The sequence below is a fragment of the Bidens hawaiensis genome, unplaced genomic scaffold (genome assembly GCF_021521415.1).
Source record: "Bidens hawaiensis isolate Kalapana, Puna unplaced genomic scaffold, B.hawaiensis_p1.1 tig00031314_1, whole genome shotgun sequence".
NCBI classification, from domain to species: domain Eukaryota; kingdom Viridiplantae; phylum Streptophyta; class Magnoliopsida; order Asterales; family Asteraceae; genus Bidens; species Bidens hawaiensis.
In genome coordinates this window covers 27,361-88,308 of record NW_027495274.1, presented here as the reverse complement: position 1 = coordinate 88,308, position 60,948 = coordinate 27,361, and the positions used below count along the sequence as shown (strand labels likewise).

Below are 60,948 nucleotides of genomic sequence, written 5' to 3'. Positions count from 1 at the left end.
CTTGGCACAAATAACTTCGGCGCGATTCTTCGAGAGCCAGTCCATACCAATGATAACATCAAAGCTCCCAAGAGGCATGGGGATGAGGTCGATCAGAAAATCGTTTTCGTTAAGGTTAAGCGTGCAATCTTTAATCACAGAGTTAATTAAAACAGTTTCACCGTTAGCCAATTCAACTGAAAAATCTTCTTTTAAGTTATCGCGCGGTCGCGCAAGCTTCTGCTCGAAGGCGCGAGAAATAAAACTTCGATCGGCGCCAGTATCAAAAAGTATAGAAGCATAAAATCCGTTAAGCAAAAATGTACCATTAACTACGTCATTATTCGCTTGCGCTTGGTGCGCGGTTATGTTAAAAGCTCGTCCACGCGTTACTTGGTTTGAAATCTGGTTTACCGGATTCGCTTGCGTAATCTGAACTTGTAATCTCGGGCACGCGTTCCGGAAATGACTGGGATCACCGCAGTTAAAGCACGATCTGGGTCGTGGGTTTTGGTAGGTTGGTTGAGGGTTTTGCGGGTAGACTGGTGGTGTTGGCGCAATTGGATTGGCGGGAAGGACTCTACAGTTTTCTGCAAGGTGACCAGCGCGGCCACATCGGTTACAAAGTCGACATGGGACTTGAGGTGGGTGGTGGAGTCTACAGGTTGGGCAGAAGGGGTGGTTTCCTGTGTAAGGTTTCTTAGTTGGCGGGGCAGGGAGTGCTGGATTGGTTAAGGCATAGTTGTGGGCTACAGGAGGTGTTGGGTAAGCTGACAGAGGGTTAGGCGCGTAAACTGGGGGTTGGTAGATGGGTTGCTGGACAATGGGCGGGTTGGTAAGCGCATAGGCTTTGCGCCTGCGCTTGAGGTTGTTACGGTTTGAGGGTTCTGGTTTGGTTTCCGTTGGTTCAGGGGCAGTCTTGGTGAGTTTGGTCTTTTCTGTTCCCCGCAGGAACAGGGTTCCTGCTCTGACATGGTTGTCGCTGAGCACAGCGGCCAACTCGATGGCGTCAGAGAGGGTAACTGGGTTTCTAGCCCATACAGAATCTTGAATTTCCATGGGGAGACCCCCAAGGAATTTCTCTATGGCTCGGCGGGAAGGGGTAACAAGGTGAGGGACAAGCAGGCTTAGTTCATGGAAACGCGTCGCGTACTCGCGCGCTTCGCCACTGTACTGCTTAAGATTCCAAAATTCTTCCTCCAGGCGCTTAACTTCGTTGGGAGGGCAGAATTCTTGCGTCAGAATTTCCTTAAATTCCTCCCAAAGCATGCTGGAAGCAGCTTCTGCGCCACGCGCATGAGCTACTCCATTCCACCATGTAAGCGCTCTAGATTCCAGGACACTGGAGGCATATAGGGTTCGTCTGTCATGAGGGCATTGGGTATGGAGGAAAGTGTTTTCTATTTTCTCAAGCCACTGGAGCATCACGGTGGCTCCTTCAAGACCTGTGAACTTTGGAGGGTTACCCGCGTTAAAGGACTTAATGTTGTAACCAGAGGTGTTGGTATTGTTTTGGCTCAAAGCTTGGGCTATTGCGGCGGCCATTTCCTGGGAACGTTGCTGCGAGCGTCTGCGCGCGGCTTCTTTCTTCTTGAGATGGCGACGAGATAGCGGAGGCATTCTATAAAAATTTTAATTTTAGTTAATATCTTGATTTTAGCGCAAAGTTTTAATCTTATAAAGCTTGGTTTCGCGGAGTCAGTTACTGTCAAAAGTTAAAGTAAAATAAATGACCCTAAATGCAGACTTAATAAATGTAACAAATTCGAATCAAGAATCGACAATTCATGTATCACCATGACTTTCCGAATTCCCAATTTAAAATATACGAGCAAACGAGTATTGGAGATTGACGATTCATGTATCACCATGACTTTTCAATCTTCAATATAAAATACACAAGAAAATGAGTATTGGAGGTTGACAATTCATGTATCACCATGACTTTTCAAGTCTCCAACCTCAGAACATAATCGTAAATGGAAATTGAAAATCAACTATTCATGTATCACCATGACTTTTCGGATTTTCAAACCCAACAAACGAATATGTAAGAAAAATCAATAAAAATCGAAATTCAACAAAAATCGAAATATCGCGAAATAAAACATAAAATCATATACTGCGCAAGCGCGAGCATATTCATAAATAACGAGTAATTAACAATAAGCGCGCAAACATGAGATTTCTCTCATACGCGAGAAGGGACTCTTAGGTATTCTAGGCCGTTACGTCTAACCACCTATCCTAAAGTCAACGAGCTCTGATACCAATCTGTAACACCCCGACCAAAGGCGGATTATACATCGGGGCGCCACATATTGTTTCATTACTCGTGACACTATTGGGTGTCAAAATTTAAATAAATACATTCATTCGCGCACGCGCAAAGTAGACATAAGATAACATAAATCATCATAAATCAATATATTATAAATCATAATATTCGAACAGCAAAAACTTGTCTTGATACATTTTAATCTAGGTCCAAAATAAAGAAAACTTCCTATGTGTCCACAAGCTCCAAAACAGCTACTGCAAACCTGAACATGTGTTAAAATAAACGTCAAACACTTGCGTGTTGGTGAGAAATCAAGTTTAATACAATACATAGATAACAATAAATCTGCGCGCAACATGTGTATGTCTGGTTTTCAACAAGGGTGTAATCTGATCGGGACCAACTCTAAGATTCGTAGACTGTCAGTGCTCACAATTGAGCTCACAAACAAGACAAACTGTGCATGTGCAAACAAAAGAGAAAATCATAAACGATAGTTCTCCCGTGTTCATCTAATGGTACCATGAGAACTGCGGAATAGACCGCCAAGACGGTTAATGATCCACACATACAAATAAACAGCCAAGTCTACGTCCTCAACACATGGGATACTGCGCGACTAAAGTTCATAAACAAGTTTAAGACTCTAAGTTTGTATGAACACATGAACATCCCAAAACATTAAAAGCAAAAAGGGATTAGGTACGAGATTACTCACTTGATAAACGATGCGGTGTAAGATAAAGCAAGAACCAACTTTAAACAAGCACAAGTTAACCTATAAATAAGATTATTGTTTTAATGATCGGTTTTAAGTCTTGATATAAGTTAGCATAAGTAAATTATTATATATATATATATATATTACCGGAAAAGAAGGACAGAACAGGGAGGAAGACGGAGGCAGAGAGGGAGGCGGCAGAGAGAGCAAGGAGAACAGGAGAGATTAAGTGTTTTGTGTGTGTAGTGTTAGGAAAAATAATACTATTATTTATAGAGAAACCCTAGGGAACACATTCCCTAGAAAAAGGGGAAAAGATCTCAAAAAGCAAAAGATTCCAAAAGCAAAAGATATCAAAAGATATGGCAGCAGGGAAAAAGAGAAAAAGCTGACAGGGAACAGTAAAAAGGCATGGGCAGTTCAGAAAAAGGTACTGGTCAAGCAAGGAAAAAGCAGATCTCAAAAGATAATGTCAGTCACTTTTTCTGCCAACCAATGGGGTTGGTGCGCATGCTGCGCCGAAAGTAACTCTTCAGACATAAAGCAGATTAGGTCAACAGCACAAAAGATAAGACAACACAAAAGTAAACGGCTAGATTAAACAGAAGAAAACTCAAAGGGTTCAGTGCGAGAAAGCTCGAGCGCGAAGGCAGACACAAAAGGTCAAGAGAGCGCGAGCGCGAAGGCAGACAGAACCAACCTTAACGCGTCGCGGAAAGAAATACATTTCTAAGCGCGCCGCGGGAAGAATCACATTTCTTAGCGCGCCGCGGGAGGAACTAAAATTCCTAGCGCGCCGCGGGAAGAACTATAATTCTTCGCGCGTCGAGGGATGAACTACGATTCTTAGCGCGCTGCGAGAAGAACTACAAATCCTTAGCGCGTCGCGGGAAGAACTACCGTTCTTAGCGCGCTGCGAGAAGAATTACAATTCTTAGCGCGCTGCGAGAAGAGTTCGTCTCGCGTATCGCTGAAACAGGTGGTCTTCACGCAGGATTCCTTGTAAGGGGTCTGGCGCGTGGAGCTGCGCAGACAACCTTAGGCGGGAAGGAACAAAGGACAAGCAAAGAGTTAGAAGAAAAAGAGGGAAACAAGGCTTAAGGGCGGGACGGCGACAAGAGGGAAAAGAAGGCGGAAAGAGAGAAGGAGAGGGACGGGACGGCGGAAAGAAAGAGAGAGAAAGAGGCGGGAAGAAAAATATATATATTATTATTAAAAGTAAAATATAAGTATAAATATTAAATCATAAAAGAAAGAGATCGGATCGGAGAAACGGGTACCTGGGTCGGGTCGGATCGGGGCAGATGTCACACAAATTATCCGACTCATCAACTTAACTCGAACTAGGGGTGGCAGCCCCTAGCAGGGTCCAAGGGGCAGAGCCCCTGGCTGGGGTCTATTTCTATTAACTGTCTTATCACATTTTCCATTAGCATTTTGAATCATTAATTAATTTACTACATAAAAGCCCAAGGGCTTCTTTGTGATTAAATCATTATTTTCTAACTCCATGGACTGTTCTTGTCATTCCGTTGAACTTCTAATTCGTTACTAGTTCATAACGAATTGGCTTATCTTAGCGAACTGGTTCCTATAACGAATTGGACCCTTTACCGAACTGGATTCCTTAACGAAACAGTTCCATAGCGAACCAGTCCACATAACGAATTAGTCCATCTAATTCGTTATCTCTTCTAACGAACTGGTCCATCTAATTCGTCATCTCCCTTAACGAACTGGTCATAACGAATCAAGGGTAATTCGTTACCCTTTTCCCCTAACGAATCAGAGACGAACTAGAGCTAGTTCGTTGTGCTCCCTTATGCGAATCAACTAACGAATCACCTTCCAATTCGTTAAGTCCCTATAGCGAACTAGGGTTAGGTCAGGGAATGTCAGAACATTCCCTGACATTTTTTACCTCGTATTAACTTTCCGGCGCCGCCGGAAAGCCGCTGGAAAACCGCGGATTCGCCGGAAAAACGAGTTTTAACTCGTTTTCACCGTTTTTCGTCTCGTTTGATCCAGATCTGAGCTAGGGTGACCCCTAAGCTCATCATAGGTTCGGTTTATACCTGATTCCACCCGGATCTCGTGACGTAAACGGTTTAACGGTGTTGGCTCGTCGTTTCGCGATTATATCTAACGGGTTTAAGCTCATACAATATCATACTGTCATTACCTTGGATCGGTGGTTGGTCTCCTTGATTTCGGCTAAGATAAGGATAGACTAGAGAGAAGGCTTAAGTGTGTGTTTTGAATGGTGTATGGAATATGTGTAAATGAAGAATTAAGTAGTGTTTATGGTTTATATATTTATGGATTATGGGCTTAGCCCATGGTATTTCCTCTTTTTCTCTAACCCAAGTCCATAACCCAATTCCATTTAACCCAACACTAGCCCGACTCATAATAACTCATACTTTCGTTTATTAACCGAAACTAGAAAACGGGATGTTACAGGTAAGCTATTACATCAATCGACTCATATCCTCATTCCAAACAAAAACCCTAAAACATCAATTTGAAATTTGGAAAAAATTTAACGCCGTTGAGTTTTTTTAACGGGAGTCCAATGAAAACAAACAATGTGAAAGTTGGAACCGGTGAGCGGTGACGATTATTTTAACTACATTGAGTTTTAGGATTATTAATATTCAAATTGCCTTAATAAATCTTATAAATAATCTCAATATATTTGAAGCACTCTACAACTTTTGATTTAATACCATATCCTCATTGACCAGCTGTTCTACTTCAACTTTTGATTTTGATACCATATCGTTGATTCATCGTTAACAATTACAATACGGATGAGCAAATTTGGTACCGATATCGATTTGGTATCGTCGGTATCAAAGTTTTGAGTTTCGGGATTGGTACTGTACCGGTATTTCCCGAATTTTTACCTTCAATACCGGTACCGAACCGAATATTTCGATACCGGTACCAAAAATTTGTGATTTTCAGGATCTGTATTTATACTGGCACCGAGTTCATCCCTAAATTGCAAACCTTAAATTAAGCACACAACTTTTCTTTAGTTTATAAAAGATATATAATGTCACATGGAGCTTTATATGCAAGACTATCATTCCTCATTCTCTCTTACTTTCCTTCTTCTCTCTCGTTTTCCTCACGTCACCTTTCGCCTACTCGTCCGACATATAGGACTTCATGAACCGAGAAGGAAGAGAGGAGAACAATGACGGATCTAGAAGAAAAATTCAGGAGTATCCTAGAAAAAGTTTTGGACCTAGGGTTATCCTAATATTTTCTCGAAGGTTTATTTTGTAATTTGACATGAAAGTTAAGGGATATCACGGGCACCCCTCAACTCCATATATCCGCCCCCAGGGGCGGATTTACGTTGAGTGGCGGGGGTGCACGGGAACCCCCGAGTTTCAAAATTATAGTGTAATGTTATATATAAAATATGGAGTGCACCCTTATTAAAATTAGACTGCACCTATTAACCAAATATGAAAACTGGTGGAGTGGCAAAGGCATTGGTTGTTAACAAAGATGTTCAATGTTCAAAACCTGTAGTAGCACTATTTCGGTTTTTAATTTTTTTTTATTTTTTTAGTACAGTTTATGGGAGTTTTTAATGTTTTTAGAGTTTCAAACAATAACCCGCAGCCTCTATCCTTTTCTTACAAGAGACGGCGAAACTAAACTTCGTTAATGTCATTTTTATCATTTGATCTACTAAACAAGCATTAGGTTCAATTTCTTATTCATCAATTTGTTGGTTTATTCTGATTATTTTTGTTTCTAGACTTCTAATAGTTTTGATCTTTGAGACCTGTCAATAGTGAGACAATGTCCATTAGTTTAATTTCTTATTTTGACAAACTCGTGTTGATAAAAAAATTAGGTAATCACTATTAATTAATAAACATTAGTTGATAATAAACATTCTAACATTGTCGGATGAAAACTGAGTCTGGTTATTCAAAAAACCTTTAAAAAGCTAATAATTTTAATTTTATTTATTAGTTATTGTTTTTTCTTCCTAAGCCGGGGTAAAAGAGAAGAGTTTGTTATTATTTTTTCTATAGGCCCCAAATCCTTAATCCGCTTTAGGCATCTGAAAATGTATGTGTTTTTTTATTTTATTTCTAATGATGATGCATTTTTTTTTTATTATTGTATCGTATTTTTATTATGTGATGAACATTACCTGACCCGAATCGTCGAACCAACCCGATTTTTTTTACATCCGACTCTATGAATTTGAAGCATCTAAAAATAGTACACCACCAGAAAAAAAAATCCTGGATCCGCCACTATCCGCCCCCTAAAGGAGAGGGAGAGTGACAAAGGGTGGTGGGCTCACTTATATATGAATGTTATACCATGTAAGTTTGAGCTATTTGGAATGCTTTTTACTCGAGCGAGTTCACACCGACTCGGATCCAACTTTAAAAATTATACGAGGTAAAATATTCACTTTGCATTGAGAAAGTTGATGCATAATTAAATTTTCTTTGTAATCTATAGTTTGGATTAGTTTGCTTGTTTTCAGACTTAATTGGATATTCGTTTTACCTACCAGCTAGGAGATTCCCGTTTTTCCATTCTAATATATTCACCCTTTATAAAAATAAAATAAATAACTATATAACAATTTAACCCTTAAAAAAATAACTACGATTTAATAATAACCAAACTAACAGAGGGTAAAGATGCACGTGTCACGCGTGACAGATGACGTGGACCAATGAGATGGTAATAACAGATCACCTGTCTCCCGTGTCCTCCTCCACGAATTACTAGATACCCTCTCTACCCCCCTTTTGATCTCCTTGCCACGTGTCCCTCGTTCGTTACCCCTAACTTTTATTTTTCTTTTTTAATTATTATTATTATTCACAATCTCTCTCACACACACACTTTCTCTTTCACACACTCACTTCTATCTAGCTAATCGGCACCAGCAGCAGCAGCAGAACACACGAGATTTGATTTGTTTGTTGCGTAAGCGCGTGTTACGGAAATTTGTTCGTTCTGGTGAGTTTTCATCTAGATCTTACTTGATGCGGTGATTTGTTGCTGTTATTTGATGTTTATTTGTTTATGAGTTTAGATTTGTGGTTGATTGATTATATTTATGACTGGAATTAGTTCTCTGATTATGTTTAATTACTTAGTTAGTTGTCATCGTTTTTTGGATCTGTTTTGGTATGGATTAATAATTTAAGGAAGAAGAAAAATAATAATAATAATAATAATAATAATACTAAGAAATTACTCAATATTTTGTGATGTTAATAGTTTTATCAGTTTTGATATCCTTTTGATCTGTGAACAGGTGGCCTTGTAGAGTATTGATTTATTTCGATTGATTTGATGTGAAATTATTTGAATCTTGTAAATTGTAATAATATTTATTTTTTTGTTTTTTTGATTTGTGAAACTGAGGTAAAGAAAGGTCTGCTATATTGTGTACTTACCTTGGGCTAGCTAGCTAGTTATGAGGTTTGATTTTGATGTGAGCTGTATTATCAGTACTGGATAATAGAAGACTTTGAAGGAATGTCAGACTTGTCTTTGTATGAGGTAGTATCTTTAATGCTTTGTTTTACTTGACATTAGTTCTTCATCAGAAGAGAGTGGAAATGTTATTATTTTATTTGATATCTCATAGAAATTTTGCTCTTCTTTTTCATCTCTTGGTATGGAAAATTTTTAGCTAACTTAATCATGAGAGGTTAAACCATTGAATTTTACTAATTGCACGTGTAAAAGACACTTAACCTTCAACTAGTTTTCGTTGACTTGTATTCTTAGTTTCGATTGATTAAAAACAATGACAAAATCATGCAATATTTCCTTGAGTGCAGCTTAATCACTTGTTGAACAATATATCATGTTATCTCCTGAACTATTAGTATCACTCTTGTGCGTTTTATCTTTAACCTCCTCGGTGAACAAGAGGAGCCAAATTATCGAGATTCATGAGCTCTTAAGATCATAGGTCATGTGAAATCCAAACTAGCAGAATTTCTAATCTTGATTTTACTTGTATCAATTGAAACCATGATTTTACTAGTACCAAGTAAAGCCATGTAAATACTACAACATTAGTAAGGATCTTGTTTGTTGTAGATAATAGATGTCATGTTGTCTTCCTAAATATTGAATACAGCTAAGAAGGATTTAATGCGTTGATAAGCTTGGCCTTTGAAAACATATTATTGTTGAGGAAAGCAAAAAGAACAGCTTAATTGCTTAAGCATGAAAGTGACAGATGCATCATATTTTTCTTCAACAGAAAGGCATAATGAGCATTTACAAATTCATAAAAAAACTGAATTTTACCTTTTAGAAGTCTTATTTGCAATGATGTTTAGAAGCTATCGGTCCTTCCATTCATTCAAACTGTGAAATAATTCATCTAGACCTATGAATTGTTGACTTTATTCCAGTTTGTATAAAACTTAATAGAAGTATTCTGAAGCTTTAGTTATTGCAGCTACTTTTCTGACTGTTTTTGTAGCTTGGAGATATTATATGGGATGAATTTGACCGAGGCGATGACCATATAGTACCACACCCTACTAATGCTCGGTCTAGTAAACATTCATCTGAAGGAGACAACTGTAGAAAACTTCAGCATGAAACAACTGTTTTGAGTACCACTGTGAACCTTGATGCTCTCCATACTATTTGCCAACAAAAGGAAGAAAAAGATTCTAAGCCATTAGACAAGAAAAAGAAAATGATGGAAAAGGAATCACCATCTCATGCATCACATGGTGTATTTAATGGTTCATGTGATGGTGAGATTGTAAAAGACATGCCTAATTTAGCATCCGATGACATAAGAATGGAAGATGATTGCTTCAAAAGTAGCTATGCCACATCAGCTACAGGTGATAATAACTCATACAGTTATCCACTAACACAGGTTTCCCGAGGAAATCTTTGTTTTGCTGACAATAATTGCGAGGATAAGGAATCAGGCGAACTTTTATACTATAACTGGTCTGATATAGGAAACTTTGAGGATGTTGACAAGATGTTAAGGTTGATCTTACTTTATATTAAAAAAATGTTTTCCTTATCTTTATGCAAATAATGCAAAAGTTTATAACATTATATATGTTTGCATACACAGGAGTTGTGATTCATCACTTGGCTGGTTTACATCAGATCAAATTGAGGGTACTGAAGAAGCATTAAAGATGGATTATAAATTCCAATTTCCTGAGCCAAGTGGTTTAAAGAACATATTACATACGGATCATGATTCTACAGAATCAAATAATCACAGGTCTAGCTGTATCTCTGAAAGCAAAGACGCCCTTAATTTCAGTGATCAGGTTAGTGGATTTTCTTTTTGTGACAACAAACTTGATAAACATTCATCCCTACCATTTGAATAATCTTAAAGTTTCGTTTGTGTATACTTTTGGCAGATCAATATGCAGAAAAAGCAGTCAAAACATAATAATCAAACTGAAGGAAATGATAAAGGTTCCTTTACTCGAATCAGTGATCCCAGAAGCAATGTCAGTCGGCTGTCTTCAAACAATAAATCTGACCAAAACTGGCAGCAGTTTGATTATTTTGGTCACATTCAGGGCAACTCATGTTATCTACCTCCAGATTATCCTCATCAAACTACTTCTGTTCCAATGTTGTCTGGCATTAAATCTGAACATAAGGGTCTTAAGTCTCATTCCCCAATGGGGTCATCCTACGCATCTAACCAGAGTTCTGGTGAATCTTCAATGGATGAGCTTAAACAGTTACCAGGATTTCAGCCCTTAACTGTTGGAAGCCCGAGACAGATGGGTATGGTGTTTCAGTCTTCAAAAGGTGTCTTTCAAGATGAAAAGCAAGGTAATTTATTAAGTAAGGAACATGGAAGTCAAAGGGGTATTGATGGAGATCAGAAACGAATGGATATAGGTTTGTTAAATGTACCGGAAAGTTCTTCTGTTAGTTCTGAGTTGAATGAAATCTCACTTGAAGCCACTAGTTTCCGCCAGTTAAAACAGGCTACGGAACAGGTATGATGATATTGCTATATTCATGACAATCTCTATGATTCATTGGTTTTTAGTTAAGTTCATTACAATTGCTAGTGACTAAACCTGGCAAAACGGGCGGGTTGGGTGTTGGGTCAGAATGTGTTTGAGCGAAAATGAATTTGTGTCAAAACAAACCATTTTAATATAGTATCACTTTCTTCGTGTCAAAACGGAGTCGGACTAAAATTAGGTTGGGTTGAAATGTGTCGTTTTAGAAACAGAAGTATCAAAATAGGTTTACCCGATATATATATGATTTTTTAAGCCGGCTAGTGGCGACAGGTATTGGCAGTAATGATATAGCCGGTAGTGGTTCCGGGAAAGGAGGCGGTGGCGTCACGGTGGTTTTGGAGCCTGTTGGGGTGGCGCCGCTGGTGGTGGTGGAGGTTGCGTTGGCGGTGGTGGTTTAGACGGTGTTGGTGGTGGAGGCGATGACCGATAAGTGGTGGTGGCAAGCAGTGGTCGTGGGTGGTTCAGTTTGGTCATCATGTCAATTGATGTGTGGCCCAAAATAATGTAATGATAGATATAATTGAAGTATTGAGACCCAAAAGTTAACTTAACCCTTAGCAAACAAATTATGTAATAATTTGAGTCAAACTCATGAGCTATGATAAACATAAATTACACAAGCAGGTGTTATAGAACTCGGATGATTTTATGTCTGTGAGGTAGATATTGAATCACACGAACATCAGAATGGTTGTGTGCAACAAAAGTAGAATGGGTATGTGCAGAACACGTTAGCTATCAAATAACACAAACATGCAGTTATGGCTAGAGAATTCAGGCAATAAGCTTTATATCTTTACATGATGTGAGGTAGGTTTATTAGGATTGTGCTAATCTCTAAACAAAAGGTACTTTTTGCCTGAAACAAATTGATACTTTTTCTAAACGACCTGTTTTGACCAGTTATCTGATCTTACCTGTGCCTTTTTCCAGGTGGGATTCGCGTGATTCTTTTTTCTTTTTCAGAATTCTAAAGTTGTTTGATTTTAACCTGTAAGGCCCCGTTACCGGTAGCCCTACTTTCGTGTTGGATTTACTCATAAACGCAGTTCTAAATATCAGAGTTAATTAAAACGTTCGCGGAATATAAAAGCTTTCATAAAACATTTCATAACAAAACACGTCTTGTTTTAAAACATCATTTTGTCTTTCAAAATGAACGAAACATTAAACTTAAACGTCTTGAGTCTTCCGATGCCAGCCTCTTATTCAGTGCCACGTGTCTCCTCAAGCGAGCTGCCTCATTCTACTCACCTGCGTGAATACTAAAAGTCAGCTACGCTGAGTGAGTTCTAGTTAATCATACACTATGCAATACACATAAACTTATATTCTTACTTTCATACTTTCATACTTTCATACTTTCTTTTGTATTAACTTACTTTCATATCTTACGTTATAAAGAGCATTACGCCCTACCTTCCTCGAGTATTATTAGGGCTCGGTACCCTCCTTCCTCGAGTATTATTAGGGCTCGGTACCCTCCTTCCTCGAGTATTATTAGGGTTCGGTTCCCTAGTTCTCGAATATTAGTAGGGTTTGATTCCCTCTTCGTTACCATACAACCATACATCATACCTCGAGTATTATTAGGGCTCGGTACCCTTTTATTTACGTTAACTGTCTTAACACATTTTTCATTAGGTTTTTAATTTATTTTCTAATCGAACTTGACTTTAGGCGAAGTTAAACCTTAGGCGAACTTAGCTTTAGGCGAAGTTAAACCTTAGGCGAACTTAGCTTTAGGCGAAGTTGTCATCAGGCGAACTTAGCTTTAGGCGAAGTTGTCATCAGGCGAACTTAGCTTTAGGCGAAGTTAACCTTAGGCGAACTTAGCTTTTAGGTGAAGTTGTCATCAGGCGAACTTAGCTTTAGGCGAAGTTAACCTTAGGCGAACTTAGCTTTAGGCGAAGTTGTCATCAGGCGAACTTAGCTTGCAGGCGAAGTTCATCAGGCGAACTTAGCTTGCAGGCGAAGTTGTCCAGCTGCAGGTACTGTTCGTTCTTAAATCCCTTAATTCGTTTCTTAACCAAATAACTCGATTTAGGTATCCACGGAATCGTCTGACCAGCGCCTACAAACCCCAACCATCAAATCGACCTAACATCGATGTTTAAAGGGTGCGATTTAGGCATATAGGTTACGGGTTCTTTTATCAATCGATTAACCCATCAAATCATAACCATTTTCAGTAAGTTTAGCTTTGTTGGATTCGTTTTTTACCATACAAACACAGATCTATCAGTTCTATACTAATCCAAACCTAAACGAACAAGTTCTCGATATAAACGTACCGTAAAAGAGTCGAACTACGAACACGAGCTGGTCTTGTTGCTTTGGTTCGTCACGACGATCTAGCACCAACAAGCTCGGGTCCTCGCCCTTGGATCTTGGTTCGGGTCGTGTGTTTTGGAGTGCGTTAGAGAATAAGATGGAAATGAATGATGGTTTAGGGTTTAAGGTTGGTTTAGGGGATATTTATATCCCTTAAAGCCCATGGACCTAAGGCCCATTCTCATTTAACCCATCTAATTAATCTAAGTCCATGATCCGTTCTTTACTCGACATTAATTAATTAATAACGCGAAATCACTAAACGTAACTTTCTTTATTTAACATTATAAATTTTAGGATGTTACATAACCGGTGTGATTTTCAGTTGGATTTGAGAACCAAGTTATGCATTAGGGACAGTTTGTACCGTTTGGCTAGAAGTGCAGAGCAGCGGCATAACAATAATAATCCAAGTCTAGGTAGCGGAGCCACGAATGCCAATGATCTTAACGAGCCTTTAATATCTGAAAGGAATAACACGTACGCTCAATTTTTATCTGTATTTTAATTAATTATTTCTTTTTCTAATCATTTTTAATATTCTGATTATAGACGCAGTGGATTCATGGATATTGAAACTGATACAAATCCTATAGATCGGTCAGTAGCACATCTATTGTTTCATAGGCCTTCAGAATCACTTAAGCTGCCCGCATTTCCTCCCAAGCATAATCTGGTGAATAAAACATACTTTCTAGCAATTTTCTCCCCCCCCCCAACAATTATAGATTATATGCGCCCAATTGTTATAAAACTACCATCTTCATGATGAACAGAACCATGGAGCTATATTAACAGAGAGCCAAGTTTGTGAGGAAAAAGCTGCAAGTGGATCAAATGACACGATGTGTGGCGACAGAAACTAGGACATAGTTATTGTTTATATGGTGTTGTGTTATATAATGTATAAAATCATCCAAGAAGGCCCGCCCGATCCGTCATGGATTTACAACATATACGATAGGTCGGGCTTTTACAATTTCTTGGTGTATATCCTTTTGTTTTTATAGAATCATCCAAGTGGCCCAGCCTGTCCTGGCATGGTGTATAACTTTTAAAATGACCTCGAGTGCTTTGCGTTTTAAATGCGGGGCTCTGTTGGTTTTGTAAGTAGTGTTGTAACTTGGAAAAAAGTATTGCTATGCTGCTGATGTGATGAAATAATGTTATGTTTGAATTAAGCAGCAGTGTATGGTTGGTTTGATTGTGGTGCAAAATTAATAGGATATGAAAACAGACAGATTTTGGGTTATTTAACCTGTTCAATAAACAAGTCATGTTTTGGGTTAAACAATTCTCAAATCTTTTTAATAAACAGTCATGATTTGGGTTAAACAATTCAATGTGATTGGTCGGGTGACGAAGTTTAGTATCGATAAACTAAAATCACCAGTACTAAAATGAAGTCGAATGAAATAACCTGGGAACAAATTTTTTTTTACATTGATGTAAAAAGTTCTACAAACATTCAAGTTTATTTGTTTTGCTGAAAAGTGTTGGAATGAAGTAGAATCATGTCATTGCCAATCAGGTTACAGAATAGTACATGCAACAAACTCTTGATAATAAAAGTTCTTAACTCGCAAACACCTCATTTGATTATAAAACAGATCATACATCACAAGCCAACAAATTCGAGAAGCAGCTTATGTTAATCAAACTGTTGTCGCAGCTGCATCTCCGTTTCACTTTTCCATGTCGCGTGTGATGACTGGCCTTTCATTCGTTTATTCTTTTCCTTGTCTTTTATCATGGACCCTTTCTTCTTCGGTTCATCCGCCTCTTTGACAGGGCGGTCCCCACACATGGGGCATACCATCCCTCGTGCATTAGAAAACGTCTTCGGTATCCCACACTGCACACACATCCTGTGGGGAAAAAACAATGTTATTACTTATTACTGAAAAATTCACGGGCCCCACCAATACCGTACCAACCAGTGGGACCATAAGATGACCTTATATAAAATTTACAAACATCAAATTTGTCTTCACATAATATTTTAAAACAGTACCTCAAAAGATCTGCAGCATCTTCAGCATTTGGATTAGTTGCGGTTATGACACGTTTTGCAGATCCACGAGGCTCGGTTGAAGATGCGTTGGAGGCATCACTGCTAACTCTGTCACGAATTCCAACTAATTGAGCTTTAGCCTGCACTACAGCCCCTATAATATGAAAAAAAAAACGTTCATGAAGTCTCATATTGTAAACTAAAACAAGATGATTGTTCATAAAATCTACAAAGACTCAATGTATAGTGACCAAGTTATGTACAATATTACCAATTTGCTCAAAAATGGTCTTACCTTCAGGTATGTCATTTTTATCTCTACGATTCCTGTGATGACCATGCCGCCATAGTTGACCATCATTATCTTTGTTTGCAGATGCGGATTCTCCAACAGAATTGTTCAGAAACTGTGGCGGTCTTGAAATCTCCAATAATTTAAAACAAGTATAATAACTTTTACGTGATAGGCATGGTAAAACACTTTAACTTGTTCATGTAGATAAATATTATGACAACATAATGAATGCTTAAATGAGACAATTTCGTAGGACATATATGCCCCTGCAAGCAAGCATAAAATCATATTTACCAAACCGAAAAATCAGAATCAAATATACCCATTAAAAATACTACCCTTCTCTTTCTCCACACACTCCAACCTCATGCAAATGCAAGTTTTAAGGGAAGGGTATATATGAATATAAAAAATGGAAAATGGTATATTTAATATTGTAATCTTTTATTGGGTAAATATGAAACCATCCCTATTATTATTAAGTTAAATAGGTCACCCAAAAGCACTAAGGAGCCACGGCTATTTGCACGAGCTAATGAAAGAGCTTTCCATAGTTTACAAAAGGTCAGAAGTCACATAAATTTTGAATTTAACTTTTTATGGCTTGACTCATAGTGCACCTTTAATATTAAAAAAAAACACTTACTACCATTGTTTACGGAATATCATCATTATGGTTCTTTTGTGTGAAAGCTTAGTTATTTGACATGCAAAATTGACATGAATCGTTGTAACACTGCTAGTCTGCTACTAGTCCTTCAATTACTATTTACTAGTTATTATGTTTGCATAAAAAGTATTTATTCTCAAAAAAGTAAAAACTTGTACCCCATAAAAGAAGCAAAGATCCTAAAAATATTGAATTTATGCTACCACAACTAGCAAGTAGCAATGCTGGAGATTATTATTTATACAGCATCAGTATATCAAAAACCTACATTAATCAATTAATATACCAGAGCAGTAATTAAAATTGTTCCACTGCACTAGCACTAGACATATCGGTCACACGCTTAAAGGTGTTATTGGTTAGTCCCATGGTCTCTCAGAGTGGGCTATGAACACTTTCACTTTCTTAACCCAACATTTGTTCGATAATCATATATGCAAAAACATACAATCACATTCTTCTGCTTATAAAACAAACCTAAATTTCCAATATCAAACTAGCACTAAATTAAGCATACATACTGCTGATTTACACCTCTGCTAATAATAATTCAGTCATTCACACCAACTTAACTTTAAAGGACGTTCCGTTCGCAGATTTTTTTAAAAAAATTTGTAATTAAAATTAGAATTTGGAAATAAAATGGATTGTTTGAAAAACCGATAATGAGTTTGGTTGGTAAACTTGTTGACGGAATTGAATAACCGGGTGGTCAGAACAAGTCGATTAATAAAATAGTTATTTCATTCGAGTCAGTCGAACCCATTAAACTAAATTAAACATTCCTCCATGAAACCCTAAAACTACACAAATTGAACCTAAAATTCCAAACCCAGCTCTATAACAGTAATTAATTCACAGTAAATGAGATAAAAATTGAGTAAGATTATTAATTATTACTTCAGAAAACGCATCGAGTGCTGACGGAAGCGAAGAAGAAGCAGAAGGATTAGGTGGATCGAACAAGGGTGTTTTGAAATCGTTGCCGGTGGTTGTACGGTCACGGCTGTCTGGATCTTCGTATTCATCTTCGTCGGATGTGAGGTATGGTGGATGTTTATTATTATTATTATTATTATTATTATTATTATTATTATTATTATTATCTTCTTCGGAAGATGAATATCCCTGAATCAAAGACAAACTCATAGCTGCTGCCAGATGATGAAGAAGAGGGTTTGTACTGTAGTCTGAATAACCAACCCAGAAGAAACTAATGACCGGTGTTGCAGCAAATGGGCTTTCATAAAGAAGTCGCCCCACCCAATTCTTTTGCTCTCATACACACACATGAACAACAAAACAAACGCAATTTATGATATTGGGCCTTGGACTTCAACGAACCAAATCCATTGCAGCCCGTAAGAAACAAAACATCACCTAAAGTTCTAAATAAGTTTTTTTTTATAGAGACGGCATCACGGCAGCAGCCGAGGGCTGTGTGAACGCAAGTTGATCAAGGGCAGTACACAAGAATGATCGGCTAGACTCACCTGTGGCTTCCTCCAGCGGACGGTTCGTAGAGTTTAACATTTTTCTCAATTTTATTCATCTTTGGATTTGTTTTTGACATTGACAACGTTGTATGAACATATTGATGTGTTGGTTTATTTAAACTATTTGCATGTGTTAGTAATCCTTGCTTTAACAACTTGTTAGATTGATGACAAAACCTAGTAGCTTGTTGGGTGACATAGAATTGCTTGATTCACACTAGTAAATAGGGTAATTGAATTATAAAAGATCGAATAACAAAGTTAAATTTTTTATTACCACCTAAATTAACCGACTTTCCAACACCATGTCTATGTGGTGTCCAATTAATCAAACGAGTATCATGTTATGTTTTCAAAATGTTTTAATAACACTTATAATCAATTTTTATCTAGCTTAGTCAGTTTTTATCATTATTAGACCACAGTAGTGGGAGGAGAAGTGGGGGAGATTATAAAGGAGCCCCCCCCCAGGCGAGAAGTGACCAAGAAGAGGAGCACTTGAAAAATATTTATCGGCCAAAAATTGGGCCCACCTGATTTTATTATTTTTTTATTCATATAACCACTAAAATTGTGACACTTCTCCCACCCAATCTCTCCCCCACCACTACACCCCTAAAATACAATCTATCTTCTTGCTCACTGTGCGCAACGTGACGCACCCCCCATTCCCCCTACCACTATGCATGGTCTTATCGTGGCGCTAAATGGATTAAATTATGTTCGAGATACTTAATGGTACAAATTTCAGATGGTAGAAGATTATGTGTGAGGAAGATTTGAATTGGGTATTGACAAGGGTGAAAATTAGTGAATTACAAAGAATTAGATGTTTAGGAAAATCCAGCGATGATTAGAGGTACTTTTTTTGAAGTGTTCCAGAACATATCATGGATTAGCAAATCCATCTACGGTCAAAGTTTAAGTAAACAAGAAAAGAAAATGGGATGAAGAGGCATGATCAAGGTACCGGAAGTAAGGTGACCAACTTTTCTCACAGTCGCTCAATACAATCATCGTTAACGGTTTTGTTTTAGTGGAAGCAGAATGATTGGAAATTAGAGATGATGTAATTTGGGAAGGGTTACTTATAGTTCACAGAACCTAATGGGTAGAAGAGTGTTTTTCCTTTGCAAGTAAGAAATCTAGAGCCACATGAAAAAGTCAGGTTGAACAAGTGTGGAAGGGTTTTAGAAAAACTATTATTCTAAGTGGGATCACAAGTCATGATTTTAGTCTTAGTTTGAGGACAAGGGTGGGTAAGAACTAGTATTGTAATTCCCAAATCCGTTGTGACAACCCTCTACCATATGTATCTTGATTTCGGGAATTAATAACAATTTGAAAAGTAACCTCCAAAAGAGTTGAAGGGCTTGAGGTTCTGAACCAAATGAATTAGATGCACCAATACCCTTGATTCGTTCATTTTCCATCACAACCCCATCGCTAAGCTTCCCCCCACCTCTTAAATTGTTCTCTGAAATTAAATTGCTCCAACATCACCGCCACGTTTGTACTTCGGCCAATCTCTTATAGCTACCAATTTAGACACCATTCGAGGTAAGCATATCAATTAAACAATTTTCTTAATCTGATCAAAAGCCTTACAGTTTCAATAATTATTTGTCTCTATCTTAATGGACTTTTAGAATTGTAATAGTAAAGCTTAATAGGGTTTTGATTGAATCATGACTTACAATCATGTGTCTTTTTTATTATAATTAACTAATTTTATTACATATCTTTATCTTCTAAATTTGAAATGATTGAACTGAAGCTCAACAATATCGAACTGAAGCTTTTGTAATGGTGGTGGTGACATGTGGTGGTGGTGGTGGTGGTGGAGACGAAGGTGATGAAAATGAAGGGATGCAAACTTATGATTTTAAAACTACAAGGACGCAAAATAACCATGATGAAAGTGCATAATAGTCATTGCAACTTTTCGTTGGATGACTTTTTGACAAAAGGACTAACTTTTACGCGTTTTTAAACCGCAAGGACTCTAGTGTATCGTTTTGACTACTTTTAGGGGCACATTGTGCGTCTGTGGTATAACCTCAAGGACACAAATAGGAATAATCTCAATCAAAATAATTAAAAGATAGATACATAAAATCTAATAAGAAATTAAAATAATCAGGAAAAGTTTATGTGACGTGGACCAACAGTCTTTATATATAGTTATAACATTTGTTTTAAAATGTTCGAGAAATGGAACATAACTATAATACTTTATCATTTGTTAGCAATATTCATTGATATAATTTGGTATTATTTTTTAACGAAAAATCTTATTTGTACTATATTTTACACCAATAGTTTACGCATTTATTTCTTGTGGGCTAGCCCCATTTTTGACAAATTGTGGCTTTTTTTAATATATCATTTTTATCATTATACAAAATTATTAGTCTATGCCGCATTTAATATCGTAAAATTAAGCATGTATTTTAATTTAATATCATGTGTTTATTGTCATTTAATATTAAAATATATTTATTCCATATGCTTATGTAAATGATAAGTTTGAGCAAATGAGCATCACTGTTATATCATTGCCCATTTATATTCATTGTAACCTTTGATTTTTTTTTAACGACAAATGTTGTATATATTTTGCTTTGCATTAATAATTTCGCATTTGACACCTGAAAACTCCTCTCTAAGAGGCATATACATGAACTAAGTGGGTTAATCCCACTGATTTTTTTAATCTATCAATTTTTAGTTATTATGGAGATTCGTTAGTGTAGTCGCATTAAATACCGCAAATCATGCATTTATATTTATTTAATATCACGTATTTAATGTAATTTAATATAAAAATATACCTTTCACATGTTCCTCTAAGGGGACTCGGGGTGGAGCTAGATGCCCGACCATCACGCGTGATGGCTTGGCAAACACCGCCGCCGGCCCTCTCATCACGCGTGATGAGAGGGTTAGCGTGATGGCCATCACGCGTTGAATTCTCACAAAACCCAACACACACAAAAACCTACATATACATATACATATACATATATATATATAACAAAACCCATCACACTACCACCACCCCCACTAAATTCCATCACTAGTGATGGAATGTAGTGGGATGAGGTGGCACACCACCATTAAGTGTGATGAGTGATGGAAATTGAACCACCCCCTCCCCCTAATTGAGTATATAAATTTGTAACACTTAAACAATATTAATAAATCATTTCTTTGTATAAGCTTTCAGTTTCAATATACCAAGAAATCATAAGCATGTCACCTATAAAGATTTATGTTGCAGCTTTTCTCATAATTGTGATTGCTGGTAAGCTATTAATTACTTAATTTTTATGAGACTTATTTTTCTTACTTACGATATTTTGACATATGAAGTATACACTTGTAATGACTTACTAATCATTTTTATTGCTCAATATATATCTAACTAATAAGGGAGATGGTGACCGACAAACTATGTAAAGAATCTTGGCCACTTAACCCATGTATTATTGAAACATGCAAAAAAGAATGCGTAGGTAGAAGAGGGTCGGATGCTTCCTACTTTTGCCCTCATCAAGATCTTTGTGTGTGTTATTTTGGATGTTAAGACCTATGAATTTTAAAAAATAATAATAATTGTTATCGTCTTCAATTAAAGAATTTGATGTCAGAATTGATGTTAATCTAGTAATCATATTAAAAAATAATGCTTACGAAGAGGATACGAATGTTTGTAGAAACAGTGATTTAAAAAAAAATAGTTGATAAACAAAATTAAGTTAATTTTCTAGCTAAAAGTTCGTGTTCGTTTTACTAGAAAATATTATGCATTTTCCATTGTGATATAAAATAATATACTTCACGTGGATTGTTATTATTTTATTCTTTCTATTTTACTTCATAAATCATATCGATCCACAGGGGATGATTTCTTTTAAGAATCAACTTAAGTTTTAAGAACTTTCAAACCAATCCAACTAATTAAAGTCTGCTATGTAAACGTTTTTGTCTTTTTATTAAGAGGGTATATTAGTCTTTTACCCTCATACTATTTCTCTCTCCTATCAAGTGTCAACTCATTATATGAGTTTTAGATTTTGAATTTCGATGCATTTATATTATTTCTTTATGTTTATATCAATATTTATTTTTCAATTTAGTAGCTTTTAATTAATAATACAAAAATTATAATAAAATGCATTTAGTTTAAGCAAAATCAATTATCAATGGGTAATGTCATCTTCTTTTATTTACGTTTTCTTAACATGTCTTTATTTTTTTAAATGACTTTAACATGTCTTTAAGTTTATAAAGTTTAAGTAAACTTAATTATTTGATCTTAATCATTCAATAAATGTATTTTTTTTAACAGACAACTTTCATTAATAAAGGTATTTAATGTTGTGTAATGTACATTACGTATATAAAAAATGATGAACCAATTATTTACTTTAATGAATTGTTTTCTTTTTAAATCCTAACATTCAACCATATGTATAAATAACTAAACTTATAAATTTCATTTATTTACTCATTTTTTAATAAATAAGATTACTCACAGTTTTTAAAAAATAAACATGTTTAAAATATCTAATGCTCATTACACGTAATCAAAGATTACATTCACGTAATATCATATTTTACACATTCATAATAAGTTGTTACACTCATGTAATCTAATGTTTTATAATTTGTATAATGTTTGTAATTTGAGTAGTTTAAGTAATTTGCGTATTTTATGTAACATGTGTATTTCATGTTGTGTAATTATGTAACTTGTGTAGTATATGTAATTGGTAGTTAATGTAATTTAGGTAATTTGTGTAGATGAAATTTGAGTATCACATTTGTGCATTATGTAGTAATTTGGGTAATTTATGTAACTTTTGTAATTTGTGTAGTTTTTGTAATTTCTATTTGTATAGTCTTGTAATAAATTTGTGTAATTTGAGTAATTTATATAATTTGTGTAGCTTGAGTAACTTATGTGTTTGTGTTTGTAATTTCCTACATATATAAATGAGAGCAAAAGAAAAAAAAAATATTCCAAATGGTTTCAAAAAGATACAAAAGGGTCAGCAACCATAACTCAAAGGCGCTCAAAATCTTTCTGATGTGAGATATTAAATAGATAATGAAGACCATGCATAAGGAACAAGAAGTCGTCCCTTTGCTGGTCTATATGTTCTTTATTTTCTTGGTAAAACAGATTAAATACATAAATATATATATTTATGTAAATAATAAAAATGTTACACATCCGTATTAAAGATTTTAAATACTTGTGACAAGGATTTAAATATAATTACACTTTGTTGAAAAAGTTTTATTAAAGAATGATTCTTAATAAATTATAAGAATTTATAAGTTTTGAATGCTTGAAAAATAAATAACAAACAATCTTTGTAATTTGATGAGTTTATATATGACTATGACTATGTTATAAATTTTGTCAGATACACGAAGACATAACAAAAATGACTTGTGTTGAATTATTTATTAAATTCTTATAATGTACAGTATTTTATAATAGAGATTTAAAAACATTGATGGAATTCAAAATATAACATTAAATGGTTGATTTGATAGAAGTTGGTTTAAGTAAATTGATTAAAAGGATAGTGGGTTGTGTAAACGTCCATAATACCCTTCTAGCTATTTGAATACACTTTTAGTCCATCATCATATAATATTTTAATATGGGTTAATTACAACCACAAAAGATTAAAGAATTAATTGATTGTGTGGTTAGTAATGGTTCTTAAAGTTCTTCAAACTCAACAAATTTTTAAGTTATTCCTACCCTCGATCCATATACTATTATTAGTTTTAATAATAACACATTTAACCTCAAAGCTAATGTTCTTAACAGTATATTTATCAACAAATCTAAAATGTATAAACACCGAATTATGAGCGTGCCAGCTTGAAGGTATATAAAACACATAATAAAATGTAATATTGTGTGGCATCTATAATTTCCACTTTCTAAGATCATTAAATCATTAACTACATATTAGCATGTCGTGTGATATTTTACAAAGTTATACACTTTAAAACACACCACACAATAAACATATCACAACTAAAATGTAATATAATAAAATGTAATATAATATTCACACATCATGCTAATATGTATAATATTTTACAAGTCATAAACTTTAAATTATATATGATGGGGTTAAAATAAGAAGTGGAGTGTGTATAAGAAGTGTAAAAAGTAATCTGGTGCGTTAGATATGTTGATCTGACGGTGGATATGGAAAGTGTGCTTATTATACGGTGTGTTTTATTTTAGTTGCGGTGTGTTTATTGTGCGTGTGTTTTATTAGATCTAATGACGAAAACACACTTCCTACACTTCTTAGGAAAAATCTACTTTTCACAATAAACACACCGCAACTAAAATAAAACACACCGTACAATAAACAGACTTTTCATATCCACTGTCATATCAACGTATTTAACGCACCAGATTACTTTTTACACTTCTTAGACACACTCCACTTTTTATTTTAACCCCAATATATATATATATATATATATATATATAGGGGATGATTCAAGAGAGAACTGATATTATTGCAAGAAATGCGAGAAATGAATATGAGCCACTAGTTTTGTTTTAAGTTTTAAATGCTTAAAGCTAAATAAAGAAAATATTAATCATTCTCTTTCTTCAATTAATATAACTAATAATCCATAATACTTATCTACTTAGCTAATATAACTAATTAAATTATTATAACTAGAAAATATTAAGAACTCATTTATTTTTATAACTTATTTTTTGTGTTTGAATTTTTTATCCTACACAAGTATAATTTATTCATACATTAAAATTTCTTTATATCCAAAACTAATTTCTTCCAACTCAATATATTAATATCCATCAAGACAACTTACATTATAATGAATAATACAAAAAAACTATTTTACATGTGTTTGCATTAGATATCAACAAAAAACATACAACATACAAAAAAAACGTATAATCTACACTTGTTTTAAGAATAAGACAACATACAACCTACACACGAAAAACATATAATCTACACAAAAAATTCATCATCAATAAAATACATGCGCACACGAAAACATATAACCTACACACGAAAATTTTATCTTACACAAATACAATTTATTCATACATTAATTTATTTTTATTCAAAACCAATTTCTTTAAACTCAATATATCAAAAGCCATCAACACGTAATTACATTGTGATGAATAATAAAAACAACTTTTTTACACATGTTTGTATTAAATGTCAATAAAAAATATACAATCTACACAAAAATATAACTTACATTTGTTATAAGAATAATAAAACATATAACCTACATACGAAAAACATATAACCTACGCATGTGTAACATATGTGTATCTTTGTGTAGTTTATATAATTGTTGATGTCGAATTATATATGTAAGTTGTATGCTTTTTGTATGTTGTACGTTTTTATTACTCAAAACAAGTGTAGATTATATAACTTTGTGTAGGTTGTATATTTATTGTTTACATTTAATGAACACATTTGTATGATATTTATTATTATTATTTTTACATTAATTTTTATAGGCATACCAATTACAAAATATATATACTATGTTTTGATATTTAGTGTTAAAAACACGTTAATATATGCTAATAAAATGAGTGAAAATTATTTTTTTAGAAAATAATATTATATGAATAAATTGTATTTATGTTGAATAAAATAAAGAATGTATAAATAAAAAATAAAACTAAGGTAGTGTTTTTATCTTTTTTAATTATTATACTTAAATTAGTTAGATATATTAATTAGAGAGTTATTTATTATGGTTATATTAGTTGTATTAATTGGAGAAAGAGAGTGCATTTATTGTTGCATTTACATATTTTTTATTTATTTTTAAATATTTAAAACCTAAAATAAAACTAGTGGCCCATATATTTCTCTCATTTCTTATAGTAATATCATTTCTCTTTTGAACTTAAACAAATATATATATATATATATATATATATATATTCACACATAATGCTAATATGTATTAATGATTTAATGATCTTAGAAAGTGGAAATAATAGATGCCCCAACTTTAAATTATAATATTTTACAAAGTTAAGAACTTATCATTGTCATTATCATTGCCACTGCCACGAGGTTACAATATTTACATTTTATTATAAGTTTTATACACCATATATATATATATATAGTGAAATTAGGGATTAATGGGGTTACACATTCACTTCTCGCACTTCTCGCTGTAAAAAAACTTCTGAAATGATCCAATACCTATATATATTCACACATAATGCTAATATGTATTAATGATTTAATGATCTTAGAAAGTGGATGGATCTTGCGAGAAGTGATATTACAGCGAGAAGTGCGGGAAGTGAAGGTATAACTCCATTAATCCCTAATTTCTCATATGAGGTTACATACATATATGTATGTTGGTTGTATTTATGCCTTAATTACACATTCAAACTTACCTACAAACATATAAATGTACCGAGCCACATTCAAATCTATGTATCTACACATATACAAATATATGTACACATATACAAACATACGTACCTACACACATACATATGCACCTACACAACGCACCTACACATAAGAAAGAGAGTGAAATTAGGGATTAATGGAGTTACACTTTCACTTCTCGCTGTAAAAAAACTTTTGAAATGAACCAATACCTATGTATATATATATATATATATATATATATATATACATGGAGAGGATAAAGAGAAAACTCATTTTAGAGAAAAAAAATTTAAAAACTCATACAAATTTATTTTTAATTAAAAAAAATATTTTTAAATTTTGTTATTTTTCACGGGGAAAAAATATAAATAAAATAAAAACTACTATTTAATGCACATACGTATTACTGTGCAATGTTGTTGTATTACAAGTGTAATACTATGTATTTTTATGTTCAATAGTGCTTAATTGCATACATTCAATATTTGTGTATTGTATATGTGTAGTAGTGTTGTATAGTGCATATGTGCATTAGTGTTTTATTACACATACGTACTAATGTGTATTCGATGTGTGCATCAGTCTTATATTGCATATATACAATAGCGTGTATCAAATATGTGCAATAGTGTTGTATTCTATGCAATACAACACTATTGCATATATGCAATACACACTATTGCACATATGTACCACACCAACGAGGTTACCGACATGGGTTTTTTTTCTAACAATTTCAACATATAAGAATATTGGAAAAAAAGAAACTACAATTTTTTTTTTTGAAAAAAGTTAAAAATAATTCTTTAAATGTTTTTAAGTTTTCTTTTTAAGAGGAGTTTTCATTTGATCTATAGTAATCAATTAGTTATTTATTAACAAAATAATTTAGGTTTAAATTCATTATTTTTTGTCTAATTTATTTTTTTTCAAAATTTAGCTCAAACGGCAAAACCAAAACCAAAATCAAAGTTTTGGTTTAATTACGTTTTTAGCTAAAATCCGAACCCGATCAAAACCGTGCACATTCCTAGTCAAGAGAGTCCACTAACTCTCAACTTACTAGAATTTGTAAGCTTGTTATATATAAAAACCGGGTTATAAAGGAACCTTGCGATGACCATTGACTAAAAAAGACATAAATTATTATTTCAAATTTACAAAATTACCTTTTTGTGTGTGGCATAGGGGAAAGTTAACACAATTAATTAACATTGCAAAGCCAACAGTTGAAAATAGGGTGAAAACCAAAATTACTGAACTGTAAAAGAGAAAAAAAATCCTGTTATACTGAAACGGACAATCTGAGCAAACCTCATGGATAAAAACGATATTAACCCTTAACTCTTAAAATTATTGTTTTTTTAGATATTGAAATTGGATAATGCTTGTCTCCATGGACCATGGACAATGATAGTGGGCACTTGCACTGCTTAATAAAAATATATTTAACAAGATGTTAATTTGGCTAGATATACATAAACTTGTTTGAGATGCTTTACCCGTGAATCGACCCTTTATTCTTTCAGACAATATTAAAATTAGCCATCATGTATACACGTTTTTGACGGCTTCAATTAAACATATAATTGTATTTCTAATTTTTATTCTATAGTTTTTTGAGCTTTACAGTACGTAACGCAACGAATCTTGAGTTCCTGACATTCTCACTTTGGCCGGATGGTAAGCCGGTTAAGGTGTCAATATGAGATCAATCCTTATATATAGAAGTGTAATATATTTAGCCATCAAAAAGAAAAAAAACACGAATCCTAGCATGAACGACGTTGAAGGTAGTTTTACAAGCAAATATTTTCTATATTAACAATTTAGCGTTACCTAAACCAGTATAAACATGCATTAATTCTTTCAGTGGATTGGTGTGTTCCTTTGACTTGGCTTGTTGTAGATAATGAAAGTCGACTTTTCAATTCATCATCTTTTATGCCTTTCAGATGACATATATATAATTTAAAAGAGAGTTTATATAAACAGTGATAGTTCGTTCATTTTGAATATTGAAACTGTCTATAAAGTACAGCTATACGTCCGTGATTCGTATCCAACTTGTTTTTAAAAGTTTCAAGTTTGTCTTTCGGCATGCTAGCTTCCTTGCACATGCATCATGTTGAGTTTGAATATGACTTCTTTTATAAACACAAATGGTTGGCATTAATTCATACATAATGATGAGGCGTGGGTGAAACTGTTGTTGTTACCACGTTGCACCTTACGAGTTTTCAGACCTTCTAATCGTCAGCAACGCAGATCTGGCAATAGAAAGTCTGAGCAATGCCGAATTATTCAACGGTCGCTATCCGCTTGGAGTGACCGTGACGGTTTCTTTGAGCTCCTTATATCGCTTTTTAACCAACCCCTAGGAGATGCCCCAGGTGGTGATGCGTTTGTACCCGAGTCTAACAACGCCGGGTTGGGCGCCAATGTTAAACAATGTTTGCGAAAAGTTGCGGACGGGCATTTCACTTCTGCGGTCAAGGTATCATGCTCTTCAGGGGTTGCACCTTTCGGTAAGGATACTTTGAACGCTTTGTTGTCTAAGCATCCCATCATGGCACCTCCGATTATGCCAGCTTCCTTGCTTTCTGAGTCTCCCCTTGTCGTGGACGTTGATAGTGTGCTTGGGTGCATTAAGTCTTTCCCTAAAGGGACTTCGTGTGGGCGGGACGGTTTGCGAGCCCAACACATTTTAAATGCGTTGTGCGGAGAGGGGTCTCCGATTGCGGATGGTTTGCTCAAGGCTATCTCTGCGGTGGTTAATTTATTTTTGGGGGGAAGGTGTCCTAAGGTGTTGGCAGAGTTTGTTGCGTCTCCCCCACTTACGTCGTTGCTTAAACCGGACAATGGGATTAGACCTATTGCCGTTGGGGCCATTTGGAGGCGGTTGGTCTCTAAGGTGGCTATGAGGGGTGTCGGGAAGGAGATGGCTAAATACCTCGGTGACATTCAATTTGGGGTGGGAGTCCCCAGTGGGGCAGAGGCCGTGCTTCATAGCGCGAACAGGTTTCTAAATCAGTTTCATTCGGATGGGTCATTGGCTATGCTTACTGTTGATTTCTTCAATGCCTTCAACTTAGTAGATAGGACGACCCTTCTACATGAGGTCCGGAGTCGATGTCCTTACATTTCTCTTTGGGTGGATTTTTTATATGGGCAGTCGGCTAGGTTATATATGGGTGATATTTTCATTAAATCCACCACTGGGGTTCAACAGGGGGACCATCTTGGGCCTCTCCTTTTTGCCTTAGCTTTGCACCCCACTTGTTCACCCGGTGCAAGCTTCTCTTTCATGCTTGGTACTTGGATGATGGCACGTAAAAGGTCCGCAGTCCTTACCTATGTTCACCATTCATGGTACGTGCAAGGTCCGCGGTCCTTCCCTATACCATCCCACTTCCACAACACGTACAAGGTCCACAGTCCTTCCCTATGTTGCAACCTAACTCATAGCACGTACGAGGTCCGCAGTCCTCCCCTATGCCATCCTACATCCACAACACGTACAAGGTCCACAGTCCTTCCCTATGTTGCAACCTAATTCATAGCACGTACGAGGTCCGCAGTCCTCCCCTATGCTACCACAACACAAATACAGCACGTATAAGGTCCACAGTCCTTTCCTATGCTGACGCCTATCTATAATACGTATAAGGTCCGCAGTCCTTAACTACGTTGTCGTCTATTATCTGTAACACGTATAAGGCCCACCGTCCCTATCTACGTTTACATCTATCATCTACATTACGTATAAGGCCCGCAGTCCTTAACTACGCCATCACCAGCCGAGTCTATGTCCGACAGAAGCTAGAGGGATTTGCCATCCTAACTTACTATGTCGAACGTAGAACCCACATACCATTCGTGTACCTGTATACACATACCTCACATATACAATAATTACATTATAGCATAAGAACACTCTAGGCGTTCTTTACATCATTCATTTAACAACCATACCCCTTGTCGATACGTGCAATATCCGAAGATCGTTCACGCCCCGACAAGTATTCATTTGTAATGTTCATACATCTTCGATATATAATATTCGTACATTTATTTTTAACCTGACAGTACGCGCAATATCCGAAGATCGTTCGCGTACAGACAAGCAATCATTCATATCCATCACATATATCACATATGGCATACACTTATCACTTAGGATAAATGTATTAACAAACACATCGAGTATGCACACAGCCCCAAAAACATAACAAGGAATGGGGCTAGAAACTCACCTGAACTCTGCTTCTTCCTCCGATAGTTGTAAATCCCTTCTTTAACTGAGCTCGGCTGACTGTATAAGTTACACGTATCAATACTCGCCTGATCTAATCTGGTGGCCTAGTATTAGCTTACTTTTACTTATCGTTTTTAATCTATTTTCTAATCGAACTTGACTTTAGGCGAAGTTAAACCTTAGGCGAACTTGGCTTTAGGCGAAGTTGTCGTCAGGCGAACTTGGCTTTAGGCGAAGTTGTCGTCAGGCGAACTTGGCTTTAGGCGAAGTTGTCGTCAGGCGAACTTGGCTTTAGGCGAAGTTGTCGTCAGGCGAACTTGGCTTTAGGCGAAGTTGTCGTCAGGCGAACTTGGCTTTAGGCGAAGTTGTCGTCAGGCGAACTTGGCTTTAGGCGAAGTTGTCGTCAGGCGAACTTGGCTTTAGGCGAAGTTGTCGTCAGGCGAACTTGGCTTTAGGCGAAGTTGTCGTCAGGCGAACTTCGCTTTGCAGGCGAAGTTCATCAGGCGAACTTAGCTTGCAGGCGAAGTTGTCGGCTGCAGCTACTGTTCGTTCTTAATCCTTCGTTTCTTAACCAAATAACTCGATTTAGGTATCCACGGAATCGTCTGACCAGCGCCTACAAACCCCAACCATCAAATCGGCCTAACACCGATGTTTAAGGGGTGCGATTTAGGCATATAGGTTACGGGTTCTTTTAGGTTAACAATTAACCTATCAATTGCTAATCAATTCCAGTAATATTTGTTGTTTTAGGTTCGTTTATAACAAACTAACACAGATCTATGATTTCCCAAATCAAACCGAACCTATACGAACGATTTCTAACTATAAACGTACCTTGAACGAGTCGAACTACGAACCCGGTTAAGCCTTGATGTTGTTTTGGTCCGTCACGACGTTCCAGCACCAACAAGCTCAGGTTTTCGCCTTCGGATCTTGGTTCGGGTTATAAGATGGTGTTGTGTGTGTTTTGGTGGTGTATGGAATATGTGAGAATGAGGATTAAATGGTGATTAATGGTATTTATATTTAGGGATCATGGGCTTAAGCCCATGGACTCTCCTTCCTTCTTTCATAACCCAAGTCCATAACCCATATCCATTACCCAACACTAGCCCGACCCATACCAACTCCTACTCTATTTATTTATTTCCCGATAACCCGAGTAAACTTTCCCTCTATTATTAGGTAATACAATTAATATTATTTTGAAAATTTCGGGATGTTACAATCCTCTTGAAGGGCGGTCTACTTTACGACCAGCTGATATTCTTGTGTTCGGGTGGGCAGGTGGGAAACACGCCTGTGTGGATCTTTCAGGAGTGTCTCCTCTTGTTGGGCTCAGGGACCGTGGGTTTGTTGTGGGTCAGGCTGCGTTGAAGGCTGAATCGGGCAAAGTTGTTAAACACGAGAAAGCTTGTTTAGATAATCAACATGTCTTTCTACCATTTACCTTTGATACATTTGGTTTTCTGGCTCCAGAGGCTGTGAAATTTTTGAGTAGGGTTCAGCGCGTCGTACACGGAACCTCTTTAGCTTCTAGGTCCCAAAGCTTCGTTTTTAGCAGGATTGGTTTTGCTATTCAAAAGGGGGTTGCGGCGCAGCTTGTTGCCCGTTTGCCTGCCACTTTGTTGTAATCGTTTTATAGTAAATTATATAAAATAGCGGGGCAAAACGAAACCCTAACTTTTACTATAATGATCCTATAAATACCTCCCTCATATGTCACAACATCACCATCTCATTCACGAAAACACTACTTAAGACAAATCAACACTCTTTGTTATTATTACTTACTAATGGCGGTTAGCAAAATGGTTGCCTTATTGGTTCTCCTATTGGCCACACTGGCAACCTTGGCACTAGGCTAAGGCACTCGTGTTGGCTTCTATAGGTCCACCTGCCCCAGAGCCGAATCCATTGTCCAGTCAGCAGTTCAGTCTGCGGTCCGAGCCAACCCAACAATCGCACCTGGTTTATTAAGAATGTTCTTCCATGATTGCTTTGTTAATGGTTGTGATGCATCTATACTAATTAACGGAACATCAACCAAGAAGACAGTAGGGCCAAACTCTCTCTTGAGAGGCTTTGAAGTTATTGATGCTGCAAAGTCCCAACTCGAAACCACCTGCCCTGGAGTGGTCTCATGTGCGGATATTGTTGCCCTAGCTGCCCGTGATTCTATGGTCCTGGTAAGTGTTTGTACATTAACAAATTGTAGTTATATGCTAGGCCATTGTACGTCTTTAATCATTTTTATAATTACATGTTCTTGCAGACCTGCGGTCGTAGTTGGCATGTACCATTATGACGTAGAGATGGTTTGGTTTCACAAGCATCGGATACCGCAAATTTGCCTGCCTTTAACGACCCTATCAGTGTCCAAATCAGTAAGTTTGCTGATAAAGGTCTAAAAAGTCAAGATCTCGTTACTCTTGTGGGTAAGGTGTGTTGGATTTAATGGTCGTTTCGGGTCAAGTCAACGCGACCGACCCGAATGTGACCCGGATTGAGTTACACCGGGGGTAACGAGATAAAGGTCTATTTAAATGTTAATTAGGCCCGACACAATTAATTAGATAGACAGGATAATGGACTAGGCTTTGTTTTGTTAATTGGGCTCAAGCCCAATTGGTTTAACTTGCTTAAACCCTACTAATAATACTATATATAGAATGAGATATTAATATTATACTTGAACCCAATTGATTTAACTTGCTTAAACCCTACTAATAATACTATATATAGAATGAGATATTAATATTATTAACCCTTACAAAACATATAAAACTCTAGCTGCCATAAGAATCAGGCGCCAAATTCCGGCGAACCGGTTTTCTGGCGAGACCATTCAGGCCGCCGCACATCAAACCCAGCCACCACTATTGCTCTCCGGTCACCGCAAGATCCACCGCAGCTCCATATTAGCTCCGGTGTAGTTGAGATCTGAAATCTCGGCTTTCCGGCGACCTGGTTCTTCTTCTCTGGCGAACCCGTTTTTCCGGCGAACTAGATTTCGGGGCTTCTGCTGGTATTCGCTGCTGTGTTGCTGTCCTGTTATTGTTCTGACTCTATTCAGTTGCTGTCCGCCACAAAAATCTTGCCGCCGCCGTGTTTCTGCCGTCGCCGGAATAAACCCACCGCCGCCGTGAACCACTGCAGTGCCGTATTTGCTGTCGGACTTTGATTGTGTCTTTTCTAGTGCATCTCGTTATCCTTCGGTGTGCCTTCCCGGTTTGTGTATAACCGAGGTATATCGATAACCTTATCTATGGTTGATTTATTATTGTTTGAATCGTACTCGTATATTGGTTGTAATCGGATCCGGGTTTTGGGTTTCGGTTTTTGGTTCGTTTTAATTCGTTTAACTTTCCGCTGCGTTTTTATAACTCGTTCATATCTTTGATTATTAATATGGATTAATAACTATTGAAACGATATTTTAACTAAAACGGGTTTAAAAGGTTTATCCGTTTTCGTTTCGAACCACCGTTAAAACCCAACAAGATGAACACAAAAATTGCACCTTATGTAACTACTACATAAAATGTTATTGCCTTATTTATTAACTAAATTGTTATATTTTGTTTACCAGGGGGACACACAAGTGGAACAGCAGCTTGTGCATTATTCAGCTACAGGTTGTATAACTTCAACAACACCAATGGACCCGACCCCGATATAAACCAAGCATTCCTACCACAGCTCCAAGCACTTTGCCCCAACGGTGGTGATGCATTAAGGCGTGTAGCCCTTGATACAGGAAGTAGTAATAGCTTCGGCAATTCATTCTATGAAAACTTGAGGAATGGGCGGGGAGCTATTGAATCCAATGCAAAATTATGGAGTGACCGAAGGACACAACGGTTTGTACAATGATTTCTTGGGGGAAGAGGGCAAGCTTCTAGATTCAATGCGGAGTTTGGAAGAGCGATGGTGAAGATGGGAAATATTGAGGTGAAAACAGGAAGACAAGGTGAAATTCGTAGAGTATGTACTGCAACCAACTGATGAGAGTGTTTGTAAGTTGGTTGGCCGATTTAACACAATTCAGAAGTAAAGTTGTTAATAGAATGTACTTGCGTTGAAATATGTAGTGATTTGTTTTTGTATGAAATAAGATCAAAGATTGAATCGTTAATCGGGAATTGTTTTAAATATTTTAGATGATTTTCTTCAAGTGAATGATATTCTTAATCACATGTTCATTATATTCGATATAACTAACCTTGATATATTTGGAAGTGGTTCCGGTAATTTGTGAGAAAATAGAAATCCCACGACTTCAAGACGAGATTAAAGTGCTCTGGCATCAGAATATGGTCCATAGTGTCACGACCCGCTCAAATTCTAACTATTGGTCTCAGAATCTAAACTTTCCAGGCCGATATAGACAAATCAAGGGTTGGTTGGAGTTATAGATCGCTCCACACAATCATGGATGGCTGGTCCAAGTATAGAGAAATCATGAATACTCAAGGAGGACTGTCTAGTCTCTAGATATCTTCAGATCTTAATTGTTAGAGATATTGGACTAGATTCATATACATAACAATATAGATGTGTCAAGCTTAGAACCATCTGGACCAACACCTTACCGGTAGATATGAATACGAAATGACTAGTCTAATTTGCTCATTAAGTCCACAACATACTTAAAAGATCTTATATAGCAAAGCACTTGCAAAGACCTTTTAAAGCTTCTTTGTAAGTTCTCATTTATAATCAATACGTACAAGCATACATGATTATTTATCATGTGTTTGACAAACTCACTACTACACATTTGGGTCAAAGGATTAACTTAGAATAGTTGAAATAGTAACTCAAACTTTACGGTATTATGGCTTTGTATGGAGTGTGCATGTGCAGTTTGTTATAGTATATTGGTGCATTTATTATAAGCCTGCTTCGTTCAATGGCCGATAAGTCTAGAGCTCCAACGACACCACAGGTGATTCCAATATTCAAAGGTGAAGGATATATACGAATATTGGAATATAAGGATGAAGACCATTCTCAGAACTCAAGAACTGTGGGATCATTGTAAGGAAGCTGGGCTACGAGAGGAAAAGAAGAAAGATGCAAGAGCCATGGCCCTTATCCAACATGGAGTTCATGATAATCTTTTCAGAATGGGATAATGCAAGTGGCAATAGAGGTTGTGGGAGGGGTTCATTCAAAGGCTGATGTACAGGACGAAGTCAAGACCGACCTAAGGGCCCTCACTCCCCAATGCTTTAATTGTAACAGATTTGGCCATTCCAAGGCATACATGATATAATCATCCCAAAGTTAACCATGATAAAAATACCCCTGCCTTAAATCAGGCCCGGCTCTAAGAAGACGAAATTTGTTTGGGGCCGGAGGTGAAATTTTTTTTTGGCCCTAAGTAAAAGGAATATTTTGTAGGGTTTAAACAATTTAATTTTAATTGGGTTTACTTTGTTAGGATTTGAGTTGTGTAAAAAATGTTTGTATAAAAATAAACTTAAAAATGTCTCAAACAAGACTAGAACCCACAACCTCTTGGTTCTCTGTCATACCTCTTTGCCACTAGACCAAGCTATTGTTTATGTAATTTTGTTGAAACATTGATTATACATAGTTTGTTTCATAAAATTACATATAATTTTTTTTATAAAAAAAATTCGGGCCTAATGGGGTGTCGGGCCTATGGCCGTCGACTACCCTGCCTCACCCTTGGGCCGGGCCTGCCTTAAATAAAGAAAATTTAGCAATAAATAAATAAAATGGCGGCCCAATACGGTGGTGGCGGCAGCAATGATTTTGACGGTGCTGGCAGTGGCGGAGGCGATGCTGGTGGTGGTCAAGTGATGATGTCAAGAAAATAAGGTGAAAGAGGAATGAAATGGTTTTGATGGAATAATATTTCTTGTATAATCGTTGGATTCCATATTTCCATTGCATTGACTAACCAAACAACATTTTTTCCATTCCCTCATGATAATCCATTACATTCCACATGTATTCATGCGTACCAAACGCTATATCGGGGTGTGCAAGAAACCGGAAAGACCGATCCGAAACCCAAAATCCAAACCAAAAACATTGAACTGATCAGACAAAGACCAGCGGTTTGATTTTACGTATTTGTAAAAACCGAACTTACGGTTTGGTGTTGGTTTTGCATTTAATGAAAACCAAAAAAATGGAACATAACCGGACCGGACAGGACCGAATTTCTATATTTTTGTTTTTTTATTTTAAATAACCTATAAGACTTTAATAAATGTGTAACTCAAATATTTTTAGCCAAATGCATAATAAATTAGTTAATAATTAACAAAATTATTTATACATAAACTCAATATTTTAGACCAACTTTTCTATACGACCTAAAGTTTTCAAGCTTAGATGGAAAAAATCGAAAAAAACCGTAACCAAAATGAAAACAGGAAAACCAAAGCCGCACAATTTCAAAAATTAAAAAACCAAAGTTTCTGTTTGGTTTGATTTTAGCCCAAAACCGACACAAACTGAACCATACACAACCCTAACGGTGCCTAAAGATATTTTAATGCCAAATATATCCATGAATAATATACTTGGTCGACATGCTTAATTAACCAACGACTAATTGGAAGGATAGATTCATATGATTGTTTCAAAGATAAGACACGGTCTAAACTCAAACGTCAAACACTCCATAATCCATATAATAGAAAGTATTTGTTTAATAATTTGTATATATATATATATGGTGAACTCAAGCTACTAATTATTAATCAAAGAGAAACTATTATTATTATTATTATTATTATTATTATTCAATCACTATTGTTTATATGTACAAGTTAACTGTTTTCAATTATTATAAAAATTTTTAGCCAGATGACTAGATCGATGGGCATATACATTAAATTCACAACTAATTTATACGTACAAATAGTGTTATCTACTAATATAATAAACAAAAATGATGGTTCAACCACATATTCTCTAATTGGCCTAATATGATGCTAAGTGGCACCCCTATCTTTTCATCTTTAATTTTTAATTATTTTATTAAAATAAATCATTTATAACATTCCATAATTCATCCATTTATCTATATCACATCAAAACATCATAATTCTAAAATGATTTTCCATGAAATTTATTTTTAACAAAAAGAAATGTTTCATAATGGTATCCTTTTACAATATATGTTGTAAAAGTTTAAAATAACATTCCATTGTTTTTTCAAGTTTAGTGACTTATACAAAATAATAATCTTAATATTCTTATATTAAAAAGTGAATGCTTTCAATTTTGTACTTAATATTACTTTTAATTTAAACTGTAAACTACATTTAACGCTTTAATTCTTAAAAACCATTCATGATTTCTAAAATCTCATTTTCTTACTATAATTATAGCTTCTATTATATTCCAAATGAAATAATAATAATAATAATAATAATAATAATAATAATAATAATAACATGCTATAAAGCATAGAAACTAATTTTTATATACTGTTACTATCATATGTTTTTTATTAAAATTGGTTTATTTCACATAAAAATAAATGTTTAAATGTTATAAGTGTTGGACAACCATCCAACAACAATAATTTTCATTGTCGGTCATGCGGTGTTACATGTTCATGTGCATCATATCTAGATAAATACCTTTTAGGAAAAATACATGTGAATATGACCAAAATATCTGATAGTCGCTGTTATCTAAAAACCTATAATGGTTTCCAATTGTTTGGGATGTTTTGTTGCTTTAAAAATGTGAAGTTGTTTTATATATTTAAGATAATATTTTTTATGTTTTAAAGTACTTTTTCGGTTATTGTGGAGTAACATTGTTTTAAACTTTTAGGGGGTGTTTAGGGAAGCTTTTAGATTTGTTTTTTTTTACTTATTTGATTTTTGAAAAACAAAAGTCACTTTTGAAAAACTCCATTTTTAAAGCTTTTGTAAGAGCTTTTCCAAACACTTTTTGCTTTTCGAAAAACAAATAGCAAATAAGCAAGTTTTAAAAGCTTACCCAAACACCCCCTTTAGTATCCTGTGTTATGCTTATATATTTTTTTAAAATGTTAAACCCATATGTTAATTGATATTGCTTTATAATATAATATAATATAATATAATATAATATATTTATTTAATCTTTGTGTATTGTTTATTTAAGTATTTGTATGAGTTGCATCAACCTTTTATTATTATTATTATTATTATTATTATTATTAAACACTATTTTTCTTAAAAATATAAATCCATATATTAAGGGAGGTGTTAGAGATTCCTTATTTTAGCTACTTATAGTTTATAACTTATGGGTTATGAGTTATAAGGTGTTTGGGTTATAACTTATTGTGTGTGTATAAAGTATAAGTTATAACTTTATAACTATGTCTTAAATAAGTTATAAGGAGGTAAAATAAGGAATCCCAAACACCCCCCCCCCCCAATTAATATTAGTACTAAATGATTTATGTTTTTAGTAACAATCGTGTGTTATTAGTAAGAAAAGTTAATTAAATAAATCTGAACATTATATACAAGGAAAGTTTTTAGAGATTTAAGTCGCACTTTTTAGATAAAGATGGTAACTATAACTGTTGTATATGAAGAAATTTTTAAAGATTAATGAAAATTTACCATCTGATTTTCTTTTTCTTTTTTTATTCTATTTAACGTTGTAATACATATTCATTCATCTAATACCAAATTAGTATAACTATTTCACATTTTTTTTTTGTTATTTTGTTAATATAGTTTACCCAGCCCGTGTATACACGGGTATTTAACCTAGTTATTAATGAATATAAATTTAGTGAGTTGATTATTGATGACAGCAACTTTGACTATTGTTTTAATTGCTATTACTATACTTAAAAATAGTATAAAAAGTTATTGCGCGACTTAGTTTATTTATTGTAACAAACTAACAACATATTAATTAATTGTAACAATAAATTGAAAATATGAGTTAATATTTAACAATTAACTATTATAAACCTTAAGGTGATTGTCGTTGAGATTCTACAATATTTCTATGGACTCCAAGCACCTGAACTTAAATAATCCTAATACTATACACTAAGATAATAATTATTTTAAAATATCAAACTTGATTTAGAAAATTAAATATAAAAAAAAACTTTTGGATTCAGGAGGAATATATAAAATACTACACTTGGTCGACATGCTAATTAATTAACATTTGACGTTGATTAAGCTGATAATAACAACGCTGCATTGCATGGTATACGTTGAGCAATATTAATTTAATACTATCATTTCTTTAATATTGATAACAAAATAAATATCAACAATTAATAATAATTTTCTTGATACTTAAAACATCAATTGGTAGCAGTACAGAGTCTTCGGATTTGGCCTTGAGTTCCAGTTTTAAGCTCAATGTTACCCATCTTCACCATGGATCTTCCGAACTCCACGTCGAATCTCAATCCAAGAAGCCCTCTAATCCCCAGGAACCGTTGTACGAACCTTTGTGTTGTTGGATCACTCCACAGCTTTGCATCAGACTCAAGAACCCCCCTTCCATTCCTCAAGTTTGAAAAGTATGAGTTGTCGAAGCGGTTGACGCTGCCCGTGTCTAATCCCACACGCACGGTCCCATCCCCGCCGTTCGGGCAAAGTGCTTGAAGCTGGGGAAGGAATGTTGGGTTGATATCCGGGTCGGGTTGGTTGGTGCCGTTGAAGTTATATAGCCTGTAACTGAATGTTGCACAGCCTGCTGTTCCTATTGTGTGACCACCTGGAAAACCAACACAAATTTATTAGTTACATCATCACTTAATATATATAGTTTAGTTGTTATTAATTATATATTTGAATTAGCTAGGTAGTTAATTTTAGTACTTACCAACAAGTGTAACAAGATCTTGAGTGTTTAGTCCTTTGTCCGCAAACTTACTGATCTGGACACTAATAGGATCATTAAAGGCGGGTAAATTCGCGGTATCAGATGCTTGTGAAACCAATCCATCTCGACGTCCTAATGGCACTTCCCATCTTGGTCCACCACTCTGTATATATCATGTATACACATAATTATCATACAATAAAATAATGCATGCGTAATGCAAAAAAATAAAATAAAATAAATTTAGTGATCAATTACCAGGACTACAGAATCACGGGCAGCAAGTGCAAGGATGTCGGCACACGAGACGACCCCTGGACAAGCGGCTTCAAGCTGTGACTTTGCCGCATCAATAACTTCAAAGCCTCTCAAGGGGACATTAGGCACCGCAGTCTTTTCTGATGACGGACCGTCAATTAGAATAGATGCATCACAGCCATTGACAAAGCAGTCATGGAAGAACATCCTTAGTATTCCAGGAGCGGCTCTTGGGTTGGAACGGACACCGGACTGAACCGCAGACTGGACTATGGACTCGACCCTTGGACAGGTGGTCCTGTAGAAGCCAACGCGGGTGCCTTGGCCTAGTGCCAAGGAGGTGAGTGTGGCTAACAAGAAAAATAGCAAGATAGGCGTTTTATCATTCATGGCTATATAATATCAGAAATTATATATATATATATATATTGCTTTATTTATGATTGATCTATAAGCTGCTAAATAAATACGTAATGCGTTGATGAGGATAGTAGGCATGCACAAGAAGGGTATTTATAGTCAGTCATATTGGAGGCCAACCAAATACGCGTATAGAGATAGTCAAAAGTGTATGAAAAGTCAACAAATTCAAACATGCATGGTGGTGCAACGAAGGCATCAAAAGTAGAAAGTTTCAATATTTTAACACATGATATATGCTGGGTGGGTTCCATCTCACCTAGAGTAATTTATTGGTATATACTTAATTAGCAAATAAAAAAAAATATGTAAGATACATACATCCTTACGTATCAACTATATATTTATCACAAAGTAGAATATATATAAGATTTGCTTGATTTTTAAATGGAGATTTCTCATGCATTTGATCCGAATTCATGGGTATGGGTCTTACCAAACTCGGATATTCCTTAAACGGGTTATAACATCTCATTAAATTAAAATTTATTATCACCCAATTATTGATAAAAATCCTATAAAATAAGATATAATAAAAATTAATATCTTATTTATTTTAAAAAAGATATATATTATTTAAATTAAAAAACCAGTTTGATAGTAAAAAAAATAAACGGGTGTTGGGTCTCATCAAACCATAAGTATATTATTAACTTTCATAAATATTATTTATAATTAAAAAACCAATTTTATAGTAAAAAAAATAAACGGGTCTCGGATCTCATCAAAACTATATAGCTTTTAAACCGGGTTATAACATCTAATTTATTTGTGAAACAATTTATCATCAAACCATAAGTATATTATTAACTTTCATGCAATAAAAAAAATATAAATTTAAAAAAATAAATAAATATTAGACCAAACAATATAAAACAACCCCCGTAATACGGGGAATAAAAACTAGATATATATAAACGAAGACATAAAAATCCTACATGTCACAATGTGGTCGCTTCCCCTTTTTTTGGAGTCACAAGATTTGCTTGATTTTTAAATGAAACATTCTCATGCATTTGACCCGAATTCATGGGTATGGGTCTTACCAAACCTAGATATTCCTTAACGGGTTATAACACCTCATTAAATTAAAAATTATTCTCACCAAATTATTGATGTAAAATTTATCATCAAACCATAAGTATATTATTAACTTTCATACAATAAAAAAATATTAATTAAAAAAATAAATAAATATTAGAACAAACAATATAAAACAACCCACGTAATACGGGGGATAAAAACTAGTATATATATATATATATATATATATATATATATATTTATATAGGGTTAGTATCATTTGAGAACTCCAAAAAGTTAAGAACTTTTAAGAACTCATAAAAATCAAATAATTTTTCAATTTTTTTTCATATATTAAGATTGTTTGAGACTAGTTATACCATATTTTATATATAAATTTGTTATTACATATATAAATCACAAGTTTACATATGTGAAAAATTTACGTAATAACAAATTTACATATATGCAGAAAAAAGTTTAGATATGTGTAAAATTAATTTTCATAATTGTAATCGTAATTATAAATATAAAAAGTGATAAAACTACACTCAAATAACATTAACATACAAAAAATTTATAAAAAACGTTAATATTTAAGGGTTTATTCAATTTCTTAAATAATTTAAGAGTTCTGTAATGATACTAATCCTAAATATATATATATATATATATAAGCGAAAACATAAAAATCCTATGTGTCACGATGTGGTCGCCCCCCTTTTTTTGGAGTCACCAGATTTGCTTAATTTTTAAATGGAGGTTTCTCATTCATTTGACCCGAATTCATGGGTATGGGTCTCATCAAACCCAGATATTTCTTAAGCGGGTTATAATATCTCATTAAATTAAAAACTAATCTAATCAAATATTTGATATAAAAATCATACAAATTAGGGATATACTAAAAATTAATATATGATTAATTTTAAAAAGATATATATTATTTATAATTAAAAAACTAATTTTATAATAAAAAAATAAACGGGTATTGGGTCTCATCAAACTCATATAGCTTTTAAACTAGGTTATAACATTTAATTTATTTATAAAACAATTTATCATTAAACCATAATTATATTATTAAATTTCATACAGTAAAAAAATTAAAATTTAAAAAATAATTAAATATTATAAACAAATAATATAAAAACAACCCCCGTAATACGGGGGATAAAAACTAGTGTATATATATATATATAGGATGAGTATCATTACAGAACTGTTAAATTATTTAAAAACTTGAAGGAGCCATTGAAACCTAACGTTTTTTCTAATAATTTTTGTATGTTAATGTTATTTGAGTGTAGTTTCATCATTTTGTATATCAATATTTATAATTACAATTTTGAAAATTAGTTTTTATACATATCTATGTTTTATTTTACACCTATGTAAATTTGGTAGTATATAAATTTTACACGTATGTAACTTGTGATTAAGATATGTAATAAATTTTTTTTATATAAATATGATAAAACTACTCTTAAATAATGTTAGTATATAAAAAAAATTAAAAAAATGTTTGATTGTTTAGAGTTCCTTACAGTTCTTAACTTTTTTGGAGTTCTTAAATGATACCAACCTATATATAGGAGATGGATATTTTGAGAACTTGATGAGTTGTAAGAACTTTGAGAACTCAATTTTGGACCACACATTTAATTAAATGAGTTTGAATATGTGGCTGAGATTAAATTTGATTAAAAAATGAATCAGGAGAGAGAATAAGTATTTTTGATAATTACACAAGTTTAAATGTTAGTTACACATGTGTAATAAGTCGATTCGGTGTGTAAAAAATTACGGTAATTTTTTGTACATTACTTACACTTACGTATTACACATGTGTAAAAAAAAATTCAAAATTTTTTTGTTACGTTGAGTTCTTTCGAGTTCTTAAAGCTCAAAGCGGTTCTCAAAAGAAATCAATCATATATATATATATATATATGAATGATAGTAGCTAGCATCTTCAGTACAGTTATAAGTTGAATATTATAAACGCAATATCGGTAGCCTAATATTACAAAAGATCGAGTTACATATGAATCAATAGGTACTGTTAATATTACAAAAGAGTTACACATGAATCACTAAGTGTTAATATTTCCTAGTAAGTGTTTATACTATTAGTGATATATATACATGAATATACTGTATTTGTATATTTATGTTTATCAGTTTTTACGAAAGTGTTCCGAAAGTAGACTAATGACTTCGTACGTTTTATAGTTACGAAACTATCACAACATTTAGTTGAAATGACACAATATACTTTATAAAAGAGTTTACTACTAACATTAGGAATATTTTAAATTGAGAAATTTGAGAACTATTTTGAATCACAAGAAAAACCATTCAAACAATATTAGAAAAATTATAAAAAAACGAAAATTCTATAGATGTAAAAAAAAAAAAAAAAAAAACCCAAAACGTTTCTCTAGTATCCTTGTTTCATAAAAAAAATTCTTGATTTTGCTAAATTATACATATGCGCATTATCATGTATCTCAATTGTACATATATGTATAATAATATGTATATACGCGTTTATAAGTATTATACATATATGTATAATTTAGCAAAAACGAGATTTTTTTATGAAATCGGGATGCTAGATAAACATTTTTTTACCTTTTCTATTTTCGCATTTGTTTTGGTTTTATAAACTCTTTTATTATTTTATTTATTTTTTTAAAGAGTTTTTTTTTGTTAGAAATAATTCTCAAAATTCTCAATTTTCAAATTGTTCTCACACGATCCTAATCCTATATGTATGTATTCACTTCTCGCTGTAATATCACTTATCGCAAGATTTATGTGTGTGTGTATATATATATAAGAAATTGGAATAAGTTTTATAGTTTTCTTTTAAAATGAATAATATTTTGACATATCTTGATGGCAATCCATTGGCGAATGACCAAACAAGACTTCGTTGATATGGTGGTTGGTATTCTGTGGGTGAACTGTGATACTCTTTGTTGTTGATCCCATTGCAGTCCATAAATAACTCGGTAAATTATTGCCGACACCATGTTTTCCGATGGAGTATCCATCACGAATTACAGTTCACGCTTTCACCCAAGGACTTACGATGAATGTGTTTGTTGTATTTTTGTTCTTTGTTTTGTAGTGTTACACTCGTGCTATATCTAATGTTATTAACTTGATACATCATATTTCAACACAGTTTAGTTTTTTACATAAACTTGTTGCGTTAATTTCAAATTGATGATTCAAATTTGGGACAAAATTGGGATTTATGTAAAACCTTAAATGTGATTAAATTTTTATTTTTTATAGAAGAAAAGTCCAATTGTACTAAACACCTTTTAACTATGGCTGCAGTTATTTGTCGGTTGTTCCACATAGGAGAACTATTCCTCATTTTGAAAATTTCTTAACCTTAATATTAAAAAATCCCTTTGACGAGCACAATGTCAACCATATCAAGTTACTTATATAATTAATATATAGTCAGCGCGATGGACTTTTAGACAACATAACTATAAGTTGAATTTATGAACATTAAGTACTAAACTCGGTTTTACCATTTCAATCTAGATTTAATACAGTAGCTGTAGCTCGTGACTTTTTTTTAACAGGTTGACGTATAGGCGGTCATGGCTTGTTCGAGTCTCGCATGTAACAATTTGTTATGGGTTAAACCATGGGATTTTCACAGTTGTGGGTTTCATAGGCGGACACAAGGCTTAATGTAGGTTGGCATATGCCCACAGACGTCTAGCCTTTATTCATGATGTAGTTAACAGCTCAATATTTTTATGTTAGTTCAAATGACCACAGACCCTACAAAACTTCAAGCTCAAAGACCCATATATGTAGTATAGTTAACAACCAAATTTTCTTATTTTAGTTGCCCACCTATAAAACTTCAAGCTTAGGCTCAAATTAGTTAAATGTTTGATGGATCTATAGACTCAAATAAGCTCATGTCATGCCATGTGTGTTCAAATTTCATTTTTCTTTTATGACTTTTTTTTAATCCTTATTCATGTTATTGAGTATGTGTGTGTGTTTTTTTTCCAATAAAGTTTTCTTTTATCTTTTTAGTCTTTACGCGTTTAATGAACTAGTGATATCTTCACAAGTAAAATAAAAACAAGGTGCTTACTTTTTATTCTCTTATATAACTATGTTGATCATTTATGATAATGAAATTAAGTAAAGGGCTCCGAAAATTCACTCTGGCCTCCAAAATGATGCGGCCAACCTTGTTTCCTTTGGCCAGACTCCCCTTTTTTAACCCGATCCATCTTTTTGTCATTCGTAGACAAAAATTCTTAGATCTGTCTCTGATGGGTTTCCTGCTAGATGGCTGGCACATGTCACCACGTTCTGTTCTTCATATGTAATATATATGATCCATTACTAGAGTGATTCTAGACATTCATACCCTGACTTTACTAAAAATAAGAAAAGATTTATTAGCTCCATACCATCATTTTTTTACCCACCTCTTCTCTTAGTACTCCCTCATTCTTTTAAATTTTTATTCATATATAGAATATCATAGAACTAAGTACTACACGAAGCGAAAAATACCAATATATAAAATTCTTAAATATTTGTACATATTATATGAAAAAATAAATAAATGTATTGCATAGGTAAACGATTTTAAAAAAAATCTAAAATATGTAAAAAGTATATATATCTAGAGTTCAAAAAAAAAAATACATTGATTATTATAATGCAACTAATCTGACTTTCATTAACTATAAGAAAGAAAACAAATTTTACATAATTAGATTTCAAAGTTTGTTAAAATAAGGGATAATTAAGCAAAAAAAATGTTTTATTAGTATAGCTAGGTTAGTGGCCCGTGTATAATACGAATGAAAATTAATAATTTCATCAGATAAAGGTAAACATATATGATTGTTTATTTAAATATATATAAAATTATGAATTTATTTACAAAGATGATTTTAAGTATTTATTTTTATGTATATAAAATAAATTAGATGAATAGAAAGTTATGAGAACTACATGTTCACTATTTAACAATTGAATGTATTTGCTAGTAAAATTTATTATTATGTGTATAAGATTAGAAAATCACATAATCGTTAGATGTAAAAATTTGTATGAGCAATTAAACTATAATATTCAAAAACATGAAGTTACAAAAGAGATTACATCCATGTTAGTAGTTGGTTAATTATGAATGGAATCTATAATATATATAAACGAAAACATAAAAATCTTGCGTGTCCAGATGTGGTCCCTCCCTCTTTTTTTGGAGTCATCAGATTTGCTTGATTTTTAAATGGATGCTTCTCATGCATTTGACCCGAATTCATGGGTATGGGTCTTACCAAATCCAGATATTCCTTAAACGAGTTATAATATCTTATTAAATAAAAAATTATTCTCACCAAATATTGATGTCAAAATCCTAAAAAATAGGATATACTAAAAATTATTATATGATTTTAAAAAAAATATTATTTATAATTAAGAAACAATTTTATAGTAAAAAAAAATAAGCGGGTCTTGGGTCTTACCAAACCCAGATAACTTTTAAACCGGGTTATAAAATCTTAGTTATTTGTGAAACCTTTTTATCATCAAACTCTAAGTATATTATAAATTTCATTACAATAAATAAAATTAAACCCAAAAAAATATATAAATACTAAAAACGAGTAATGTAAAACAGCCCACGTAATACGGGGGATAAAAACTAGTGACAAATAAATATGCATAATAAACATATTTAATTTTAATTTTAATTCAAATTACTTAATTCAATAATTATTAAAATTGGTAAGAATCTATGTGATATTCTATATGGACATGCTAGAATGATATCATGTGTCCACATTGTTTTGTTTTATTATGATAGTAATATACGTATTTTGTTTAAAATTTTATTATTATTAAAAAGAAATGGTTTATGTAATAAGAGTGAGACAAGAGAAATTGATGAAAATGAGTACGGAGGCAGTATGTGCTATGCAAGATTTCTTTTATTATACGGTACAAATATAGTTTTAAGCTCTCGGTACATGGCATTTGAATTCTTAGAGAATCAATAAAAAACAAGTATTATCTAATTTTACAAACACAAAATATTTCTTCATATTATTCAAACCCAATCAACGAATACAATAGAACTCAATTTCAATGTGAAATCAAGAATAAACCAAAGTACAATGATGATCTCAAAGCAAATCGAAAACTAAAACTAACAATAATATCTCAATCGACAAGATGAGAATCGATGAGACGAACCCTAATTCAGGAGGCGAATTATCTCCAGAGAAGAAAGAAATAATATGTGATAAAGCATCTGATGTAGGACTTCACGTAATTGTACAAACTAACCGGGCCGGGCTTGAATAATCTACACTTCATAACAACCCATCAGCTTCGTTGTGTCCAGCTACTCCAACACCCATTAGCCCAAAAGTATTTATGCACAAAAAAACAAACAGAACATTATTAGTTATATAAACTTAAATTTAGAAATTGTTTGTAGATGAATTTTATTTATATGTCACCTTTCAACATCTAACAAACCATACAAAAGTGGATAGGCAAAATGAGAATAACTATCATATGAGATTGAAACATCAATTATGTAAGTTGTGATATCAAGTGACATCTAAAGTACTAGCTGAAGAATAGTTTCAAAGCCAATACCACTTGGTACACCATGTAGGAGGAATCAAATCTTGTGACAGAATTGGATCAACGATTAATGAGTCGTACCTCCTACATTCCTTTAAGAACTAATTAAGCCTTGAAAACACTCAACACTAGTTTATATGATTCTAACCAAACAGATTAAAAGACACCACATGAGATGACATTAGAAGAATCCCAAGTTGTCTACTATGAGGGACTGAGCATGCAAGCTAGGCTTATGTGATCATCAGACGTAAAATTTCCTACAAAATCTAAACCATAGATAAAAAGGTAGTCTTAATCGATGCTTTAAGAATTAAAAGGTTACAATTTCTTTAACCTTGATGAAATGAAGTATTGCAAATCACAAATGATTTTCTAAAAAAGAAACTTGTTCTCATAGGCTACAAGAAACCGTATTTGACATCGATGAGATCCAAGATACACAAATTATCCTACCCAAGGTTGAACCTATCATTACAATAAATAGTTGTTGAACCTGGAAACTGAGATTATACAATAATCAGTTGTAAAACCAAACATTTGACGGTCTAGTAGAATTGTCAAGAGCCTGAGAGATACTGATTTCTCATGAAGTATGACAAACTGAAATAAGTAAGATAAGAAACAAGTAAGATAATGCAAACCGTGGTTTGAAACCATGGATTGTACCAAAACAAATAAAACAAAGCGGCATTAGGGTAAATGTATTTGATGCAATCCGTAATTTCAAACCACGGTTTGCATTATTTTGTTTGTTTGTCATCAATCCCTTGTGTCAAGCCACGATTCGTCACTTGTTCTAAAGTTGGTTATGACATATTGGCAAAAATGAAATAGAAACCGGGGTTTGAAACCATTTGCACCAAATATAAAACACCCTCTAAAACTGCACCATTTTACACCATTTCTGAAAAGAAATTCTGATAGTGGCCGGCACTTGCACTATTTAATTAACAAATATTCTACAAATTGTTAAAATTAGCCATATATGCACGTTTTTGACGGTTTCAATTAAACATATAATTGTATTTCATTTTTTTTCTACTTTTTTGAGCTTCACGTACAGATGTGCAAGGTTTTAAATCAATAAATTACATTGATTTTTTTTCGTAGAATGAATGCTGGAGGTAGTAGTTCTACACTTCTACAAGCAACCGAGTTTTAAATACAACTAGTTTTGTTTATTATTTAGTGTTACCTAATCCAATATATAAACATTAATTCTTTCAATGGATTGGTGTGTTCCTCTTTGACTTGGCTTGTTTTAGATAAAAGCCGGCTTTTTGATTCATCATATTATTTTGGTTTTTAGAGTTTATATTAATTGTATAACTTCATTCTCTTTGAATTGAAACTGTCTAAATACAGCTAGCTGTGTCTGTGATTCAGGTCCAACTTGTTCTTAAAAATTTCAAGTTTAATTTAACTTCTTTTTATATGTAACCAAATGGCTGGCATTCATTCACACATAATGACTATAAATACCGCGCTCCCTGATATGTCCCATATCACCACCTCATTTACGAAAAGCGTTTACTTAACCTTAGGCACTCAATCACATCTACACTTATTGTTAGTAATGGAGGTTTCTTCTATAAGCAAAATGGTTGCTTTGACGGTTCTCCTGCTAGCCTCATTCACAACCTTGTCACTAGGCAAAGGCACTCGTGTTGGCTTCTATAGGTACACCTGCCCCAGAGTCGAATCCATTGTTCAGTCAGCGGTTCAGTCTGCAGTCCAAGCCAACCCAACAATCGCACCTGGTTTATTAAGGATGTTCTTCCATGACTGTTTCGTCAGTGGTTGTGATGCGTCTATACTAATCGATGGAATGTCAACTGAGAAGACAGCAAGGCCAAACTCTCAGTTGAGAGGCTTTGAAGTTATTGATGCTGCGAAGTCCCAGCTCGAAACCACCTGCCCTGGAGTGGTCTCATGTGCGGATATTGTCGCCCTAGCTGCCCGTGATTCTGTGGTCATGGTAAGCAGATGTTTCCTTAACACCTTCTGATCGTATTTGTACATTAACAAATTGTAGTTATATGCTAAACCATGGTCAATAATCGTCTTTTATGACATGATCTTGTAGACCGGTGGACGTAGTTGGAAGGTGCCATTAGGACGAAGAGATGGATTGATCTCACAAGCATCGGATACTGCAAACTTGCCTGCCTTTAACGACCCTATCAGCGTCCAAATTAGTAAATTTGCTGTTAAAGGTCTAAACACTCAAGATCTCGTTACTCTTGTGGGTAAGTAGAACAGAAAATGCTCCATGTATAACTGCTACATACAATGTTATTACCTTATATATATATGAACTAAATTGTTGCTTTTGGTTTACCAGGTGGACACACGATTGGAACAGCAGCTTGTGCATTATTTAGCTACAGATTGTACAACTTCAACAATACCAATGGACCAGACCCTGATATAAACCGAGCATTCCTACCACAGCTTCGAGCACTTTGCCCGAACGGTGGTAATGCGTTAAGTCGTGTGGCCCTAAATACAGGTAGCGTTAATAGCTTTGGCAATTCATTCTATGAAAACTTGAGGAAGGGGCGGGGAGTTATTGAATCCGATGCAAAACTGTGGAGTGACCGGAGGACACAGAGGTTTGTACAAAGGTTTTTGGGAGGAAGTGGGCAAACTAAATCCAGATTCAATGCGGAGTTTGGACGAGCGATGGTGAAGATGGGTAATATTGAGGTGAAAACAGGAAGACAAGGTGAAATTCGTAGAGTGTGTACTGCAACCAATTGATATGAATGTTGGTAAGTTGGTTGGCTAGTTTAACATGATTTAGAAGTTGTTAATAGAATGTATTTGCATTGAAAATTGTATTGATTTGGTTTAAGTGTGGAATAAGATCAAAGATTGGATTGTTTAATTGAGTATACCTTATGAAAAGTCTGTTGCTCGAACCGGAAAAAAATAAAGAACATATGCAGTCATAGATCAGAACAAAAACAATTGTAGAACTTGAAAATCGCTAGGAAGTAGGAACAAATAATTATTGTTTGAAAACTTACCGTTTAGAAATCAACTGGAAGAGATGATCACTCGATCAGACAAAGCATTTGAGAGGAGTAAGCGTAATTAATCAAGCACCCTCAAAACCTGAGCTTAACCATCATACAAACATCTAGCACATCAGAAAACATTAATATATAAATATCAATAAGAACTAAGATTCTTAATGGTTTTGTAATAGCTAAAATAAAGACAAAAACAAACACAAGGATAACCGGAAAATCAATTATGAACTAAACTAACATTGCGCCAAAAATGGGCTACAATCACTTTTTTCCAATGCCTTGCCACACTTTCAGCTATAAGTGTGGCTAAAGGTTAAATTTAACATTTCGAAACCTCTTTAGCCACACATTTCATGTATTTGTGTGGTCATTGTATAACAGTTCAAGATCTTTAGCTACATCTAAAGAAGTATACTTGACCATTGCTTAACAGTATGAAACCTTTAGTCACACTTTTAAAAATGAATGCAACATTTACTAGCCTCACTAGAAAGAATGTGTGGCCAAATCATGTCGTGGTATTTGATTCATGTGACAAAAAACACAACATATAGCCATACATAATGAAAAAATGTGACGTATACTAGCCATGCTTGCGAGGCGAAGCCAAATGTGACCAATTGCCATGGTATTTGTTTGATATTTTATACATGTGACCAAAAACACAACCTTTAGCCACACTTTAAGAAAAATGTGGACATTTAGTAGCCACGCTTGACTAGTGTGGCCAAATGTAACCAACAACCATTGGTATTTATTTTGAAGTGTGGCTAATTAAAGGCTAACAGATATAGCTACTTATATTAGTTTGTGTGACCAAAACTAGTAATTGTTAGGTTGATTGTTAAGGTCTTATATGTGTGACTAAATGTGTGAAACTATCATGGTTTTTGTTTGATGATGTTCAACTAAAAGGTAATACATTTTCTCCTTTTGTATAGTTATATGATAGGAATGGTAGCGATTTGTTTTTCTCATTATCGTGAAACAAAGTTACTCCGATGCTTTTCTTCTATACCAACGCAATATTATGGATTATGTACATAATATTTATCAAGATTTGTTATATTGTTATAAAAAAGCTTAGAGCGTTCACAACAGCTCATCTATAATATGTGAGTGCGTTCTTCATATTATATAGAGTGGTTAGAGCATTCTCAATCCAACCTCTAAATTTATGTGAGAGGATTTTGCAAATTATAGGGTGATGTTAATGGTTGTGTGCAAATTATATGATGTGAGAGAAAATGAAGTGATTTTTTGTAAATTTTAGAAAACTTTTAGGGACGAGATCGGTACCGTACCGGTACCGAAAATCCCATTCTCGAAAATTGTAATTTCTTGGTATCGGTAAGGTACCAAAATTTTAGTTCGGTACCGGTATATTTAAGGTAAAATTCGGAAAATATCGGTACCGTACAAATACCAAACTCAAAACTTTGGTATCGACGTCGGTACCGGTACCGAATTTGCTCATCCCTAGAAACTTTATTTGCCCCTATTTATTTTTAATATTTGTTGATATTGGTTGTGATTAAATGATAGAGATTTTGTAATGATAAATGTATAAAAAAATATTATTTAATTGAACAACAAAAAGAAATGTTATTTTTTTTAGTGTAATTACAGAAATACGGATGAGAGACGGGCTAAGAATGCTCTTTTGAGTGAATAGGCCGGGGAGAAAATGTAACCGTACATGAGTAAATTTGAAACATTATACACCCTTTATAATTTTTTAATATTTGTTAAAAGTGGTTGTAAATAAAGGAGGGAGAAAACGTATAAAAATATTATTTAACTGAAAACAATAGAGAAAACATATTGGTTTTTAGTGTGATTATAGAGACAAAGACGGGGAAACTACATGGAATGCTCTAAAGATAGAGTAAAACTAGCAAGAATAACCACAAAACAAAAGAAAAAAGAGAAAAATTGTTCATAAATTGCTTATGCGTTTATTTTTTACACATAGATTGTCCATGCCAGCTAGAGGAACTTTTATGAGCAAAAAAATAAAGTTGTTTTTTTGGTATTTGCCATTTTTTAATTTATCATTTTTTGTTGCAAAAACGTTAGTGTATATTGATGGCATTTAATGCTCTTAAAACATGCATTCATTGTTTTTTAATATCATGTATGTACTGTTATTTAATATTAAAATATATTTATTTCACATGATCATCTAATTTCTTCAAGTATAAATCTATAATGTTTAAACAATCTGAATGAACCATTATCTCATATAATCTTTTAGTTTCAATATACCAAGAAACCATAAGCATGTCACCCATAAAGCTTTATGTAGTAGTTTTTCTCATACTCACAGTTGTTGGTAAGCTATATGTTATTTAATTCTTATACAGCGTTAATGTTTTACTTTTGACCTTAGGACATAAGAATACACACTTGTAAGGAATTACTAATTATTTTATTGCTCAATATGTATCTAACTAATTAGAGAACACAATGATGATTGGTGAAGCGTGTCGAGAAACTTGGAATCTTATACCATGTTATAACGAAGAATGTGATCAACAATGCATGGAGAGAAGAGGGCCGGATCATCATAGCTTTTGCATTCCTAATAGATGTGTTTGTATATTTAGATGTTAAGACCTGTGGAATTTAATACGAGAAAATAACAATTATCGTTTTTAATTAAAGAATCTGATGTCAGAAATAATGTTATTCTAGTAATCATATTATGACCAAATTATGTTTATGAAGAGGATATGATAGCAATCATATTGAGAACAAATTATGTTTATGAACAAGATATGATGTAAGGCCTCAAACTTGGGCACCTCACAATAATTAGATTTACTCATAAACATAGTCTAAATATCAGAGTTAATTAAAACTTTTGTGAAATAAATCAACTTGATCAAATTATTTCTTATTCGAATGTCGTGTGCACCTCAAGCTAGTTGTCTGTACCTTTTTATCTGCGTGCATACTAAAGGACAGCTATGTTGAGTGAGTTCTAGTTTAACAAGTCACATGTTATTAAACACATACACATTCATATCCTAAGATGGAATTCAACACACAACCTTCACCTACATTCTTACTTACACATCTACGCCCTAAAATCTTCATTCTTCGCAAATAACTACACCCTATTCTTCACATGTGTTAGACATGCATATACCTTATTCTTCACAAGTATTTAAAAGGGCTTGCTCCATGACACTCACATATTACTATATCAAGCTCTTCACAAGTATTAAACAGGCTTGTACCCTATTCTTCATAGGTATAGGATGGGCTTGTACCCTACTTTTCAAAAGGTATTAAACGGTTCAGTCCCCTTGAAACACTCGTGACCTGGTACGTCTAAACAGCTGGGATTACACATGCATATATAGTTCTTAAACAGCATATTAACATAACACAACTAAAGTCTTTACAAAACCAATATCAATAAACTCATAACATAAATTAATGTTGTTTAGCATAACGAATCCTATCAGCTATCACTACTGGATGCTAGTCTTCAGCATGGATAACACTTTACCAAGGACAGGATTCTAACTTTATGGAATCTTGTGGCCCGATTGTCACACCTCGAATTAGAACCTAGGCGAGTGACCAATAGTTGATACGTATTTTGTAATTACGTTAGAGTTGCAAGTTGTTTTAGCGGAAGACTTTGTTTATAATATAATATTAATTTAATTTGAACACTTCTCGGATAATAAATACCCGAGTGTTTAATTTACAAACCTTGTTTGATCTTGTTTGCAATATTTTAATAATTAAAAACTGAGTCATCTCCATAAGCGAGCATCTACTCCTAGAGTGACCCTAATTCCTTGCCATCTGTGATAACTTCCTTTATTTTAATGTGGGGGAAAATACGTCAGTGATATGCTGGTGAATCGTTAACTTTAAAAACATTTAATAAATCTTTAACTGACAAGATAGTTTTCTTGAACAATCTCAGCAGAAACATCTCTTATTTCTGGGATTTGTACAACTTGCCATACATACACAATTACGGTTCAACGGGAACTTATGCTCGTTGGAAAACTTGGTTATGACTGCTAGTCTGCGGCCATATAGCCTTGATTGATAGACTAGACAGATATGTTTGGATTCAGACACATGTGTACTTGGTCTGAGTTGTTTTTATTTTCTATCTTTTATATAATAGGGATCACGTAATCCCTTAAATCTTTGTATGTTAGAGATCACGTAATCTATAAGCATTTGACTTACTGTTTAAGATAAACAACCTGTTTATCTTAATGACTGATTGAAAAAGGTTTAACGTATTCACATGTGATTGTCTGTTCTGAATGATGTGGTGATCTTGTTTGAAAACATTTGTGAATGAATGATGTTCAACCTATAAACAAATAGGTTTATAAATACCCGGATCGTCTCTTGATTCGGCTAAAGACCTTTAGTTTGATTTTGATAGCTTTAAAACTTGATTGATCATTTGTTTTAATAAAATATTTAGACCTAGACTTTCTATTTATTTACCAATCATGCACTAAGTTTCTTCTTCATGAAGAAACATCTATGATAAATTTATTCTTCGAGAAGAAATGTCAATTTGACTATAATCCTTATATGTTAATTCTTATGTTTCTTAGTCATGAATAAACACTATTTTGATTATACCTTTTGCATATAAAACACTTATGTTTCTTAATTGTGAAGAGACATTTCAACTATACCTTTTTGTATGTAAAAGCTTATGTTTTTCAATCCCAAAGAAACAATGTTTTATCATATCCATATGTATTAAAACTTCTATGTTTCTTAATTATAACGAAACATTAACTATAACTTTTGTTTTTATAAATCTGATCAATGTCTAGGATATAACCCGACTAGGGTCTAAGTCATGTAATATAATAATAAAATAATAACTTAGGCAGAACCCTTATCTTACACGGGTATTCGGAGTTTATTCGCCTAAGCCTGTACAAGCAGCACTTCTACTCTATGTCGTGAACTAGGTTTAAACCGTTGGAACCTCGGGGCTTGGCATGCACAACGATGCTTGGCACGAAAATAGAGGTTACCTATATGTGAAAGAGCGTGTTTTGGGTGTGTGAAACTGAAATGCCGATCACCCATTTTATAGGCATATTTCTGAGACTCATCGCGTAGCGTATCGAGATGGCCCTTTAAGGTGGCTATCGCGTATCGAGATGGCTCAGCGTATTCTCTAACTTCCACGTTTTGACACGTGGTTTGCCAAGCGTGCCACGTGGTGGGACACGCGTCAACGGTTACTCAACGGGGTCATCGCGTATCGCGATTGCCCAGGAAACTTGGTCGTCGCGTAGCGCAACGCTGCAAAATTCTTAGGTTGTGTGAAGTTCTATCGCGTATCACGATGAGATTATCTTTTGCCCATCACGTAGCGCGATGGTTTCAAAACGTAAACTTTTCATTTTAAGTCCCTTGTCTTTGGTAGCTTATCATGTATGGGTTTAACTTCCATATTTCAAAAATACCAAGGCGGCTCTCAAGCGGCTTATGCCTGTGCCTGAGCGTGTGTGTGTCGGGTGCTTCGCATATAAGAATGTTACTATGGAAAGTCATCTTATTATAAAGAGCTTATAAGTTTTATAATATTTCCATGTGAGAGGAAATTATCTTTCCTATTTATACCCATGTGAAATGTTTGCACATTCTTTTCATGTGAGATGAATTTCCTTATGTGATATTTTTATTTCCTTATCTAACCTATTCATTACTTATCTTGAATTTTTTTATACTTCAACTTTACTAACATGTCAAATTTAGATCGAAATTTTGGGGATGTTACACCGATCTACCTTTCTAAGGTTTAAACAGCCTTAGATCCACAACAAAATACCACAATTAAAAAAATTATCGTATGAAAAAACGTTTAGGCTATTTAAAATACTGGGGTGATTGATATTTGTTTGCATGTTAAGAGAGAAAGTTAACAAATATGTATTGTTACATTTATGCATTTTCATCATTTTTCCTTTTAAATTAATTACAACCATTCAAATATAACATTAATAACTACATTGCTTCTCACAGTTCTCGTTTCGTTTTTTTATACTTTGTATTTTTAACCTAACCCAACCTCCATAAATTTTATATATGTAATCTTTTGGTCAATTGAAGACATTTGACATCATTAATATATTCACAACCGCGTATTGATCATTTCTATTTCTATAATTATAAAGTATATTTGCTTCTATTCATTACAACTACTTTTTTAATATCCTAAACCTGTCAACCTATTTATAAATTAATGAATTCACGTACCCCATGAGCAGGAAGAAATATGTATTTTAGCTTTTAACAAACTAAATAATATAAATTAACTTTCTGTTAATGATGATTAAGGTTATACCATTAGATATAACAATTGGTAAAATCATGATATTAGAATATATTAGAATGAACTTATCACGGTAGTAGGCTGCTTATAAATGTTCATGTATTTTAAAAAGTATACGTAAATTGAATATTTTTTAAAAATTTTGAGTCACCTGAAAAAAGTGCCCCCGATTGAACGCCCACATTACTCCTCCTTAGAGCCACCCCTAATTAGCCATACTTAAAAAACCCAATAAATATAATTGACTTGACTTGTTGTAATTTAAATAATTAATTAATGAAAGTCAAATTTGAAATATCAATAAACCCAATAAATATAATTGACCTGACTCTTTAATTTATAGATGATATATATACTTAGTCCCATGCAAATATGCATTTTAGAAGAAAGGTTCAGTATGAACTATGATAGTTCGTTCTTTTTGAACATTGTAACTTTCTTAAAGTACAGCTGTGTCCGTGTTGCATATCCGACTTGGTTCGTTGCCCGGCCCCACCATATATTAATATTGTTGTTGACTTTCCTTCTTATACAGAGACTATAAATACCAGCGAATGGCTCTCTCTCAACATCATTATCTCATTTACGAAATACATTACTTAACCTCAAAGACAAATCTTAAACACACAATCACATCTACACTTATTGTTAGTAATGGAGGTTTCTTCCATAAACAAAATGGTTGCTTTGATGGTTCTCCTACTAGTCTCATTCACAACCTTGTCACTAGGCCAAGCTGGTAATCGCGGTGGTGGCGTAGGCACTCGTTGGCTTCTACAGGTCCACCTGCCCCAGGGTCGAATCTATAGTCCAGTCAGCGGTTCAGTCTGCGGTCCAAGACAACCCAACAGTCGCAGCTGGTTTATTAAGAATGTTCTTCCATGACTGCTTTGTCAATGGTTGCGATGCATCATCATCATCATCATCATCGTACTCAGTATATCCCACCAATAGCAAAGCTATGGTAGGGTTTGAGGAGGGTAAGATGTAGACAGCCTTACCTCTACCCCGTAGGAATAGAGAGGTTGCTTCCGGTGAGACCCCCAGCTCGATGGTAGTTTTGCATCAAGCCTTGGACATAAGGCACATAACACTCAACCATTGGGACACCGGCCGATTGGTGCATGTACCCTTGTCTTTCGGCTATCAACGCTACCACATGATGCCTGATTAACCTTCCGCCACTTTTAATTACCACATGGTTGCGATGCATCTATACTAATTAACGGAACATCAACTGAGAAGATGGCAGGGCCAAACTCTCTGTTGAGAGGCTTTGAAGTTATTGACGCTGCGAAGTCCCAGTTCGAAACCACCTGCCCTGGAGTGGTCTCATGTGCGGATATTGTCGCCCTAGCTGCCCGTGATTCTGTTGTCATGGTAAGTGTTTGTACATTAACAAATTGTAGTTATACGCTAGGCCATAGTCTTCAATCATTTTTATGACATGTTCTTGTAGACCGGCGGGCGTAGTTGGCAGGTACCATTAGGACGTAGAGACGGTTTGGTTTCACAAGCATCTGATACCGCAAATTTACCCGCCTTTAATGATCCCATTAGTGTCCAAATCAGTAAGTTTGCGGACAAAGGACTAAACACTCAAGATCTTGTTACACTTGTGGGTAAGTAGAACACAAAAATGCATCATATATACTCCTACTGTTACATACAATGTTATATATTGCCTTATTTATAAACTAAATTGTTACTTTTTGTTTACTAGGTGGACATACAATTGGAACAGCAGCTTGTGCATTATTCAGCTACAGATTGTATAACTTCAACAACACCAATGGACCCGACCCCGATATAAACCAGGCATTCCTACCACAACTCCGAGCACTTTGTCCCAATGGTGGTGATGCATTAAGGCGTGTGGCCCTTGATACAGGTAGTGTTAATAGCTTTGGCAATTCATTTTACGAAAACTTGAGGAATGGGCGGGGAGTTATTGAATCCGATGCAAAACTATGGAGTGACCGAAGGACACAACGGTTTGTACAAAGATTTCTAGGGGGAAGAGGGCAAACTTCTAGGTTCAATGCAGAGTTTGGACGGGCGATGGTGAAGATGGGAAATATTGAGGTGAAAACAGGAAGACAAGGTGAAATTCGTAGAGTGTGTACTGCAACTAATTGAGAAGAGTGAGACTTAAACACAATGTGTAGAAGTTGTTAATAGAATGAACTTGCAAAAAATTGATTCATTATTGTATTGATTTGTTTAATTAATATGTAGTAAGATTGAAAATTGTATTGGTTTGCATTTTCTGGAATAAGATCAATTGCTTCATTTTCATCTTTCTCTTCTTTTTTTTGTATTGTTCAAGGTAATAGATTGTAGGAAAGTTGTAAGCATAACTCATAGGAGATTAGGAGGAACTTAACTTTAACTCAAGATGAGGTTTCTTCATAATTGGGCCTTAGAACAAGAAAAATGGCAGGCCTGGTAAGAGACTAGTCAAAGGGTCAATAGAAGATTTTTAGATTTTGAATATTCAGCATATTTAGTTGCATTTATTTGATTTAATTATTCAGCATGTTTATTTAATATATTTTTGACTTTGAATAACATATTTTGTTGATTTAATATGAGAAAATCTAAAATAAACATTCTGAAAGTCACTAATCTATCAAATAGACATTAACTATTAAAGTCGATTAAAAAAGTGTAATTTACAAATCGAGTTAAAGTATAGATTTGTTTTTGACAAAAATAAATTAATACTTTTAACGAGTAGTTATTTTTAAAAAA

The 60,948-nt window shown here is 34.1% G+C and overlaps 5 protein-coding genes and 1 pseudogene across 6 annotated transcripts; 4 read left to right on the top strand and 2 right to left on the bottom strand.

Moving 5' to 3' along the window:
- The first annotated feature begins 8,326 nt into the window (after positions 1–8,326).
- On the top strand, positions 8,327–14,293 carry LOC143581948 (protein LNK1-like). 2 transcript variants are annotated; one of them, XM_077064625.1, is made up of 7 exons: positions 8,327–8,546; positions 9,463–10,016; positions 10,108–10,312; positions 10,409–11,005; positions 13,698–13,852; positions 13,925–14,048; positions 14,149–14,293. In XM_077064625.1, exons 2-7 carry the CDS (start codon positions 9,709–9,711, stop codon positions 14,236–14,238), a joined length of 1,479 nt encoding a protein of 492 aa, XP_076920740.1. In that variant the 5' UTR covers positions 8,327–8,546; positions 9,463–9,708; the 3' UTR covers positions 14,239–14,293. The 2 variants fall into 2 exon arrangements, with proteins under 2 accessions (XP_076920740.1, XP_076920739.1); XM_077064624.1 differs by having other exon boundaries at positions 8,328–8,546; positions 9,487–10,016.
- Positions 14,294–14,858: 565 nt separating this feature from the next.
- Positions 14,859–17,500, bottom strand: LOC143581959 (uncharacterized). The gene is made up of 4 exons (XM_077064634.1): positions 17,252–17,500; positions 15,682–15,811; positions 15,387–15,540; positions 14,859–15,240 (listed from the first exon to the last, which is right to left on the bottom strand). The coding sequence occupies exons 1-4, from the start codon at positions 17,498–17,500 to the stop codon at positions 15,024–15,026; spliced, it is 750 nt and encodes a 249-aa protein (XP_076920749.1). The 3' UTR covers positions 14,859–15,023.
- A 14,866-nt stretch (positions 17,501–32,366) lies between these two features.
- Positions 32,367–34,827, top strand: LOC143581947 (peroxidase N1-like; annotated as a pseudogene).
- Positions 34,828–39,855: 5,028 nt separating this feature from the next.
- Positions 39,856–41,118, bottom strand: LOC143581963 (peroxidase N1-like). Its single transcript, XM_077064638.1, has 3 exons — positions 40,696–41,118; positions 40,438–40,600; positions 39,856–40,329 (listed from the first exon to the last, which is right to left on the bottom strand). Exons 1-3 carry the CDS (start codon positions 41,083–41,085, stop codon positions 39,911–39,913), a joined length of 972 nt encoding a protein of 323 aa, XP_076920753.1. The 5' UTR covers positions 41,086–41,118; the 3' UTR covers positions 39,856–39,910.
- Positions 41,119–50,194: 9,076 nt separating this feature from the next.
- Positions 50,195–51,800, top strand: LOC143581946 (peroxidase N1-like). The gene is made up of 3 exons (XM_077064622.1): positions 50,195–50,785; positions 50,894–51,056; positions 51,152–51,800. The coding sequence occupies exons 1-3, from the start codon at positions 50,252–50,254 to the stop codon at positions 51,568–51,570; spliced, it is 1,116 nt and encodes a 371-aa protein (XP_076920737.1). The 5' UTR covers positions 50,195–50,251; the 3' UTR covers positions 51,571–51,800.
- A 7,048-nt stretch (positions 51,801–58,848) lies between these two features.
- On the top strand, positions 58,849–60,722 carry LOC143581942 (peroxidase N1-like). Its single transcript, XM_077064620.1, has 5 exons — positions 58,849–58,854; positions 58,955–59,054; positions 59,399–59,574; positions 59,654–59,816; positions 59,918–60,722. Exons 1-5 carry the CDS (start codon positions 58,849–58,851, stop codon positions 60,331–60,333), a joined length of 861 nt encoding a protein of 286 aa, XP_076920735.1. The 3' UTR covers positions 60,334–60,722.
- Positions 60,723–60,948: the final 226 nt, after the last annotated feature.

Excerpts from the sequence above, each read along its gene's own strand:
- LOC143581948 (XM_077064624.1), top strand. The coding sequence starts at position 8,523 with ATGTCAGACTTGTCTTTGTATGAG. Across the intron at positions 10,017-10,107 it reads GATGTTGACAAGATGTTAAG|GAGTTGTGATTCATCACTTG; the intron begins GTTGATCTTACT and ends TTGCATACACAG. Across the intron at positions 10,313-10,408 it reads CCCTTAATTTCAGTGATCAG|ATCAATATGCAGAAAAAGCA; the intron begins GTTAGTGGATTT and ends TACTTTTGGCAG.
- LOC143581959 (XM_077064634.1), bottom strand. The coding sequence starts at position 17,500 with ATGAGTTTGTCTTTGATTCAGGGATATTCATCTTCCGAAGAAGATAAT. Across the intron at positions 15,812-17,251 it reads CACTCGATGCGTTTTCTGAA|ATTTCAAGACCGCCACAGTT; the intron begins GTAATAATTAAT and ends AAATTATTGGAG. Across the intron at positions 15,541-15,681 it reads TAAAAATGACATACCTGAAG|GGGCTGTAGTGCAGGCTAAA; the intron begins GTAAGACCATTT and ends TTCATATTATAG.
- LOC143581963 (XM_077064638.1), bottom strand. The coding sequence starts at position 41,085 with ATGAATGATAAAACGCCTATCTTGCTATTTTTCTTGTTAGCCACACTC. Across the intron at positions 40,601-40,695 it reads CCCGTGATTCTGTAGTCCTG|AGTGGTGGACCAAGATGGGA; the intron begins GTAATTGATCAC and ends TGATATATACAG. Across the intron at positions 40,330-40,437 it reads AGATCTTGTTACACTTGTTG|GTGGTCACACAATAGGAACA; the intron begins GTAAGTACTAAA and ends TTGGTTTTCCAG.
- LOC143581946 (XM_077064622.1), top strand. The coding sequence starts at position 50,252 with ATGGCTGGCATTCATTCACACATAATGACTATAAATACCGCGCTCCCT. Across the intron at positions 50,786-50,893 it reads CCCGTGATTCTGTGGTCATG|ACCGGTGGACGTAGTTGGAA; the intron begins GTAAGCAGATGT and ends ATGATCTTGTAG. Across the intron at positions 51,057-51,151 it reads AGATCTCGTTACTCTTGTGG|GTGGACACACGATTGGAACA; the intron begins GTAAGTAGAACA and ends TTGGTTTACCAG.
- LOC143581942 (XM_077064620.1), top strand. Across the intron at positions 59,575-59,653 it reads CCCGTGATTCTGTTGTCATG|ACCGGCGGGCGTAGTTGGCA; the intron begins GTAAGTGTTTGT and ends ATGTTCTTGTAG. Across the intron at positions 59,817-59,917 it reads AGATCTTGTTACACTTGTGG|GTGGACATACAATTGGAACA; the intron begins GTAAGTAGAACA and ends TTTGTTTACTAG.